The sequence below is a fragment of the Phragmites australis genome, chromosome 11 (genome assembly GCF_958298935.1).
Source record: "Phragmites australis chromosome 11, lpPhrAust1.1, whole genome shotgun sequence".
Lineage (NCBI taxonomy): Eukaryota > Viridiplantae > Streptophyta > Magnoliopsida > Poales > Poaceae > Phragmites > Phragmites australis.
The window spans coordinates 33121415-33179822 of NC_084931.1; the positions used below are offsets into that span (position 1 = coordinate 33121415).

At 50.8% G+C, this 58408-nt stretch overlaps 5 protein-coding genes across 7 annotated transcripts; 3 read left to right on the forward strand and 2 right to left on the reverse strand.

The window, feature by feature from the left end:
* Positions 1 to 8725: 8725 nt before the first annotated feature.
* LOC133883855 (3-ketoacyl-CoA synthase 11-like) lies at positions 8726 to 10766 on the reverse strand. The gene has a single exon (XM_062323240.1). The coding sequence runs from the start codon at positions 10537 to 10539 to the stop codon at positions 8953 to 8955; it is 1587 nt and encodes a 528-aa protein (XP_062179224.1). The 5' UTR covers positions 10540 to 10766; the 3' UTR covers positions 8726 to 8952.
* Positions 10767 to 12175: 1409 nt separating this feature from the next.
* Positions 12176 to 31348, reverse strand: LOC133885878 (uncharacterized). 2 transcript variants are annotated; one of them, XM_062325644.1, is made up of 7 exons: positions 31117 to 31348; positions 13479 to 13521; positions 13302 to 13394; positions 13144 to 13206; positions 12967 to 13062; positions 12736 to 12813; positions 12176 to 12664 (listed from the first exon to the last, which is right to left on the reverse strand). In XM_062325644.1, exons 1-7 carry the CDS (start codon positions 31290 to 31292, stop codon positions 12578 to 12580), a joined length of 636 nt encoding a protein of 211 aa, XP_062181628.1. In that variant the 5' UTR covers positions 31293 to 31348; the 3' UTR covers positions 12176 to 12577. The 2 variants fall into 2 exon arrangements, with proteins under 2 accessions (XP_062181628.1, XP_062181629.1); XM_062325645.1 differs by having other exon boundaries at positions 12176 to 12689.
* Positions 31349 to 31859: 511 nt separating this feature from the next.
* On the forward strand, positions 31860 to 35076 carry LOC133884907 (pentatricopeptide repeat-containing protein At1g15510, chloroplastic). Of its 2 annotated transcripts, none has more exons than XM_062324507.1 (2): positions 31860 to 34831; positions 34958 to 35076. In XM_062324507.1, the coding sequence occupies exon 1, from the start codon at positions 31990 to 31992 to the stop codon at positions 34594 to 34596; it is 2607 nt and encodes an 868-aa protein (XP_062180491.1). In that variant the 5' UTR covers positions 31860 to 31989; the 3' UTR covers positions 34597 to 34831; positions 34958 to 35076. The 2 variants fall into 2 exon arrangements, with proteins under 2 accessions (XP_062180491.1, XP_062180492.1); XM_062324508.1 differs by having other exon boundaries at positions 31860 to 34874; positions 34958 to 35071.
* A 7767-nt stretch (positions 35077 to 42843) lies between these two features.
* Positions 42844 to 44358, forward strand: LOC133884186 (protein SLENDER RICE1-LIKE 2-like). The gene has a single exon (XM_062323531.1). The coding sequence runs from the start codon at positions 42880 to 42882 to the stop codon at positions 44356 to 44358; it is 1479 nt and encodes a 492-aa protein (XP_062179515.1). The 5' UTR covers positions 42844 to 42879.
* A 3008-nt stretch (positions 44359 to 47366) lies between these two features.
* On the forward strand, positions 47367 to 48354 carry LOC133884218 (protein CHLOROPLAST VESICULATION-like). Its single transcript, XM_062323565.1, has 2 exons — positions 47367 to 47571; positions 47667 to 48354. The coding sequence occupies exons 1-2, from the start codon at positions 47480 to 47482 to the stop codon at positions 48007 to 48009; spliced, it is 435 nt and encodes a 144-aa protein (XP_062179549.1). The 5' UTR covers positions 47367 to 47479; the 3' UTR covers positions 48010 to 48354.
* Positions 48355 to 58408: the final 10054 nt, after the last annotated feature.

Consider the following 58408-nt stretch of genomic DNA (forward strand, 5'->3'; position numbering starts at 1 on the left):
CCTGTCCTGTGAGGAACCGTCCAAATAGTATTCTAATTAATCATCAGGAGGATCATTATTCATAATCACAACCTCGACGATTAACCAGAATACCATTCCGGTAGTCCCGGCACGTGTTTTGTGCCCAGGATCGGAACACATGCCTTCCAACTCAAATATCACAACACAGTTTAATAGAGAGCAAGTAATTAAACTGGATTACAATTATTAAACATGCAACTGCTTCCACAATTTACAACAAAAGAAGAACAGCAACAACTAAGCAGCGGAAGAAAAACCTATACAACAAAAGAGTATGGAGCCGTATGCCCTTAGGCTCCATACCAAAAGCGTCGGAGTTCGGAGTAGAAGGTGCTACTCCTGCCCGCCACCCGGATCGGCAGGCAAAAAGTAGCCGAAAACTGCCTCTTCCTCGCCGACCTGTGAACCTGAAAACAACTTAAGGGCAGCACCCCTTAGTACGAAGGTACTAGCAAGTCTTACACAGTATGAGTATATATATTCTCGACTCCAAGGATCATGCATTTAAAGCTGTAGCAAGGATTAAGACATGTTTAAGTTCATTAAGCGGTAAGCAACCTAGACTCTAGGTGTAAGCAACTGACTTAACCAACCACCGACTCAAACTCTGCCAACCAACTGACCACAACAGATATGTAAACAAGTGTATAAAAGTAAACCATTACCACCAAACCACCGACCACATACCGACCAAACCACCCCAATCCAACCATGCCACAACCCATATCGAAACTCTACGACCAAAATATGGTCGCTCGGTGGAGATAAGCGATAGCGATGCTCATGACCGAGAGCGCGGCAGTTCGAACTGATTATACACCCTGCAGGGGGATACTCCTGGACCCACACGACACAGGGACCATACGGCTTGTGCCACCCGCTAAGATGCACACAAGGGGGGTACCCGTGACAACCTTTCCCAACCAGGCCCAACCATGTGGATCAACCATAGCTCGGCACGACGGTATTAGAACTACTCCCCGAGCAAACTAATACCGCTAAAAGCCCGGACTCAAACCGGACTCACACCGTCTATGACGAGGCCCACATGACCACGTCTGCGAAGGTAATCGGCTCGCCTACCATTATATCAGCATGTGGTGAGTAAGATAAGTGCTAAAGCCGACTACACCGATGATCGGTGCTTAACCGGTACAAGCGGTCTACGGTGTCCGGGTTCCCTTCCCGAACTGCCTGAGGACTCCTCGTGAGCAGATGACACCCCTAACACCGCCCACACCTCGTCTCAACTCACCACTCAACAACCGACACATCATCAACATAACCACAAATGTGAACAGGTAAAAAGCCCTAGGCTCGCGACAACGGTGGACGCCGTCGTCGACTTCTACCGGAAAGCCTAAGTACCACTAAGCATAGCGAACTAAAATTAGACCGCGATGACACCACTAGGCTCCAATGGAATAACACATGACACGTGACCGAAATAGAAGAATGCATAGGCATAGGTTCTACCCAACTCGGAACCCGACACATGCAATGCATACATAAGCGTAGATAACATATTAAATTTTCAAGTAGATACGGTGCAATATGATAGATGCTTGCCTTGCTGCCCTAGCTGCTGCTCACAGTTACCCGAGTCAAGATCACCACTGCGGGAACCTCCGGGGACAGCCTCGTTCGTCTCGTTCGCCGGTTCGAAGTTCCCTAAAAGAATCACGCGTGCAATGTAATGAATATGAATGACATGCAATGAAAGATGCTTTACTGCAAGACAGCAGTGGAGATGCAATGCACTTATGCCATGAGTTAAAAGCCTTAGGGATTTCCTTATCTGAATTATTGTTTAACATTTGACAACTTCCTAGATTGATTAAGCTTACTCTAAGGTTAAATCCAAAAGAAAGTTAACTATACTTAACAAGAGGGCAACTCTTTTGAGTAAACAAGGAACCCACTAACAGGATTTACACAACTCAATTTATGGACTAACCAATTATGAAATGTTTAAAGATTGAAACCATTTTAACAACTTATTAATCCTCAGTAAGCATTTCATAAACCCTAGTATTATTAATAAACATGGCATAATTTAACAAGATTAACAGAATTTGGTTTGCCAATTTTGGACTCATCAAAAATTGTTTATGAATTATTGAAGATTAAACACACTCATTAATTGAATAAAAGTAATTATACCTTTCACAATACCTAGTATTTTTCATGTGCAGAGTATGACAATACAAGGCCAACAAAATTAGATTCATCAATTTTGGAAATACCAAACTTTAAGTATGAATTATCAAAGCCTAGACATAAACCATTAACTCAATAATTCACAGCACACATTTCATGGCCACTAGCATTTTTAATGGACAGATCATGATACAACAAAACCAACAAAATTGGTTTTAGGAATTTTGGAGCTCTACACAATTTCCTATGCATTTTTCAAGTTTTCAGCCGATTTAACATTGAACAAATATTCTAATTCGCATTTTCGATTTTCTCTAATATTCAAATGGGCCCACGCCTTTTTCTACCGACACCGGCCTAGCCCAAGCCACTGACCGGCGGGGCCGGCACATCTTGACCCGAGTCAAAACTGACTCGCGCCAGAACAGAGCGCAACACGGCTGGCCGGGGCTCGGCTTGAGCCCGCCGGCGGCGAGCGGCGCAGTCCAAGCGGCTGGCAACGGCAGCTGCGGCTCCAGCATGTGCGCGGGGATCCATTTGAGGCACACGTCGTCACTGTCGACGGCCGGAGAATGGCTAGCGGCGGCGGACGGCGGAAACTATACGACGGCGGCTCGGTCTTGACTCGCCGACGACGAACGGCGGCGTAACACGCCTGGCCGAATGCACCAACACGTTCCACGCGAGCATGTGGACCTAACGGCGTGCTCGCCGGCCGACGAGCTCGACGGCGGCACGGCTGGCGGCACGCGCGGGGAGGCGGCGGCGGCTCGGCCATCGTGGACACACGCGCCGGTGACGGGACGGAGGAAAAACGCCGTGCGCAAAAGGTGTACAGGAGCATGGGGAAGCTCACCGTGCAGCAGGTTGGGCCGGAGAAGCGAGGGCACGGCGGGTCGACGAAGGGCGGCGGAGTTCGGCTGCCGCCGTTGGGGAAGAAGGCGTGGATGGCTCCAATCCTTGCGGGAAACAGCCGGGGAAGGAGGGGACACGGCGGAGGAGTTCGGGGCGCTCTTCCCTGCGGCTCTACTGGGCTCGGGCTCGAGGGAGCTTGCCGGTGGCGCGTCGGCTTGGCCAGCGGCGCGGCGCAATGCAGCTCGGCGCTGTGGTGCTCTGGGCGACAGGAAGAGCAAGCGAGGGAGAGAGAGATATAAGGCAGAGGCGAAGGAGGAGATAAGGCCTGGGCCGATCTTTTGGCCGGCAACGTGGAGCTGGCCACCGAAGTCAAGATTTGCGGCGCCGCCTTGCTCTGTGAGAGCGGGAGAAGGGGAAGCAGAGGCTGCCTGAGCGAAGGGGATGACAGGTGGGGCCGATGAACAGTGACCGCCAGGCAAAAATATCTTCACTACTTTGGTTATCAAGGTGGAGGCCTTACTGTGGTCTAAAAATTGTGGGACAAATTTTGTTGGCTTCTATAAATCATGAACAATCCATTTTACCTTGTTTGACCCAAAAATCTTGCACCAAATTCAAATGAAAATTCTCCAAAGAGGCAAGCTTTTCTAACTTGTGTTAATTTTTATGCCTTTAAAATAATTCCCAAAAATTTGGGAAAATTCATTTATATTCTCCTCCAGGCACCTACTAATTTCTAAAATTGTTTCCAACCCTATGTTGTATAGAAATATGGTGAGTTGCTTAACAACGCATCAACTAATATTGATTTTTACAATTTATTTAATTAAAAATTGCATGCCTAAAATTGCTCAAAACCAAACAAATGATGCTAATGACGTCCATTAGCACTTAATTATATGTTTTGGAAATTCTGGGCCATGACATGTCCTAATCGGAGTTTTTGAAGAAAGACTCACATGACCATCCATCGTGATCTCAGGCCAAAGTGAAGGGGGTGCTCCACTTAGAAACGGAGTACCAGAGGCAACACCTTTGGAGGCAATGCCTCCTTCAGTGTCATTGACCTCGGGTGACCATCATGTGGTCGCCTTGCTCGATTCGGGTACGATCTGGATGGATCAGATCTCAAACTACCTTCAGAATCGAGCAACCCCTGACGATGATGCATCAACAGAAAAGCTCTAAGATACTCCCTGGTAGAAGGACACCTTTATTGCCGGGGGAGCAACAACATTTTACTAAAATGCATCACTCAAGAAGAAGGGAGCACAATGCTCTTTGATATCTATAGAGGCATATGTGGTAGCCACGCTTCGTACCGCACTCAAGTCAAAAAAACGTTATGGTAAGGATTTTATGGGTCCACTGCCCTCTAATATGCTTACGAGCTGGTGAAACAATGCGAGTCATGTCGATACCATGGCTGACAAACCAACCTACCAGCCTAAGCACTGCAAACTATACAACTCTCTTGGTTTTTTTGCTATCCGGATGCTAGATATATTGGGACCGTTCCCTAAAATTTAAGACGGTTTTGAATTCCTATTCGTGGCAATCGACAAATTCACCAAGTGAATAGAGGTCGAGCCCGTCAGGAAGATCACCACCGAGCAGTGATTAAGTTCATACAAAGGGTTCGTAGTGCGGTTTGGCAGTCCAAATTGCATAATTACGGATAATGGGACTCAGTTTGCCAGTGGTGCTTTACAAGACTACTACGAAGAGATCATGGCTAAAGTTTTCTATGCATCGGTGGCACACCCACAGATCAACAGATATGTCAAAAGGCAAATAGGGTGATACTACAAGGGATCAAAACCCGAGTCTTCAATCGGCTTATCAGCTATTCAAGATGTTGGGTGGATGAACTACCCACAATACTTTGGTCGCTATGAACAACTCCCAGCAGGGCTACGATCGAGACCCCTTCATTCCTTGTTTTTTGCGCAGAGGCAATGTTTCCCTCCGAGATCGCCCTTCAGTCGCATCGAGTGGCCAACTACTCGGACGATGACTAGGTGGCGCGATGCGAGGATGTAAACCTGATTGAGGAGTTCCACGAGCTTGCTCTAATCTGAGCTGGCCGATATCACCAAAGCCTCAGGCGCTATCACAACCGTAAGGTGAGGGAGCGGAGACTGGTCATAGGTGACCTCTTCCTTAGGCAAATCCAGAATAAGACCGGTCGAAATAAACTCTCCATGAGGTGGGAAGGGCCCTACAAATTAGTCAATGTCACTTGATCTGGTGCAGTCAAGCTAGTCATGGAGGATGGCCGTGAATTACACAACTCTTGGAATATCACCCTGTTGCGCAAGTTCTACGTATAGGGTTGCTCAGAGACAGGCCTGTTTCTCTATTTTGCAGAACCTTTTGGACAAGCGTGGATTAAAACTGTAAGTTTTTAAAAGCTTGAAAGACTAGATTCTCTATTTTGAAGGATGTCACGACCAACAACAGATCCCTGTAGGATTGACTCTCTACCACTATGGGACATGACGACCAAGAAGTTAAAATGATTGGTTGGCCATGGGCTCTGGCACAACATGGGATCGCTGCTTGCGCAAGAGCAAAGGTACTAATGGCCCGGGACAACGACCGCGAGGCCACAAGTCCCCGCTCAGGTCAGGCGCTGGTCACCGCCGAGAGACTTATCGTGCCAAGGATTACCCTGCGCTTCGCGAGCCTAACTGACGTGCAGGGTGAAACAATTAGAGCCTACGCGCAGTGACAACACAAGGAAAACTCTCTGAAAACTCTGAACAGAGGCCTAGACCAGACGATCCAAAAACCACAGGCCCCTTGTATAATCTTTCGACCATCGGTAAGACCATCAGAAGTGGTGAGAACATTTTCATTCATGGAAAGGATTGGTTACAGACAGGACGATTACATCTGGTCAGACTAATTATCCTGTTACATGCCTGTTCTTTCCCTCCTAACTCATTTGGTCGACGCATAGTTGGTAGAAAAGGTTTCACCTGACTCTTGGAAGTATGTGGACCTCCACTTACTCTTGAACAAGTCAAAAAACCTCTTATACTCTTCCCTAGGGTGGTAGTTGGTCACCCCGAGAATCGGATGATGACCTGCGTAGGGGATAGGTAGGATGGCCGGTGCGGAGACCCTGTTGGAGCTACTGATCAACGCCGACGAACCTGACAAACCCTTTTTCTACTCCCCCTCCACCTTCTCCTCTTTGTCAGTCTCCTTCTGCAGAAGGTCCCAGTCGATCTCCTCCTCGTCTTCGGAGATGTCTAGAACCTCCCCCGAGGTGACCGCTCGGACCGGTGATCGGACGAGAATGACAGGGGGATGCCCTCTCTGTAGCGAGGGAAGCACGAGGGTAGTCGGCTCCAACCGTGCGAGCAGGTCCCTGAGATTGTCTGCCCTAGGGAGCACCATTGCCAGCGGAGCTGGCGTCGGAGGCGTCTCAGACCTTACCAAATCCTCCAAACCCATCGACCTTCCCAACGAAGGATAAGAGGAGGAAGACATGATCTTCAGTGAGAGTTGTCTTCTTGCTTTGCAAAAGGCATCGATGGGTGGCCAGCTGGGTGAACCCCTGCTTTTATAGTCTAGCCAGCCATTGATTCATACTGGGGTGGGATGTGGAAACACCGTGGAAAACGTCCCCGCGATCCTACCGTTTACTACCCAGGGGACTCATGGCCACATGCCTAGTCAAACCCGTGCACGTGCGACGACGCCTAGGCACTAGCATCCTAGTTTTTTATACACATTCCATCATAGACACCTCGTCCTAGGAAGTACTGAGGAATCTCAACCGGTGAGCATTCGAACCGCTCGAAGTCCAAAGGGGCACACATGAGGAACCAAAAGCCCATCGGGCTCGACAACATTCAATGGCTCTCTCTCTTCCTCTCAGGACGCTTAACCTCCTCACGTGACATGAAGTTCATAGTCAAACTCTGAAAACTAAATAGTGTCGGTGACCACTTTCTAGGTGGACTATGTTCCCTCAGGATCCGAGTGGTGCGACCAGACCTGACCATGGCCACTGGAGAGCCTAGAGGCTAATATCAGAGTATTGAGTAAGGGAGCGTCCTAGCTAACGGCCCCCACGAGGGGTATGACGATCGACGGGGGATATTTTTTGAACCCTATCCCATCGTGCGACTAGATCAAAGCTCGCACGACCAGCCTTCTTGCGATATTATGAGATCCCACGATCAGTCCTTACTGGTCGTGGGGCCAATCCTTATCTAACTTATCTAATTACATTTATTGCTATCTACTCAAGTGTTTTTATTTCTCAGGCACCCCATTCAGTGAACAAAGTCATGGTCGGTGCGATTGGACACTACCTCGTCCCATAGCATTAAATGCTACGGATGGGCCTTGCGGGCCAGAGCAATGCCGCACGGCTGACGAGACAGGGTCTGCAGAATGACCAGACAAGTGGACAATTTTGTAGGTAGACTCACGAGGCGCAGGGACATGGTGACTTGACAGACGATCTTACGACGCACGATGATGGGATGGGTCGGGCGGCCAGAAAAGGCAGGTGTGGAGCCGTTCCACGGTTAGAACAGGCACTCAAAGCTCTCAAAGCAAGTTAGACTCACTCGATTCTTCAGGATATGATACAAGAGTTGAATATCTAGCCAGGCATGAGTCTGCTAATAAGAGCCCACTTGTAAGTTTTCCCTCTCTCTGGTGTATAAAGAGAGGATAACCCGATTTATAAAGGAGGACGAGTAACCGATTTATAAACACTTATAATAAAATACACAGGACATAGCACTATTATCTTTCAAGAGATCCGAACATGGATAATCCCGATGTTCTTGAGTTCAACACACACCGACGAACGCACATCTTCAGCATTGTTCACGCGTCCTTCGATCGATACATCCTGAAATCATTATTATAAATTAACCTTTGACACAACGTGATCCACGGTCCAAGGGAATTTCTATGAAACTGACCCATCCACTTGGTTAGAGATTTTTTTTTTGAGTGCAATGGTACAAGCTAGGCGCACGCACCCTCTAATTAGGTATCTAATCTAGCTTTAACTCTAGCTAACTGCACAATGTATGTGACTGCATTTTGACACATAGCCTACTGTTTTAGCATCTGCCCTTTGACGTATTGCAGACTTACAACAACAGGTAGCTAAATAGGGAAGCAAAATTTATAGGACCATGTCCTACGAAAGATTCTCTTTCCTATAATAATATGTGTCCATTCTCTCACTCTTCTCTTCAACCTAGCCATTGGATCACGGGATGTATGGCCTAGATGAGGTCTCACGAGGGTTTTTTTGACTGGGTTATGTAGAATTTGCTTTCGCTGAATAAAGTGCATTCAGTTCTGTCACAACAGTTCTGCATGAAAAAAAAATCAGAACTAAGCGTGGCAGAGGCAATGTGCGTGCACGAGCAATGGGAGAGATGAGTGGGAGCATGACAAATATGAACCGGAGAATCAGAGCTCACTGAAAACTGAATGATATAGTTTTAACATCAAACTGGGGCTGCAGAAAGTCGTATCCGGAACAGAGAGGGGAAGAGAAATCAAATTCAGATTGCTGATGTCAAACCAAATAATTGATCTTTCTAATAAGTCTCGAATGAACATGTTTCTGTAATGCTGAAACAATATTCCCGCTTCTCGTGTTCACAGAAATATGAAGCATATAAAGCACAAGGAAACCATGAAGGCCGTATAAGCTGCTTTGCAGTGTTACCGTACTTCGGTATTGTTGTACAGTCTTTCCAAACACTCGTATCGAGCACGCACGCTATATCCCAGGCTAAATACACTTATACACATCACGTAAGAACAGCAGACAGGATACACAAGTCCTCTACTAGGACATTTGCTATAAGTCTGAACAAAAGAAGGACATGGCGATGGCGATGGCCGTGACCGTGTGCGCTTAAATCAGATGGCGGACACCTTGGGGACGGGGACGGGGAACCTGTGGATGTCGTCCATCCACGGGTTCATGAAGCTCTTCTCGCTGTCTGGGTTCACCGACCGGAGCGCCTTCCACACGGCGCTGTTGCACTTGAACCCCGACCCGAAGGCGATCTGCCACGTGCGGTCGCCCTTCTTGATCCGCCCCTTGGCCTCGGTGTAGGCGAGCTCGTACCACAGCGAGCTGCTCGACGTGTTCCCGAACCGGTGCAGCGTCATCCTCGACGGCTCCATGTGCCAGTCCGACAGCTGCAGGTTCTTCTCCAGCTCGTCCAGCACCGCGCGCCCGCCCGCGTGGATGCAGAAGTGCTCGAACGCCAGCTTGAAGTCCGGGATGTACGGCTTCACCTTCCGCTTGAAGACCTTGCGTGCGATGAGCGTCGCGAAGAAGAGCAGCTGCTCCGACATGGGCAGCACCAGCGGCCCCAGCGTCGTGATGTTGGTCTTGAGCGCCTCCCCGGCCACTGCCATCAGGTCCTTGGACAGCGACACGCCCACCTTGCCGTCGGCGTCCTCCCGCTGCGTCACGCAGCCGAAGCTCCGGTCGTCGGCACCCTTGTGCGTGCGCACCGTGTGCACCAGCTGGTACTTGGACTGGCGCCTCGCCGAGCCGCGGTTCGACAGCAGGATCGCCGCGCCGCCCATGCGGAACAGGCAGTTGGACACGAGCATGGACCGGTCGTTGCCGAAGTACCAGTTGAGCGTGATGTTCTCCATGCTGATCACCACGGCATACGTGTTGGGGTACACCTGGAGCAGGTCCTTGGCGAGGTCGATGGAGATGAGCCCCGCGCTGCAGCCCATGCCCCCCAGGTTGTAGCTCACGATGTTGCCCCTGAGCTTGTAGTGGTTGACGACCATGGCGGACAACGACGGCGTCGGGTTGAACAGGCTGCAGTTCACCACCAGGATGCCGATGTCCTTGGGCTTGACGCCCGTCTTGGCGAACAGTTCGTCCAGCGCGCCGAACATGACCATCTCCGCCTCCTTCCTCGCGTTGGCCATGGACGGGTTGGGTGGGATGTTGAGCACGGCCTCCGGGAGGTACGTGTCCTCGCCGAGGCCCGACCGCTCGATGATCTTGCGCTGGAACTCGATGTTCTCCGGCGTGAACGTGCCCAGTGACTCGGTGCAGTTCATGAACCGCGCGCGGCTGCACTTGCGCTCGTCGTCCGGCTTGTAGCACGCGAAGTCCACCAGGTACACGGGCCGCAGCCGCGTGAGGATGTAGGCGGTGGAGACGATGACGAGAAGGGTGGAGCAGACGAGCACGGACACGAGGTTGTACTGCAGGCTCTGCCACAGGTCGGCGAGGTCCAGCAGCGTGAAAGTGGAGAGGTGCGCCGCCACAAGTCCGGGCAGCGGGACGAGCAGCAGGTACGCGCCGTGGGTGATCAGGTGGTGGTACCCCAGCTTCACGTACTTCAGCTTCACGGACTGCTTGAAGTCCGGCATGCCGCTTGACGACGTCGTTGTTGTTGTTGACGACGGCGGCGGCGGCGGCCTCTGCAGCTGCGGCGCCTTCTGCTGCTCAGTTCCTGCCTCGGCCATTGCGGCAACCTTACGGCACAACGATTGCTAGTCGCCGGCCTGTCGCGACAGCAGATATCGATCGATCGGTGACGAACACCGGAACAAGATTACTATCTCTCGACGAACTTATGCAAGTGACTGCCTCTGCCGTGCGCTTCGGGTGAACTTGTTTGCAATGTGGCCGATGGACCGTCTGGCCGCACGCCCGTTGGCTTATATAGACGCACGCAGCGATGACCGATCCGAATCGGTATACGAGTCCGATACCTGCACCAATGCAGGAGCACGTTCAACACTCGGAGAGAACCATGTTACGAAAGCCAACCGTGACGGAGTCGAGGAACAAGGCACCTGATCGCGATCGGTATCGGAGACCACGCCGGGGATCCAAACGGAAAGATAGCCCGGCACGGCCAAGCGACGCGCGGACGGCCGGAGGCGGCGTCGCCCTGCAAGCAACCGGGATTTGAACACGCTAGCTCATGCGTTCCGCCTGACGGGCCCAAAAAAACCGCAACCCGGACAGGATAGGGTCTCGACGGCGACGGTTACCGGACGGGAGCGGGGGAGGAGGCCACAGCGAGCGCTGGTTGCGTTCGCGCGCGCGCGCGGTTGGTGGATGCGCGAGAGAGCGAGCGGGGCGGTAGCCGGGAGAGCCGCGAGCGTGCGCCGGTGCGTGCTCCGGGCCAAACACGTGTGCCGGCTGTCGAACTTGGGACACGAAAATTCCACTAGATCATAGAGATGCATATCTTATCTTCATTTATCTTAAGATTCGTGCTTTCGTGCTAACGGGTATATGAAAAATTATAAAATATAAAAAATAATAGATGAATATATATGATATGAACAGTCAAAATAGATCACGCGTGCACATACCAAGTTGCATTTCCCGTTGAACTCGGAGGACGGCACGAATGTGCGGTAGGTGCGGGCGCTTTTTGGGGTGTACACGCAAGTGTACGGTGTACGTACGTGAGTTGCTACTTGGAGTCCGTTTTGTTTGTACCTCGCTTTCAGGCAACCGTATGTAACAAGAAGTCCTTTGTGGAACTTTTTCCAAATGGTGTTTTGGACTCACTATGGTCGATGATTAGTGCAAGCAACAAGTACGAAACGGAGCATAGAGTCAAAGAGATACTGCTTTCTTCACCAAATCACCTGGGTAGATCCTTAGCACATATATATAGGCTGTCGATCTCATGTTTCTTTCACCTCGCAAGCAAGTTATTGACATGCCCAATGATCATCAGTCAACTAAAAATCATTCAAACAAGTTTCCCTGCCTTTACGGTGAGTGTGCAAAAAGGATATTCAGGGCAGCCCGGCAGTCTCTGTTTTTATGTTTTTTTTACTAGTCGTAGGTTGCAAGAACACAAGCTGACCGAAAGGGACGGCACAACCTCGATCAAACATATAAAGGTGAAAAGGCAGAGGTCAAAAGGATAACATAACGAGAAGGATCGCGCCGTAATTTGCTACTACATACTAGTATAACAAGTTTTTACCTGCCTACTTGCATCATTGACCTACTAGCAGGGAGCACCAAAGATAAACTCGCAAGTAAGGTACTTGCGCAGATGACAAAAATACTTCGTTCCGATTGGACAATGTAGAATCATAGCGTAGACAAAGTGCACAACAAGGATAGGTGTTATGGGTAAAACCTGGGTTTCTTACGAAAACGGGGCAGCGCCATTCTTCCTTACCCAAACACGCACCTTTGTAAGTACTGCAAGTGTAGAGTACTTTAACAAAGTTGCAGGTTTGACCATTTGTGTGCACCATACAAGAGCTCTTTCTATACAGCAGTAGCGTGTTCTACATCGCCAAATCTTCCCAGAAAGGCAAATCTTATCCGCCACCTTATCCCAGCCAAATTCTATGTACTATCATGGAACCATGGTTCATGCCACATGCTAGTCTGCCACTTCTAACATGACATCTATAAGGGCAGGGAAAATCCTATTACTGAGACAACCTTTCACAATTACAGTGCTATATGTTATGGCATTAATATGTACGTCAATTCATACGAGTGCATGTCATGAATCCATCAGTAAGCTATACCACCGGAGAATGCGTCTCCATCATTGATTAAGCTCTCAGTTAACCAGTAACCGTCCCACGAGCCTCCAACTCTCTATAACAGCAGTCGATTAAGATCACTGGATAGCGGAAATGTAGGTAAGAGAAAGACAAGTTGACAGGTACCTGAACCATTGTAAATTGAAATATTTCTTCTTCCTCCGGACGGGATCCTTGAACCCAAACTCTTTGTTTGAATCGGTTCTGTTTGGCATAATGAGATGCAGGAATAAGATGAATTTAATAACTGGAGAATGGAGACTATTTAAGCACGAATTTATTTCAGCACGCTAACTCGGTCTTTTTCCTCGATGCTTTCTATAGTTGAAAATAGGAAACGTATGTTAAGGGGAAAACCTCTTCAACCCATAAACTGCTTAATATTTGTCTCTCTTTGTGGCCCAAAAGCACTCTGTACGTTGAATGGTGAAATAAACGCCGGAAGCGTTCAAACTGTAACAGTATAAATGGCAACTGGTGAGCAGCATACTATGACTGACAATACGTGTCAAAAGGAATATATTTCTTGCCTACCTGCCCTAGATCAAACTGACGTCCAAAATAAGTTGACCTTTCAAAAGGATCGAAGCCTGCAAACTAATATGACCACATAGAATCATCAGACTTATCACGCGTAGTTTTATTAACACCATATCGAAGGGAATAAAGTATTCTCATGCTTGTGCTATTACCCGGTACATGACCTCTATCCCATAATCATGGCGGGGTTGATCATTGTATTTTAAGGCCTCGAGTTGGTATTCCACTGCTTCTTCTGCATTAAACTGAAAGATATAATCATGTTATATGTGTAACATTCATATTTGAATACTGCAATAATTCACAATTATTTCCAGATAGAGCATTACATTCAACCTGGGGCCGAAAGGCTTTCTCTTCCGTGTTTCAAGCCTGAAGCAGAATTGAAAGAAAGAGTAACAACAGTAAGATACGGTCAGTATGGTAAACCCATCAATCACAGGACTAACTGATTTTCGTGTAAAAAAAAGTGTGCAAAGTCAGTCTTACTATTATATCATGCACGCATGCCGTAAGGACCTGCTATACCAAAGTCTATGCTCTACAGCATTTCACAAGTTTCTTACTTCTTAGTAGAGTCCCAAAAGTACTAAAATTCAACCATTACATACAGCTTGTGTCTCTAAGAGATGATATTTTGAGTATCTGGGGGGGGGGGGGGGGGGTGGAGACAGGAGCATGGCATCAACAATGATTTTAGGAGAGGATACGTCGGGATGATCCATTAGCTTTCTGCCTACAAGAATACCTGACAGGCGAAGCTAATTGTCTCACAACCCACTAATTATTCTGCTAAATGTAAATTTATAGAGATGTTATGCTATGTCATTAGTGTGACGCCCGTTTTATCCCTCCCTCTGCTCTCTCTCTATCATGTGGGCCCCGCCATCATCCCCAACCTCCCACCCTCATCCCCCACTTCGCCTGAAACCGGTGCCACGACCCCGTCTCCGCAACCGCTCCTCCCCACGGCTATAAAACCCAAATCAAACCCCTAACCGAGCTTTCTCTCACTCCACTACACCCAAGCCCCCAAATCCCGTCAGTTTTCCTCCACTCGAGAGCTCCTGCGCCACTGTCGAAGCTCCGTCGCATCCCCTCGTCGTCATCGGGCCATTCCAGCCTTTCGCAGCACCGTCTGAGTGCATGCCCGTGTTCACCGTCCGCACATTGACGTCCTCAACCAACCCTCATCAAGTTTTGCTCCCACGTTCGAGTTCTAGAGGCTGTTGGCCCTCCACCGTTGAGCCTCGCAGTTGCCGAGCCTCCTCAAGCCACCCCGACGTGGTCGTGTGCTTCAAATAGGTTTGTCGTCATCTCCTCTCCACGTTCTGCCGCTCGCTATCGAAGACCGACCACCGGAGCTCAACTCCGGCGACCTCCCGAGGCGCACCGCCGTCCCAACCTCGTCGCCGTCACCGTCACGCCGGAGACGAGGAAGCCCGTCCTCCATCGTCCGATCATAGATTAACGGCCAAGATTAAAAGGTGAGATACCCCTTCACGAGCCAACAGGAAGCTGCCACATATCACCATAATCCCAGTCAGCTTTGAGAGCCACATCAATGCACCACGCCAATGTTCTGTCCGATGTGGCAGTCCACGTCAGCTGCTCGAGCCCAGTCAGCGTGCTGACACAATAGATAGGGTTTTATAATTAAAAATTAATCTGTTAATTCTTTTAATTAGGTAATTTTGCATTTAGGTCCCTATGCTTTTCGGCTTTAGCAAAAAGGCACTTGTTAGCTATTGTTTTTATATTTAGCCCTATATAGTTTTATTTATTTACATATGTCGGTGTATCAGGAACCAGGGGTCCCTGAGTCCCGAGACCGGGCCGGTCATCCGCCACGCGTCACCATCCCGCGAGGTCCGCCCTGCGAGATAAGAAGAAGCTAAGTCCCGGGAGAAGGTGCTCGGGGCCGCCGCCTCTGTTTCCCGAGCACCCCAGTTCCCCGATGATCCACGGAGTCCAAGTACCGGGAAGGAAGTGCTCGGGAGAGAGTGCTCGGGGCTGCACGTGGCAGCCCCCGAGGACTCGGTTCCCCGAAGGTTCGCGCAAGATCGTCCGACGACCTGAAGGGTCCCGTCGTCAGGGTGTCAGCCAGTCAAGGGCCCAATGCCGCATTTAATAGGCACGCGCAGCCTGACATCCTGACATCATGACAATCTCAGCTGCCCACGCCCTAGTGTCAGACCCTGCCATGCTCTGACAGGGGGGCGTGGGTCCATTAAATGCACGGGTCCCGTCCGGTTTCACCCGGGTGCCTCGGGATAACATTGCCAGAATCGAAGCGCTGCGCCTGCCACCCTGCCCCGGCAGAAGGACAAGACAGGGTGGGCGCACCGAGCATCTCTGTGGCTGCCCGGTGGGCCCTCTTAATGGCGCCGGAGGACCTCCGCAGTGGCGGGTGGTCAGATGCACGCTGCAATTTCCCACCGCCCCTGTCACTTCGCCAAGACGGAATGATGACGCCTTTCTCCGTGGCACCTTGGTATTTGCGCCCCCTCTTTTCCATTCTGGATAAGTCGAGGTCGGCGCGCCTATAAAAGGAAAGAATGGAGAACTCAAGAAGCTCGGAGGAGACAAACGGGAAAACAAGGTGAACAAGGCAAGGAAGCCCAGATCAAAAGGCGAAGAACATCACAAACAAGCTCAAGCCAAGCTAGAACAGAGAGCATCAAGCTCTCTGTAAGCAGCTCACCTCTGTAACCAGATACATCCTTGAAGAATTCCCTTCAAGGAAAGGTATAGCACTCACACAGGAGTAGGGTGTTACGCCTCCGTGCGGTCCGAACCTGTCTAAACCCCGGTGCACCCATCTTTCTTGCACTAGGTCGATCATCTCCCACCACCAGCCACTGCATTTATTTTCGTTCCCATTTATTTCCCCGACAAGCTCGTTCAGGATCATCCCCCCGGCCGAATCTCTAAAAAGGGGTCTCTCGGGATCCCTGCGACAGGAGTTCATCCTCCGACAGCTGGCGCGCCAGGTAGGGGGGAATATCCCTGGATTTGTTTGATTCGCTTTTTTCCACAGGAAAAGATGGCTGGTGGGCACCGTCTCCAACGTTCCGGCTCCACTTCCAGTGACGGAGTGCTGCCCGACGCTCGGGAGAGCCCAGTCGCTGCTGCGTTCCATCAGCAGCCGCTATCCACGTGCGCGGTTTTTCCCGCTCAAGGGGATCAAGGCGCTGGGCCCAGCAGGGCCGCCGCCGCCGCTGCTGATGCACTTTCCGACCCCCAGCGAGAGGTCGGGACCCCGGCCGCCAGGTCCGCCTCTGGACCACGTCGGGTGCCATCCCGGTGCAGGCTCGCATTCAGCGAGACCGGCCCGGGGAGCGCGCTGCTTGCAGCACATGCTCTCCTCAGGCACCCGCCCGTTCAGGCCACGCCGAACACTCCGGAAGGCCGGTGGATCCAAGATGTCGTCGCTTTGGTTGGCACTGCCCGTGGCCAGGTGCAGGCCGGGAGTCCTCGCACCACCTCTCAGCGTGGTGCCGCCAGAGCCGGCTCCTCAACGGGCAACGCCCGCACGGGCCGAGGGGCCTCCAGGCGGAGTGCCGTCCCCCTGGCCGTGTCCGAAGCCCGAGACCTCCGCTTGCGCCTTGACGAGCGGAGGGGCCACGAGGACGCCCGAGTTACTCTCGAGCGCCAGCGGGAGACCCGGCAGGGGGTCGCGGCAGAGGACCAGGCTTCCTCTCTCCCGGCCCAAGGCCACCGGGAATCCCCGGCTCGCCGCCACTCGCCACCGAGGACCCCCGCTCGCGCTACGGGGTACGGCACCGGCTGCTGTGCTTTCACCACCGAGCTCCGCCGGGTCAGGTGGCCTTCCAAGTTCCGCCCCGAGCTGCCGGAGAAGTACGACGGGTCCATCGACCCCGTTGAGTTCCTCCAGATCTACACGACGACCGTCCAAACGGCCGGAGGCAGCGAAAAGGTGATGGCAAACTATTTTCACGTTGCCTTGAGGGGCTCCGCCCGCTCTTGGCTTATGAACTTACCCCCAGGGTCTATTAGCTCCTGGGATGACCTGTGCCACCAGTTTGAGGCCAACTTTCAGGGCACGTTTACGCGCCCCGGTTTGGAGTGCGACCTCCACGCCATCCAACAGCAGGAAGGGGAGACGCTACGGCACTTTATACAGCGCTTCAGCCAGGTCCGCAACACTATTCCGCGAGTGGCCCCCCATGCTGTTATTGTTGCTTTCCGGCAGGGCGTCCGCGACGAGCGGATGCTCGAAAAGCTGGGCACGCACGAGATCGAGACCACTGCGGAGCTCTTCGCATTGGCCGATAAGTGCGCTAAGGCTGCGGAGGTCAGGGCGTGGTATGCTCCTCGCCCCGCCTCCGACCAGCCAAGTTCTTCCCGCTCCGACTAGCGGGAAAAAAAGAGAAGGAAGCGCGAGGCCGCTCCCATCGAGCTGACCCAAGGCTCCACCCATATGGCGCCGCAAGCGCCCGACCGCCGGCAAGAGCGCCGGCCGGACTTCGACCGACGCCCCGCAAGGACCCCTGCTAGGGCTCCTCCTCGGGCCTCCGTGCCCACAAGGACCCCGGCACCAGCTAGGGCACCGGCTCCCGCAAGAGCCCCGGCCCCCGGCCGAGCTCCTGCTCCAGCAAGGGCCCCCACTCCTGCGGGGCCCGAGCCAGGTAAATGGTGTCCCATACACCAGACCAGATGACATGACCTCACGGAGTGTCGTACGGTCAAAGGACTCGTGGAGCAGCGCCAGAGGGAGCGCGACGAGTCCCGCGGAGGAGGCGATGCTGAGGTCACCCCCGACAACGCCGAGCTCGGCTTCCAGGAGCCCGAGCACGCCGTCGCCTTCATCGACGGAGGCGCCTACACACCTTGCTCGCGCCGCGGCATCAAGGTCATGCGACGCGAGGTGTGCTCGGCAACCCCGAGCGAGGAGGCCGCAAGGCCCCTGAGGTGGTCGGATGCTCCGATCACGTTCAGCATGGCTGATCACCCCACCAGTACTGCAGCCGTAGGGCGACTACCTCTAGTAGTGTCCCCCACTGTCTGCAATGTTAAGGTCGGCAGAGTGCTGATCGACGGTGGTGCCGGCCTCAACCTCCTCTCAAAGGAGGCTTTTGAGAAGCTGCAGGTGTCCTCCAGACGCCTAAAGCCGTCGCTCCCCTTCTGTGGAGTGACCCCCGGGCACTCCCTGCCCCTCGGGCAGGTCGAGTTGCCTGTAACATTCGGGAGCCAGGACAACTTCCGCACGGAGTGCGTCCTCTTCGACGTCGCGGAGCTCCCTCTCCCCTACAACGCCATCCTCGGGCGTCCGGCACTCGCCAAGTTTATGATGGCCGTGCATTATGCATACCTTACGGTTAAGATGCTTGGCCCCGCAGGCTCCATCTCCGTGATCGCTGACTCCGGCGGCGCCGTCTCCTGCGCTGAGCAGTCATACATGGCTCTGGTCTCAGCGCAGGCCGAGGTCGATGGCTCTACAGGGGGCTCGGGACCCTCTTCATCCAAACCCCGACTCGCCGCCGACGCCTCTGTTCCAACGAAGGAGGTCGGCGGTGACCTGGGCAGCAAATAGGAAAGCGCGCTCGTCGCCTTCCTCCCGGCTAATGCAGACGTGTTTGCCTGGCAACCGTCCGACATGCCCGGGATCCCTAGGGAGGTGATCGAGCATCACTTGGCGGTACGTCCGGACGCCCGCCCAGTGAAGCAGAAGGTCCGGCGGCAGGCGCCAGAGCGTTAGGAGTTTATCCGCGAGCAGGTCAGCAAGCTCCTCGACGCCGGATTTATCCGAGAAGTCCTCCACCCCGACTGGCTAGCAAACCCAGTCATCGTCCCGAAGGCCAACGGCAAGCTCCGCATGTGCGTGGACTACACCGACCTAAATAAGGCTTGCCCTAAAGATCCCTTCCCCTTACCTCGCATTGATCAAATTATAGATTCAACTGCGGGATGCGATCTTTTATGCTTTTTAGATGCAAACTCTGGGTATCACCAGATTCGCATGGCCGTAGGGGACGAGGAAAAAACTGCTTTTACCACTTCGGTGGGGACTTATTGCTACATGTCAATGCCTTTCGGCCTGCGCAACGCTGGATCCTCCTTCCAGCGCGCTATTCGTATTACTCTTGACTCGCAGATTGGCCGCAACGTCGAAGCTTACATCGACGATCTCGTGGTCAAAACCCGAGACCGCGCCACCCTGCTCGAGGATCTTGCCGAGACTTTCAACAGTCTCCGCTCTACCCGCCTCAAGCTCAACCCGGAGAAGTGTGTCTTCGGGGTACCGGCGAGCAAGCTCCTTGCGTTCTTGGTTTCTGGCCGAGAAATCGAGGTCAATCCAGAGAAGATTCGGGCCATTGAGCAGATGCGACCCCCGGCTCGACTCAAGGAGGTCCAGCGTCTCGCCGGCTGCATGGCAGCCCTCGGGCGCTTTATCTCCAAGCTCGGGGAGCGAGGGCTCCCCCTCTTCAAGCTTCTAAAGAAATCCGGTCGTTTCGACTGGACGCCGGAGGCCGAGCAGGCATTCCGCGATCTAAAGAAGTACCTCACTTCGCCACCCGTGCTGGTGGCTCCCTCTCAAGGTGAGCCCCTACTGCTCTACGTTTCGACCACACCTAAAGTCGTGAGCGTAGTGCTAGTGGTGGAGCGCGACGAGTGTTCAGGGCCGGATGCTGGGTCCCAGCTCCCAGAGGCCCCCGACCACTCACCTATCCTCGCGACTCCTCCCAACCAGGGAGTCGAGCCCGAGTGCCCGGCCAGCCCCGACCGTGCCGCCAAGCCTGGGGGCTGCGGCAGCCCCCCGGGTGGAGCCGCCGTCCGGGCTCGCCGGGTGCAGCGACCGGTGTACTTCGTCAGCGAAGTCCTCCGGGAAGCCAAGACAAGATATCCCCAGGCGCAGAAGCTACTCTATGCCGTGCTCGTCGCCTCCCGGAAGCTGCGCCACTACTTCCAGGTTACCACTTATCCGCTGGGGCCCATTCTCCGGAACCGGGAAGGCACCGGGCGCGTTGTCAAATGGGCGGTAGAGCTGGCGGAGTTCGACCTACACTTCGTCAGTCGCCAGGCAATCAAAAGCCAGGCGCTCTCCGACTTCTTGGCAGAATGGACGCCCGTCCCCTACATCGTCCCGGAAGAGATCTCTGCCTATCCCGGGCACGACGCGCCCGGGCATTGGGTCATGCACTTCGACGGCTCCCTCTCGCTGAAAGGCGCAGGGGCCGGAGTGGTTCTCACCTCCCCAACAGGTGAAGAGCTCCGGTACGTCGTGCAGTTGCAGTTCCGCGCATCCAACTGGTCGTCAAAGGGGACATCGCCGGCCTCCGGGCTGCGGTGGGGCTCGGGATTCGTCGCCTCCTGGTCAAAGGGGACTCCCAACTGGTCGTCAACCAGGTGTCTAAGGAGTACCAGTGCACGGATCCTCAAATGGCGGCGTACGTGGCTGCGGTCAGGAAGCTCGAGAGACGCTTCGATGGCCTCGAGTTGCGGCATATCCCTCCCCGCGACAACGCTTTGGCCGACGAGCTCTCTCGCCTGGCCTCCTCACGTGCGCGCGTCCCTGCCGGAGTCTTTGAAGAAAGACTCGCACGGCCTTCCGTCCTGCCTGCCGAACAGGATGAAGGGGAAATCTCGAACTCAATTCAGGGGACCCCGGCGGTGCCCTCAGTGGGAAGCCCCGTCAGGGCACCGCCGTCCGGCGAGTGTGCTGCGGTCGCCGAATGTTCTCAAGATGCCTCGTGGATGTCTGACATCCGAGGGTACTTGAAAGAAAAGTTCCTACCCGGGGATGAGGCGTCTGCCGAAAGAGTTGCTCGGCAGTCCAGACGCTATGCCATAGTAGATGGGGATCTCTACCGGCGTAGCGCAGGAGGTGTCCTCCTGAAATGCATCTCCCGGGCAGAAGGCGGCGATCTTCTCGCTGAGGTCCACGAGGGCGAATGCGGTGGCCATTCATCGTTCCGCACGCTGGTCGGGAAGGCCTTCCGGTAAGGTTTCTACTGGCCTACAGCTCTCCAGGATGCTTCCGAGCTGGTTCGGTGCTGCAGGGCGTGCCAGTTCCATGCAAAGCAGATTCACCAGCCAGCTCAGGTTCTTCATACCATTCCCCTGTCATAGCCTTTCGCGGTCTGGGGTTTGGACATTCTGGGTTCGTTCCCCCGAGCAATCGGGGGCTATGCATACCTATATGTCGCCATCGACAAGTTTACCAAGTGGCCGGAGGCGGTCCCAGTCATCAAGGTGACCAAAAACACAGCGCTCCAGTTTATCCGCGGCATCACCAGCCGCTTTGGCGTCCCGAACCGGATCATCACCGACAACGGCACCCAGTTCACAAGTGCCCTGTTCGGGGACTATTGCGAAGACCTCGGCATCAAGCTTTGCTTCGCTTCCGTCGCTCATCCTCGGAGTAACGGGCAGGTCGAGCGCGCCAACGCGGAGATACTGAAGGGCCTCAAAATCCGGACCTATAACGTGCTCGCTAAGCACGGGAAGGGATGGGTGGACGAGCTGCCAGCCGTGCTGTGGGCTAACCGGACTACGCCAAGCCGCGCCACCGGGGAGACTCCGTTCTTCCTCGTCTATGGCGCCGAGGCAGTCCTCCCCTCCGAGCTCACTCTGGGCTCCCCTCGAGTGCATGCATACTCTGAGGGTGAGCAGGAGCAGCAAAGACACGACGACGTGGACTACCTGGAAGAGCGCCGGCGGCGTGCCGCTGTCCGGGCGGCTCGGTACCAGCAGAGTCTGCGGCGTTATCATCTGCGCCATGTCCGGGCCCGGTCTCTCGAGGTGGGCGACCTAGTTCTCCGACGTGTCCAGTCACGCGAAGAAATGAATAAGCTGTCCCCTGTGTGGGAAGGTCCCTTCACCGTGATCGCGGTCCCGCGGGCAGGTTCTTTCAGGTTGGCGACGGAGGAAGGACAGCCACTCCCGAATCCGTGGAACATCGAGCATCTCCGACGCTTCTACCCATAGATGGTCGTGCTCGCAGCTCAGGTCAGCAAGGCCGGGGCTTCTCCCCGTCCAAGCAGTCCAAGGGCTCCGCCCCTTGGGTAAGTCGCTATCGCCCAACCTTGTAAATATTGTACATTCGGTATTTCAATAAGCAATCGCTGTGTCGAGATATTTTTTCTGGATTCCATATGTTTAATCTGTCTGGTGAGGTGCTCGGTTATGCGAGAAAAAGTTCGCTCTCTCTCTTTCCCCGCTGATAAAAGAATCCCAATCGGTATGCATGCGAGCAGTCGCCGCTGACTTACGTCCGGCATGGTAAGCTCTGGTGTTCGGTGTCGTGACAGGCTCCCAGGCACTACCGAGTTTCGGGGTGCTCTGGGTAATCCCATCGCTCGAGCTGCTCGAGTAGTCCGGAGCTCAGGCCCTCGGAGCGGGCTGTCAGTGCTCGGTCTGGTCTGTCATACCCGGGCGCCACCAGACCATAGGACCTCTGGGTTATGCCTCTGTCCGCTCTTGTCTGCCGGTTTGGGTATTCAAGAGGTCTCGGGTCGAAAACGAGAGTAGTCTATAACAAGTACCGCACTAACAGAGCGCATCAGACAAAGAAATTATATATTCTCTCTTAAGTCACAGGCTGGCAATCACGAGCAGTTCAGCCGTAGGGGCTTAAATGCCCCGGTCTCTGGCCGGCCCCAAGGGTCTTAGGGTGGTCCTACCACTTAGGCGTAGGTGGTCGAGATCACCCGACCCCGGGAACCTCGTATGCTTCTGGGCACTCGGGCGCTCCGTTGAAAGAACTAAGTCCCCGGGCACCCGAGCTCGGAAGCACACCCCTCCTGGATCGGTTGGCCAGAAGGCCGACAGCTGTCCGGTGAGTAGTTATATTCATACAAGTCTGCTTTCAGTAAATTTATGCTCCCGAGTCATTCTCGGGGGCTCTCACGCTTTAATCTGTTCGGCGAGGTGGTCTCCTCGCACGCAAAAACCCTGCCGCGTGTCTACTTTTTCCCAGAACGACAGAGCGGTTTGTAGAAAGGAGTACCGCGCGTACGGTAATGTCTGACCGAAGCCCTTCGTGGTGGTCGTGGTGTTCGGTCCGCTTTTAAGGACCCCGAGCACTACCGAGTCCTCGGGTGCCCTGGGTAATCCTATCGCTCGAGCTGCTCGAGTAGTCCGGAGCTCAGGCCTCGGGGGCGGGCTGTCAGTGCTCGGTCCGGCCCGTTTTAAGCCCGGGCACCACCGGACCACGAGGACTCTTGGTCACATTCTCGCCCGCACGCGTCTCCCTTCTACTAACTGAGTGGTCGCGAAGTGAAAAAGTGTTCACTAGGCACGGCGTGTTCCTAGCGGGATCGATCTATCTCCCGATGAAGGAAGTCTGCGTCTTTGTTTCTTAACTTAGGCAATGCGGACTCGCGAGAGCTCGAAGGCCGACTACGCCGGCAACAGCGATCAGGACAACTTCGTTCTCGGGGACGGGAAGGTCGGGAACGGCCCGACTGAGTACTCCCCGGGACTTCCAGGCAAAACATCAGAAGAAACATCAAGCACTCAGAGAAATTGGAGTTGCGAGCCCAAGGAAAAGCTGCCATTATGTTCACAAGACATATACAAGTCATTTCCTAAGGGTTCACTCCTATATTTACATTCATCAAGACGACAAAAGAAAGAAAAAAGCTACAAAAGACCTAGTCGGCGGTGGAGGCGTCGGCTGAATCCTCTGAGTCGTCCCCGGGGGCTGGCGGCGGCGGCACCTCTCGCCTGAAGCCGGCCGCCGCCACGGCGGCGGTATTCCGGACCGCTACCCGGGCGGCCTCTCCCTCAGCCTCGACCACTCCCTCCCGCGCCGGCTCCAGCGGGAAGTTCGGGTCCCTGCTTCGGTAGCAGGCCAGGACGTGCTCGGCCACTGCATGTGCCAAGCCACGTCCCTCCCGGGCGGCAAGTTCCTGGACTGCCCAAGGCAGGGCCTCGAGGCGCTCGCAGACCTGCTGCAGCCCCAACACTTGTCGTGCGGGGCCGTCGCCCTTCTTGTCTTCAACGAGCCGTCCGAGACCACCCTTCTCTACGGCCCGCCACATCCGCCGGAGTATGTCTTCCAGCATATGCTCTAGGTTGACCCGCGAGACAAAAGCGATCTCGAGCTTCTCCTTGGCGGCCCGCAGCTGCGCCTCAAGTCCCTGGTCCCCGACCGGACCGCAAGAACCGCCGACTGCTGCGGAGCCGGCAGCCTGCTTCATCTTGACCACCATCTCGGATAAGGCGCGTTCACGGGCGGTTAGTTCCGCCTCGTGCTTCGCGTTCTCCTCCGCCCTAGTAGCAGTGGCCGCTGCCGCCGCGGCAGTCTCGCCCTCTCGGCGACTCAGTTCGTCTTCTCGGCGATTCAGCTCGCCCTCCCGCCGGGCCAGCACATCCTCCTGCTGGGCACCGAATCCTCCCGAACACCGAGCTCCGACGCCGATAATTCATTGTCCACCTCCCGAAGGGAGACGTCCTCCTCCCAGCGGTGGATCTCTTCCCTGATCTTCCTGAGGTCGTCTTCCTAACGCTGGAGGTCGGCGCGCGTCTTCTCGGCCGCGCCTTCCCGGCGGGTCAGCTCGGCTTGCCGCTCCTCCGCCGCCTGCTCCCTAGCTGCGACTGCTACCTCCCTCTCCTGCGCCTGCCCCATCCTGGCAAGGGCCTCGGCAGCTTGCTGCTTCGACGCCTCAGCCAGGCGGGCGGCGTCTTCTCGTTCCCGCGCGGCTTCTGCCCGCGCGGTCTTCAAAATTTCTTGTTCCCGCGCGGCTTCCGCGCGGATGTCTTCTAGGAGCTTCTGCTCCCGCGCGGCCGCCGCACGGGCCTCCTCCTGGGCGCCCGCCAGCTGCGCCTTCTCCAATACCAGGCGGGCGCGCTCGGCCTCGAGCTCCCCCTCCTTGGCGTTCACCGCTGCGCCCAGCCGCCCGACCGCTACCTGGACGCCTTCAATGGCGGCCAGGAAGGGGTTGGCGGGCTGGCCGGGCGCCGGTGGGGCCCAGGCCTCTCCGCAGAGTGCCTCCAGGGGGTCCGAGCTCTCTGCAGGGCCCTGCACCGCCATCCGCCCCGGGCCCTGCCTGCCCGGGTAGGCTCCGCCGGCGTCGAAGACTCGGGCGGCGGCCGCATTCCTGCATCGGCCGCCCTGTCCGCCGGCCCCGGTAAAGCATCCACCTCCACCGTCATCCGCCCCGGGCTCTCCGCGCCCGGGGTTGGTTCCACCGGCGCCAAGGATCCAGACGGTTGCTCCGTCCTCCTCTCGGCCGCCGCCTCCGCCTCTCTCCCGGTGGCCACCACGACGATTGGCGTCTCCGCCGTTCCTGTGCCCGCCTCCGTCGGAGCAGCCGGCGGGCTCGGCTCTGGTCTCGGCGCCCGCGCCTTCTCCGTCGCAGTGGCGCCTGCGGCCGGCCTACGGGAGACCGATGAAAAATACCAAAGCTTAGTTCGGGCCAGAAATGCCCAGGGAAAAGCAAGAAAGGAGACTCACCGATACTGTCATTTGGCCGCTGGGAGCCTGATGTCCGGGTCCGACGCCGTCGGTCCGGACTCCTCCCGCCGCCTCTTCCGCTGGGGGCTCTGCTGAACCGCTGCGCGGGCCTCGGGTGCCGCTGCGCGGGTCTCGGGTTCCGCCATGCGGGTCGCGGGCGCCGGCGCAGGCCCCATCCGCACCAGCCGCGGCTCCAGCACCGGGAATGCCACCACTGCCGTTGGCGACGGCGGAGAGTCCGGCACTAGGATCAGGGCCCGGGGACGCTTTCCCCGGTCTCCCGGCGCCACCTCCTCGACGATTTCAACGGCGACCTCCTCCCTGGCACGGCGGTTGCTGCCTGCGGCGACCCCTTCGCCAGCCCGCGCCGAGCTGCCAGCGACCTCCTCGCCAAGTAGCTCCTCCAGCCCGGGGAGTTCGGAGGCTTCGGGACTCCGGCTTCTTGGCTGGTCCACAGGCCCCTGGGCGTCGAACTCCGGCAGCCCCGCCATAATGGCCACCCGGTTGGGGTTGGCGCAGAGCGCCATCTCCGGTCACGGGAGCTCCGTCCGGCCCATGTCCTCCGTTCCGGTGATCACACTTGTCATCCCCCGCAGTTCCGACGGCCCCAGATCCCAGCTCGCGCCAATCTGGGTCCTGGTGATGTCCTCCGGCCCAGTATAGAACCAGCTCGGCCGGGCCCGCTCTCGCAGAGGCGCCAGCCGACGACGCAGGAAGTCCACGACCACCATGACGGAGGTCAGCCCGGACTCGCGCAACTCCAGGATGCGCTCCAACACCGGCTTCAGCCTCGCGTCTTCTGGCGGCGGCGCCTCCCACGTTGATCGCCGAGGTTCCGCCGCCGCCTCTGGCAGCTCGAGGCGCTCGTGGGGGTCGACGTCGACGAAGAACCAGTCCCGTCGCCACTCCTCCCACTTGCTGCGCAGCACCTGGGGAATGTAATGATCCCCCAGGCCGTCCCGGAGCCGAATGTTGCAGCACCCCGCGACGTCCGCCGTGGAGTGCCCCATCTTCTTCCCCACCGGCCGAAGGACGAAGAAATGGCGAAGCAGCGACGCCGACGGCGCCACCCCCACGAACATTTCGCAGAGATGCGCGAAGACCGCCAACACCACCACGGAGTTGGGGCTTAGGTGCACCAGTTGAATGCCGTATGTCTCCAGCACTTGCAGGAAGAAGGTAGAGAACGGCGGCACCAACCCCGCCGCCACAAAGGAGGTGAAGAGGACGATCCGCCCTGGGACGGTCGTCACCGACGTCAGGCTCGCCGGCGTCACCATCACAGCACCTTCTTGCCCCTCCGGCACCAGCAGTTTCCTGATCTTGTCCGCCGCCTCCTCATTACTCAGACGAGACTCCGGCAAGATGCTGTCCGAAGCCTTGTCCCGGCGTCCTCCTCCAACCCTCGTCATCTCGACAAGAATGAAAGGTGTTTTGGCGGTGGAAAGAGAGGGAAGGAAGAGTGCTCCGGTCGACTGAGAATTTCCTAAGGGTTTCGGAGCACACAGAAGGCAAGAGCGCAAGAGCAAGAAAGCGTAAAGAGGGGGACGGACCGATCGTATCCCCCTTTTATATCTCGAAAGTTCAAAAACTGCCGCCCAAACTGTTCGCTCGGCGAAGTGTCGCCTCGTTCGGCGCAACCGCCAGGCGAATCTCCCGCCGATCGCGCGATGTCAGCGGCTGCCAGGCGTATTTTCCTCGATCCGCACGGCGACCGCGCGTGCTGTCCATACGGTCATCATACCCTTCGGAAGTTGTGTGGACACGCATCCATTCATTTTCCCGTTGGGAGATACTTGAGGTCTGGGTCCGTAAAACCACCTTTCGAAAGCCTGCCACATGGCGTCTGCACTAGCCTCGGCCTCGGCCGCGACGAAGGACCCATCCGCCGTCTCCGTCCCGTCGCCTACTAATGGGCCCGGGGGCTACTGTCGGTGTATCAGGAACTAGGGGTCCCTGAGTCCCGAGACCGGGCCGGCCATCCGCCACGCGTCACCATCCCGCGAGGTCCGCCCTGCGAGATAAGAAGAAGCTAAGTCCCGGGAGAAGGTGCTCGGGGCCGCTGCCTCTGGTTCCCGAGCACCCCAGTTCCCCGATGATCCGCGGAGTCCAAGTACCGGGAAGGAAGTGCTCAGGAGAGAGTGCTCGGGGCTGCACGTGGCAACCCCCGAGGACTCGGTTCCCCGAAGGTTTCCCCCAGTGCTCGGGAGAGAGTGCTCGGGGCTGCACGTGGCAGCCCCCGAGGACTCGGTTCCCCGAAGGTTTCCCCCAGTGCTCGGGAGAGAGTGCTCGGGGCTGCATGTGGCAGCCCCCGAGGACTCGATTCCCCGAAGGTTTCCCCCAGTGCTCGGGAGAGAATGCTCGGGACTGCACGTGGCAGCCCCCGAGGACTCGGTTCCCCGAAGGTTCGCGCAAGATCGTCCGACGACCCAAAGGGTCCCGTCGTCGGGGTGTCAGCCAGTCAAGGGCCCAATGCTGCATTTAATAGGCACGCGCGGCCTGACATCCTGACATCCTGACAATCTCAGCTGCCCACGCCCTAGTGTCAGACCCTGCCATGCTCTGGCAGGGGGGCGTGGGTCCATTAAATGCACGGGTCCCGTCCGGTTTCACCCGGGTGCCTCGGGATAACATTGCCAGAATCGAAGCGCTCCACCTGCCACCCTGCCCCGGCAGAAGGACAAGACAGGGTGGGCGCACCGGGCATCTCTGCGGCTGCCCGGTGGGCCCTCTTAATGGCACCGGAGGAACTCAGCAGTGGCGGGTGGTCGGATGCACGCCGCAATTTCCCACCGCCCCTGTCACTTCGCCAAGACGGAATGATGACGCTTTTCTCCGTGGCGCCTTGGTATTTGCGCCCCCTCTTTCCCATTCTGGATAAGTCGAGGTCGGCGCGCCTATAAAAGGAAAGGATGGAGAACTCAAGAAGCTCGGAGGAGACAGACGGGAAAACAAGGTGAACAAGGCAAGGAAGCCCAGATCAAAAGGCGAAGAACATCACAAACAAGCTCAAGCCAAGCTAGAACAGAGAGCCTCAAGCTCTCTGTAAGCAGCTCACCCCTGTAACCAGATACATCCTTGAAGAATTCCCTTCAAGGAAAGGTATAGCACTCACACAGGAGTAGGGTGTTACGCCTCCGTGCGGCCCGAACCTGTCTAAACCCCGGTGCATCCATCTTTCTTGCACTAGGTCGATCATCTCCCACCACCAGCCACTGCATTTATTTCCGTTCCCATTTATTTCCCCGACAAGCTCGTTCAGGATCATCCCCCTGGCCGAATCTCTAAAAAGGGGTCTCTCGGGATCCCTGCGACAGGAGTTCATCCTCCGACACGTGCTGTCAAGTCGGGTGGTTTAAATGTTAATCTGTTTAATGGTCTATACAACATGAACCAATTTGGGTAATCTTTTGTAGCAACATGGATCATAGGGATCTAGGCGGGTTGGTTTGGTTGGTATGGCTGTTGTGTGCGCATTGGGTGATGTGCGAGTACTTGCTGTAGATCCTAAAGACCGGTTTGTGAAGCCTGTAACCTGGCACAATAGCGCAATCACAAGGCTTATATGGGTACAACCTGACTAATTAATTAGATGTCCTCCTTATTATGTACGCACCAGTTGGCTGTTGAGTGGCACAAGAGGGGACCTCTGCAATCGATGTAATGCCTGCTAGCGGTGAAACCTTAGTGGGTGTATACAAATTTGAAAGCGATTTGTAAAAGCCTTGTAGTGAGACCCCGACTCTATACCCTGAAAGTGTGAAGCAATACAGGAATCATGACTCGTGGGTAAAGTGAGCAATCTCTGCAGAGTGTAAAACTGATATATCAGTTGTGCTCAGCTATATCTTGTAAAATCTTGGTGTCGTATATAGTAAATATGATTGCTAAGTCTTTTTGAGTCCTAGAATAGGATGACATAGATGCAGTAAATCTGAGTCAAACCTTTCTTGTCTTAAGCCCTCATGTCATATTTTGCCACACTTACGAAGTATGATATGTACTCACACTTGTTATTTCTAGTAATAAATGCTGTTTAGTTAGAGAAGACTATACGAAGATTAAGTAAGCTGAAGACTATAATAAAGACAGAGTGTCCTAGGTCATGTTACCCCTAGTTGATTGCCTGTGGTGCGCCCTGAAGCTTTCGTTGGATGTTTAAAACTCTAGTATTGGTTTAAATAAAGTTGTTTTTTATATGATATAATATTGTTTATCACTAACGACGTCACTACATGTATGATGAAGCTGATCCTGACATACATGTGAAATGCATCTGGTTTGTTTTTTTGAAAACCGGGTGTAACAATTAGTTTCTCAATTATCAGTATAGTTCTTGGGCGGGACTGGAGTCCGCAAATGAAATGCACATGGATAATAAATGAAAACCAAATCACTTGATCACATATCACTGGAAAAACTGCATTCCTTTTCATGGTCCTTTTCTTCTACATAGGTGGCAAGTGAATCATCAAGTGGTACAATTATACATGATTTCACTTCGGCTGCATAAGCACCCACAGTTATAACTTATATAACACCAAAGAAAGTTTATGGAAGCTCACATTTAATAGAAGTGATTTAATCTGTCAGGCCCGGGTGACAGATTCCCTAAACGAGTCATGCAAATGTCATCCTAGATAAGGCAGGGATGGATGTTCAGGCAATAAAATCAGCAGAAGAGTCAAGTTTCTTCTACACGAACAGGCATCCCCTCATGGCGTGAGTTGGGATGCTCACACACAAAGCCACAACATCTGTGCCTGCTGTTAGTTGAAGAGGGAGAGAGATGCTCCCTACACAGTATTTATCAATTCCTGTTTGCTTATAAGTTATAACTTAAGCCTACTGGTGCTTTGCAGCAAAGATCTAACTGTCGTGTAAGGTACATCTATGCCTACTCAAACAAATCCTGAAGACCTGAAGTGAGTGAATAACCACCATAATGATTTACAGTATGCACTGTTCAATTTACCCTGTCTGTATTAGTGTATTATATATAGCTTTGCCTGTGACTATTTTCCTAGGCGAAAGGTGAAATTCCACCCTGGCAAAATGAATAGGTGGTATGGTTTCATCCCAGACAAAACTAGAGGCTTTAGTTTCAGTTTACTTCACATGATAACTCTGCTGTCTCAAACGGAAAGAGAATCACTTGATTGGTTCAGCATTTGGCTTTACGAAATCACTAAAGAGTTCATTTAGCTTGATAGCCATAGCCTTAGCCAAGCCTGGAGATTGCAACTGCAGGAAGATGATTCCAGCACTCATTTATATCATCGATGGTTATAATGGTTAATTGACACACATATTTGAGTTGATATATCTACCTCAAAACATCATTTCGGCAGAAAACTGCAGGTTTTTCTATTTTAGTTTTGTTCCAATCCTGAGCATATCCCCATCAGGACAGCTGTGCCTGTCCTAATTTTGCTACCCCGTTTCCCCACAAAATGGTAACGTGTACTCAACCTAGTTGACGACTCACACGCGCAGGGCAAGATGCAGGAAGGGACAAGCGGAGTTGAAACGGCGGTACCGACCAGTTGGCGGAGAGAAAGTCGGGCACGTCCGACGAGGCGGCGGAGGCGGAGACCCTGAACCGGGCCGCCGCAGCCGGGACCGTCGGCCTTGGCGCCCAGCAATAGCAGCCGCCGCCGCGGATTGGGGCCGGCAGGAGAGCGATGGGCTTCGCGGGAGCGGGAGCGGACGACGCCATTGTCGCACCTGATGCGTCGTTTCTGCCTCCGGTTGGTTTGGTTAATTCAGGACCGGAAAATTAATTGAGGCCAGTGAATTTTCCTCGCCCGTCCGCGCCCGAGATGGTTGGGCCGGGCCGGGCCGTGATGGGCTACATGTTTCTCTCTGTTGGTCCTAATTTGGCCCAATAACAGAAAACGGCCTATTACCATTCAAAGATAATTTCATACGTGCCACTGAATATTAATGTAATTTTTGATTTGACATTAAAAAATTATGATCTTTTTACACCATCAATTCATTTTTTCATTTTTAAGTGTTATTACCGTTATATCGGAGGTGACGGTAGTGATATATAAGCTATGTGTCACAACTACCACCTCCGTCACGAGGGCAATGTGATACTGAAAAAAGAAAAAAAATTAAGTGATAATATAAAAAAGTTTATAATTTTTTTAAGTGGCAAATTGAGAACTGGTTAACATTCAGATTTCAGTGAGCGTAGAGGATTATCTCTGAGATCAACGAGGCCCATAAGCTTGTGAACGGTAGGTAATTTCGTTAACCTTCACGACCACACCCGCTTTGCTTATCCACTCGCGCTCGCAGCAGAGCAAGCGGCCACGCGCTCCTCAGCTCGTCCTCCCCCAAACCTCTCCAAAGCCCCGCGGCTGCGGCACGCACCATGAGCGCCTCCTCTTGCACCGCCTCACGAGATGCCGCCTCCGCTAACTAAGCCCACGCCGAACCCTCCCCTCCCGCTCCTCGCCTCCCTCCCCTCGCCGCGCCCCCTCCCGCCCACCCGCCGCCGCCGCCGCCCCCCGGAGAAGTGGCCCCGCCGTCTCAGCTCGGCCGCCCCGCGCGCCGCCGTATCGGCCGCAGCTTCCACCTCCTCCGCCGACTCGAGCGCGTCGCTGCTGGCGCTCTGCTCCCATGGCCAGCTCGCGCAGGCGCTCTGGCTCCTCGAGTCCTCCGCGGAGCCGCCCGACGAGGACGCGTACGTCGCGCTGTTCCGCCTCTGCGAGTGGCGCCGCGCGGTGGAGCCCGGGATGCGCTCGTGCGCGCACGCGGACGAGCACCACGCGTGGTTCGGCCTCCGCCTCGGGAACGCCATGCTCAGCATGCTTGTCAGGTTCGGGGAGATGTGGCACGCGTGGAAGGTGTTCGCCAAAATGCCCGAGCGGGACGTCTTCTCCTGGAACGTCATGGTGGGCGGGTACGGGAAGGGAGGCTTCCTACAGGAGGCGCTGGATTTGTACTATAGGATGATGTGGGCCGGTGTGAGGCCTGATGTCTACACGTTCCCCTGCGTGCTGCGGAGTTGCGGAGGCGTACCTGACTGGAGAATGGGGAGGGAGGTGCACGCGCATGTTCTTCGGTTTGGGTTTGGAGACGAGGTCGACGTCTTAAATGCGCTCATGACCATGTATGCCAAATGTGGGGATGTTGTGGCTGCTCGGAAGGTGTTTGACAGTATGACCGTGATGGACTGTATCTCATGGAATGCGATGATTGCTGGACATTTTGAGAATGATGAGTGCAGCGCGGGGTTGGAGTTGTTTCTTACCATGCTGGAGGATGAGGTGCAGCCTAACCTCATGACGATAACCAGTGTGACTGTTGCATCAGGGTTGTTGTCTGACATAGGTTTTGCAAAGGAAATGCATGGGCTTGCAGTAAAGAGGGGTTTTTCCATTGATGTTGCATCCTGCAACTCTTTGATTCAAATGTATGCGAGTCTTGGAATGATGGGGCAGGCTAGAACAGTATTCTCAAGAATGGATACTAAAGATGCCATGTCATGGACAGCCATGATATCTGGGTATGAGAAAAATGGCTTCCCGGATAAAGCTCTTGAAGTGTATGCACTGATGGAAGTGAACAATGTAAGTCCTGATGATATTACTATCGCTAGTGCCCTTGCTGCCTGTGCATGCTTGGGGCGCTTGGATGTTGGCATCAAGTTGCATGAGCTTGCTGAGAGCAAGGGATTCATAAGTTACATCGTAGTTGCTAACGCACTCCTTGAAATGTATGCAAAGTCCAAGCACATTGATAAGGCTATTGAAGTTTTTAGGTGCATGCCTGAGAAGGATGTAGTATCATGGAGTTCAATGATCGCGGGATTTTGCTTCAACCATAAAAACTTTGAGGCTCTTTACTATTTCCGGCATATGATGGCATATATAAAACCCAATTCTGTCACTTTTATTGCCGCTCTTGCTGCTTGTGCTGCTACTGGGGCTTTGAGGAGTGGTAAGGAGATCCATGCACATGTTTTAAGGTGTGGTATTGGATCTGAAGGTTATTTACCCAATGCCCTTATAGACTTGTATGTAAAATGTGGCCAGACAGGCTATGCTTGGGCACAGTTTTGTGTCAATGGTGGAAAGGACGTTGTGTCTTGGAATATCATGCTTGCTGGTTTTGTTGCTCATGGGAGCATGGATACTGCTTTTTCGTTCTTCAATCAAATGGTGAAAGTTGGAGAGCGTCCAGATGAAGTTACATTTATTGCTCTATTATGTGCTTGTAGTAGGAGTGGAATGGTTAGTGAAGGCTGGGAGCTTTTTCATAGCATGACTGAGAAATACTCTATTGTTCCAAATCTCAAGCATTATGCATGCATGGTGGATCTACTAAGTCGTGTTGGTAGACTGACTGAAGCTTACAGCTTCATAAATGAAATGCCTATCACACCAGATGCTGCTGTTTGGGGAGCCTTGTTAAATGGATGTCGGATACACCGACATGTTGAACTTGGGGAGCTTGCTGCAAAAATTATTCTTGAGTTGGAGCCTAATGATGCCGGATATCATGTTCTTTTGTGTGATCTATATGCTGATGCTGGTAGATGGGATCAATTGGCAAGAGTGAGGAAAACCATGCGGGAGAAAGGATTGGATCAAGACTCTGGATGTAGTTGGGTTGAGGTTAAAGGAGTAGTCCATGCATTTCTTTCAGATGATGAATCACATCCACAGATCAGAGAAATAAATGCTGTTCTACACGGCATATATGAGCGGATGAAAGCATCTGGTTTTGCTCCTGTTGAATCTCATTCTTCAGAAGATAAAGAAGTATCCAAGGACGACATCTTTTGTGGTCACAGTGAAAGACAAGCTGTTGCTTTCGGTTTGATCAATACCACACCTGGCACCTCAATTTCCGTCACAAAGAACCAGTACACTTGCCAGAGCTGTCACAGAATATTGAAGATGATTTCTAACATTGTTCGAAGAGAGATAACTGTTAGGGACAGTAAGCAATTCCACCATTTTAAGGATGGAACTTGTTCATGTGGAGATGAAGGCTACGGATGAGCTTGCAGAGGCTGGATATCTAGCTATATAGCAGTACCCTTGTGTTATTATTCATCTCTAGTGCCGCAAGCACTGGTGTCACTCAGTAGCAAGTAGCAGGACAACTTGGATACAGCTACATGCGCAGCAGCAACACTACTTGGATCAACAAAGCTTATATTTTGAGTTATATATAACAGTTTCCTGTGGATACTGTACTTGTTACATGTCAAAAAATGGTGCAAATTATACTCAGGTATTGGGACTTTAGTTTCTGACATATCTTGACCCAATAGAAAGTAATTTCTTGCTTCTTCTGTTTTCCTCAGTTAGGTTATAAAGAGGCCCTTGTTTTTCTTACAGTTATGTTCGTTTCTTGCAGTCTCCTGAAGCAGTGATTGTTCGAGCTGACCAACAACTTGCCGAAAGAAATATCAAACTTGAGCTGTAGAGGATAGTATAGTTGGTTGAATAATGATTTATTGAATAGCCATATCTTATATTTACTAATTGGAGGCTCCTTTTAGTGCCTCCACATTAATCCTAAGAAAATCCTACAAATTCTCATAAAAAAGCAAAACATCTAACCGTCGAATTAATTGACTGAATAACTGTAACCACATATCAACAAACAAACGAAACAACATAGAAAATTAAAAAACAAATCATAGAGTGCAGCATCAAGACTACTTCTTACCTTAACTTTCCTTCCTTTTTTATTGTAGATATCATTCGTCCAAGAAGGTTACGTTAGCAAACTCTAACTTAATTACGTTAGCAATCAACACACTTTTACAAATCAATTATAATCAAACATTACAAAATTAAAACAACCGAACGCAAACATATTACGGATTATCACACAAACATAATATCAAAGAATTTATTATGTATTTAAAAAAAAATATGAGATACGGTGACGACATTAAAAATAATAATAATTTCAAAAAATCAAGAAATAAATAAAAATCAATTTGCATAACACATAAAATAAAAATTATAAATTAGATAATTCACAAATAATAAACATGATTCCAATATTATGAAAAAAATATATATTTATATTTTATATTCTAATATTTAAATATAAATAGTTGATGTATCTTAGTATACAATCATTATTAACATAAATATCTACAATTCAGCCGTAAGCTAAATTTCTAGCCTGTGCAGTCGCACGGGTTGATGCGCTAGTTAGTCTTAATTGTAATTGTAATGCACATCAGTTATAGTCTAGGGAAATATAGAGGTGCGATTTTGCCAGAGTCTTGTTAGTCATTTTAAATTCGTGAAACTTGGAAGTTCCAACTATAAATTTTGGCATGTTGATTCAGAACTTAGATTTATGTTTGAACCATGCATTAAATAGTTCAAGATTTAAAGTTCCTGTGACATACAGAAATCTTGGAAATGGCCTCTTCTTGCCGACTTATTTGGGAAATATCAGTGAGTTGCCAATCACTTGGGCTACTGATATCTGCTGCATTTTGCAGTCTAGTCTCCAACCAGTTTCGTGACTGAGCTGAAAATATACAGTACAACGTTATGTGTGAAACTAAAGTGATTTGACTTCCTCCATTCATACATGTGTCTTAAACACATACGTGAATAATTTACTCTGGTCGATTTTCATATTTCCAGTGCAGTATACTAATAAATTAATATAGAGGCCTTGTTTTAGTTTTCGGGGCCTCAGGATTAGTGAAGTTTCATATGGTTGTTCTGAAACAGTATCTAGTTCAATCAAAACCTATCTTGCTAAGTCAGTTTATGAAAGATCCTTCGAGAGCACTCTTGTCATCTGACAAAAAATTTCCCAAATTTTTAAGACAGCGTTGCCATGCCCCAGAACATAGATGTCCGTATAGTTCCATAATCTTATTTTGTACAAGAGCTTAGGTAGAAAAGGCCCCAGAACATAGATGTCTGCGCGTTGCAGTATCTGATTACCCAGTTCCACGATCATATTGTCTTCCCTGTGCAATGCATCCCACAGGGTGGTACTCATGTTTATCACACTGCACAAAATGGTGAAGCTTTTCTGCCTTTAATGCCACATGAAACTTGATGTCTAGCAGGTGGTTTGCGCTAACATCACATAGCGACTCCGCCCACTCCTACTCGAAGACTTGGATCAAAATGCTGGGATCAAAGAGAACTCCAAAACGAAGCAGTGTTAGAACGGGTGGTGAGCATGGCATGGACCATTCTGGCTGCATTGGGCACTGGTCTTGTGTATCTTCTGTTGGTTTTGCTGATACAATACTGGGAGAGCCTATCAAGTGGGATGCAGTCCGAGTGTCTGATAGGGGTGGATCCAGGCCGACTGTCTGAGACTCTTGACGCCATCAGGTTTGAAATGAAACGTGTTGTTGCAAGCCATGTCGAATGGCCGGGTGATTCTGGACAGGGCTGGAATTGGTGTCACTACTCATGTCGTTCCCAGGTGGTTGCTAGGTGCGGTGATGCTTTCTGGTCTAGAGGGCTGAACTGACGCAGCTAGGCTGGAGGACCACCCGTGCCTGTGACCCGCCCGCGGTTCCGCTTTTAGCCTTGCACCCATGGCTGTGTGCCTGTGTTCTGCATGGTACCATCGCTCCATGCTGGTCGGTCAGCGTTTTGAGCAGAACGATCCTGTCGGATACAGGTGCTATTCGAGCTCACATTAGCTGCTCAAATATAAGTGCATACAGCTTTCTCTTAAATGTAAATATAAGTTTATCATAACTTCGATGCGACTTTATCCTTCATTCTTCTGCCTATCCCTACTTAAATGCACCTTAATTAATGTAGTAAACTTTGCACCCATTTTAAATCTAGCAATAATTGTTGAGCAATACTCCATCCGTTTAAAAATAGTAGACATATTTTTTTCTCGTTCTTCGAAGTTAGATTTTAACTAAGATTTTCTCACAAAATATATCATTTATAGCTATAAAATCTATATAGTGTAAAATTATTTTGAATGTGAACCTTAATTGCATACTTTTTTATATATAAGATATTCTTATAATTTGATTAAATGTTAGTCAAAGTACATAAAATTTATTTTTTAAAAAAATACACTTATTATTTTTAAATGGAAGTAGTAGAACCATTGTATCCCTTATCTTATGGGAGGGAGTATTCTTCTACAACGGTATACTAACCTTGAAGATTTATAATTCCTCATGTGTCATTGTCTAAAACTTAAATCTCTGATACGTTATTAGGCCCCACAGATCAGTTACTAAGGTGGTTCTACGTGTCATAGACACATGATGTTATATTAGAAATTTAAGAGTTTTACCAATAGCATATAAGAAATTGCCCCTATGAGTTATGACCACCCGTCGATTTCTGTGCACTGCTAGCTTCTTCTACCCCTTTGGGAAAAGACTGTGTTGCTCTTTTTTCATATCCATGGGTATCATTCTTGTGGCACAGACGCACAATTAACTCTTTTAGCAAGGGCATGAATTGTTTAACTAGAGTAAGAGTTAATCTTTCCTGTGAATTACTAGTGTAAGGATCGGTGATGCCGTAAGAGGGGTTAAATTAGGATCATTTAAAACTAAAGCTCAATTTAATCAGATAAACTTATCTTAATTTCTATTTAAATATGCTCTATGTTTATTTAGTGTTTCTACTGTAGCGTAACAAAGTTTTACACCATAAAAATTAATCTTATAAATTATACATGGCAATTCTAGAAAAGATAAATATAGAATAGTAAGTACATGCAATCAATGCAGAATATAAATGGCATAGAGAATACAAACACTAGGCACAACGATTTTTCCCGTGGTATCAGTGGATTGTCGTCCACTCCTAGTTCACGTTGAAGCCTATTACAAGGGCTAGACTCCTCGGTCGGACAACTCCGTGGATAGCCGTTAGAGCTCTCCACTCGCAAATGGTTCTCCTACTAGGTCTCTCCCGGATGCTTACCACTGTCTTCACTGTGATAGTGCTTCGCCACTCTGACAATGCTTCGCCACTCTGGCATGGATCACTCCTCCTGATCACAAAGCTTGCAGTCGCTCCACTAACCTTCTCGGAGTGTATTGCAAGACAATAATGCCGCCTAGGTGCCAACAAGAACAAAGAATAACAAGTGTGTCAATCACTTGATCTAACCCGAAGCTAACCACCGAGCTAGATGCACACTTTGCATAAACATGCACGAATCAAGTCCTTAATATTATGCTAATTGCCTTGGTCTTTAATGTGCTCAACTTTGATGGCAAGAACACATCTAGAGTGTATGTGTATGCTCCCAAGCTCTAGCTCTATTTATATCCATAGCTCTCAAAACTAGTCATTGTCTCTCAGGTCTATAAAATAATGAACATCGGACAATCTGATGAGCATATTTTTCTTAGCACCCTAACATCCGGTGAATGCAATAGAAACTAGCCGTTGGAGTCCACTGCCATGTCATTGGATCATCCGATGGCCTTCAATCTTCATCATTAGAATATCTGGTGAGTGTATCTCGTCAACTCTAAGCCGAGCAATCTCTCTACATAAACATTCCGATGAATCCTCCTGTGTGCTCATCGGAACATACGATGAGTGTATTATTCATCTTTCGATGAGAATAATGGATCATCTGATGAGTGTTGTCATCAAGACTTCTTCACTTCATCCCTATTTGGAAACTTGTTTTGGTGTAATCTTTCGGTGCACATCAGAACTTCTGATGAACCTTTCGGTGTCCAAGCAATGCTCTCAACACTATAATTTCTTATCTAAATAATAGGTCCTTAGATCTTCATGTATCTCTTCTTTGACCTTGAATTGCAACTCCTTTGAGATGTTTGATACCCCAAGTGCATCACATAGCATCCATAAGACTAAATCTTGTATATTAGCAAATTAAGTTAGTCCCATTAACTACGTTCACATTAATTACCATAACACACTAACCCTATGAAAGGGCCATTGATATTTCAATCTCCCCCTTTTGGTGATCGATGACAACACAACCGAAGAAAGATATAATAATAGAAATAATTATAACTACTTATTTGGATGCATGATAAGAGCAAGAATAAAAGATACAAATTGGGAAAATGCATTAAAAGTTTAAAATATACACACTTTACTCTTACCTTAACTTCATCCCTATTTCAAAGTCATAATGAATGTAAACACCCCTTAATACAGTGACCATTTCTTCTCTCCTTCTTGACTCAAAGATTTCTCCCTCTTTAGCTATGCACTAGGCTTGCTTTGGTCCCAAAATTTCTCACCATTTGGAATCGAACACCGAAAAGGAAAAACATTAAAAACACATGAGAGATCTTCATAAATCATGATCCTTTGGATGTGGAAGGTGTGTGGATCAAAAATTCATGAAGCCACGTAATATAGACTAGACTACCCCTAAATTTGTGCATACATATGGTGGAAGGGAAATTATATGCATAATGTAACATTTAAATAAAGAGAGGGAATTTAAGCTATATTATGCAAGGTAGCTAGATAAATGATATAAAATGGAAGAATATCAATTGTAAAGATACAAGCATAGCATACCTTCAGGGATATCATCATCTCAATATGAGACTAAAAAGATAGGCTGCAAACATGTTATTCTCAAAATTCACAAAAACATATGATAGACTACTTCTAAATTTATACATACAAGTATTTGAATTACTTGCAGGAGACATGCACATTATCATTAAAGATATATTGACCCTATATTTTGGGTTCATGGCACAAAAAAATTGAAATAAGCATGTGTGCCACAAACTAAACTGCAACTAATAAAGCAAGTAGATTGCTCAAGAATAAGAATTAACATATAGCAACCTTTCATATGAGTGAGGCAACTAGACATTGCATGAAGGAAAAGATGCTAAATTGTAAAAACATCAATTGAAGGCATATAGCAAAAAGAATAGATATGCTCATACAATCCTAGACATATATAGGAACTAGATGAAACAAATGTATGGAATTGAATATAGTTACCATATTTTATCTTTATATAAAGGATTTGAGTATATGATGATTGAGAATCATCAACGCGCTTCTTGTGTTTGGCTTTTTTAGCTTGACCCTCCACTTTATCTTGTGAGCCAAATTTTCAAATCCTCATGAGTCCTGTGGACTCAAGTCGCCTTTGGAACCCACACCTTTTGGGACCCTTTCATGTTGATGATGATGTCATTGGGTACTCAAATAGGTGGATTCCACCCCTAGTCTTGCTTGCTAACCTTATATTCTACCATCTTGCCATTAATCTTCTTCTTGGGAATGTAAGGGGTGCCTCTATTCTTGTTCTTGTGATTAGTCTTGTTACATCTACATATGCATGTCTTAATTGTCTTATACAAAATTTAGAAAAAAAATAACGAAAGTATTCTTATTTATGAAACATTCTTACCATGTTGGTTCCTTGGCAACCACTAACAACACTATCTTCTTTTGCTCATAGTGAGGAATCAAATCGAACCTCTAGCGTGTTTTCCGCAATGGAAGAATATATTGTTTGTGTTACGATTTTCTAGTGTATAAATAAATCATAAATGATGGTTTAACTACGAATTTCATGGCATTCACGCACATGGGCAATACAGTGCATGCAAACTAAATTTTAGAAACAGAACTGGATTGCCAGCTAGTCCACTCTGGCGTAAGTAAATCAACAGGTAAACATTGGCTAAAAATTAGCATATTAAAAAAACACTCCATGAATAAGTCATAAATGATTGCTAGCCTCGGATGCCATGTCTACTCACATAAAAAAACAATTAAAGTTTTCTTAAAAATGGTGACTACGCCACAACCATTTTACAACTTAGGTAGATATCATAACAATCCAAATCGCTGAACCATGAACCAAAGATTGAGCGAGTCATCATGGACTGGTTTTTTTTTATTTATATATAACTATAATTTGGTTTCATGGCATTCACACACATGGGCAACGCAGTGCCTAAACCAAATTTTAGAAATGTCACTAGATTGCCAGCTAGTCCAGTCTGGCATAAGTAAATCGACAGGTAAATATTGGCTAAAAATTAGCAGATTAAAAAATACTCCATAAATAAGGCATAAAGGATAGCTAGCCTCGGATGCCATAGCTATTCACATGAAAAACAATTAAAGTTTTTTTGAAAAATGGTGTCTGCGCCACCTACCAACCGCTGTGCAACTTACATAGATATCAGAACCATCCAAATCGTGAACTGAAGATTGAGCAAGTCATCATGGTTCGGTCTGATTTTTATAACTATAATTTGGTTAACTACGAATTTCATGGCATTCACATACATGAGCAACGCAGTGCCTGCAAACCAAATTTGAGAAACAACACTAGATTGCTAGCTAGTCTAGTATGCCATAAGTAAATCGATATGGAAACATTGGCTAAAAATTAACATATTAAAAAAATACTCCATGAACAAGTCGTAAAGGATAGCTAGCCTCGGATGCCATGGCTATTCACATGAAAAACAAATAATTTTTTCTTGAAAATTGGTGAGTAAGCCACCTAACCAGCCGTTTTGCAACTGTAGATATCCTAACCATCCAAACCATAAACTGAAGGTTAAGCGAGTCATCATGGACTGGTCCGGGTTTTATAGCTATAATTTTGGTTCATGGTACTCACACACAATGCAGTGCGTACAAACCAAATTTCAGAAACATCACTTGATTGCCAGCTAGTCCAATCTGACGTGAGTAAATTGACACATAAATATAGACTAAAAATCAACAGATTACAAAAATACTCTATAAATAAGTCATAAATGACAGCTAGCCTTGGATGCCATGGCTATTTACATGAGAACCAATTAGAGTTTTCTTAAAAAAATGGTGACTACGCCACCAAACTAGCCATTGTGCAACTTCCGCATCCACACCGCTGAACCGTCAACCAAAAATTGAGCGAGTAATCATGAACCGGTTTGGTTTTTTATAGCTATGCATGCAACATGCAAGCAGTAGTAACAAATTCTTGTGTCCTTTTTCATCCAAGAACTCAACTAGCCATGCCAGCCATCTGAATCCAAAACAAAAAAACAGAGGAGGTGACATGAGAGTCAGTAAGACCAGACGTGCCACAGCCAGTCGCTCATTCATCCATGGCGTATCCTCGCCGAGGCATCGTACGTGTCGCGATGTCTATCCCGCGCTCCACCTCAGCACCTCCACTGCCTCCCCCTCCAAGTGTGCAGCCGACGTCACTCCCCTCACACGACCACTCCCTACAAGAGCACCAGCGAGAGCCAGGCCGCCAAGCGTGGACGCTCACACTCCTCGCGCCGTCGGACGCACGCTCCGCTCCCCGCTCGCCTGCGACGCATGGGCCACTTCCCCATCGGCTGGCCGCCCATGGACCCCGCTGCCGCTGCCGCGCTCACCGGCACCCTGCCGCTCCCGTCCCAGGCCCTGGCGGCCAACGGCGCCGCGTACTGCGTCGACCCGGCCCTGTACGCGTTCGTCCCGCCCCACATGATGCATCCCGCCCCAGCCATCGAGGCAGAGGCGGCGAGGCGGCGCCAGGAGGAGGAGAACGCGGCCATCCGCCTGGTGCACCTCCTCGTCACCTGCGCCGGCGCCATCCAGGCGGGCGACTACTCCGCCGCGCATGGCAACTTGACCGAGGCGCACGGGATCCTCGCGGCGATCACGACGGCGATGGGCATCGGCCGCGTCGCGGAACACTTCGCCGCCGCACTCTCGCAGCGCCTCTTCCCGGCGACCCCGCACGCAGCGCCTCCAACAAAGCCTCCCGCCGCGCCGGCCGAGCTCTACCATCACTTCTACGAGGCGACGCCATACATCAAGTTCGCCCACTCCACAGCCAACCAGGCCATCCTCGAGGCGTTCGAGGGCTGCGGCCGCGTGCACGTCGTCGATTTCGCCCTAATGCAGGGCCTGCAGTGGCCGGCGCTCATCCACGCTCTGGCCAAGCGCGAAGGCGGCCCGCCGTTTCTGCGCATCACTGGCATTGGCCCGCAACCCACTGGCCCCCGCGACGAGCTCCACGAGGTGGGTCTTCGCCTCGCCGAGCTCGCGCGCTCCTTGGACGTCCCCTTCGCCTTCCGGGGAGTCGCCGCCGACCAACTCGACGGGGTTCGCCCGTGGATGCTCAACCTCGTCCCCGGCGAGGCGATCGCCGTCAACTCCATCCTGCAGCTCCACCGCATCCTCGTCGACCCGGACGCCGACCCGACGGTGACCGCGCCCATTGACATCCTCCTCAACTGGGTCACCGCCTTACAGCCCAGGGTCTTCACGGTTGTCGAGCAGGAGGCGGATCACAACAAGCCCTCGCTGCTGGAGCGGTTCACCAACGCGCTGTTCCACTACGCGGCCATGTTCGACTCCATGGAGGCCGTGGGTTCCAGCAACGCGCTCGCGGAGGCGTACCTCCGGGCAGAGATCTTCGACATCGTCTGCGGCGAGGGCAGCGCCCGCGCCGAGCGGCACGAGCTGCTGGTTCCCTGGCGGGAGAGGCTCGCACGCGCGGGGCTGACTCAGCTGCCGTTCGGCCCGAACGCGCTCCGGCAGGTGACGACGCAGCTGATCCGCATGACGTCGTTCTCCGGCGCGGGGTTCGGCGTCTTGGAGTGCGCCGGCAGCCTCGCACTCGCGTGGCACGACCGACCGCTGTACGCGGCGACGGCGTGGCGGGCGACAGGAGGGGATGCTGCCGGCGCCGTCACTAACATCGAGGGGTGCGCCAACGGTAACAGTAGGAACGGTAGCAGTGAGAGCAACAGCAGTGGCAACCTGGCAACTGCCCAGGGTGCAGCTAAGGGAATTATCATGCAGTAACAGTGAGAGGTCGATTAGATGAATAATCGCTCGTAATAATAGGGTGCTGATCGGATTTTGTGCGAGCTGAAATTGAAAATGAAGTTTGAGTAACATGAGACTCTTAAGAAAATGTCGCTGCCAATTCCCAGTACTCTGATATCGAAGTCCTTTCTCTCTCTTTTTCCTTCAAAATATGTCCTTTCTCTTCCCAACGAGATGAAACAGTACTCCCTCTCTGCCGCAAGGGCGCACCAGTGCCAGGAATATTCACGCAAACTGGACACAAACCTGCATGTGAAAGCTCACCAAGGCCCGCCCTGCACAATGCCTTCCTCAGCTCGGTCAGGAGCCGGCCCTGCTCCCCTTTCAGAGAAGTTGCCATCGCCCGTGCAGAAACGGGTGGCGTCCCCTGCCCGAGCACTTGACGCAAAACCGAACCCCTGCCGCAGCCCCACAGGATGAGTACACCGCCATGCAAGTATGCAACGACATTCACGGCAGGCCACTGGCTCTGCCCTGACAGGCTGACCTTGCCGGGCCATTTGCAGCTTCTGTTCTCCGCAGCGAGCAGCCGAAGCCGAGCAATGAATCGGACGGCTCAACCACCGGCCGCGCCGGGGTGGGGCACGCTCTCGTTACCTGATGGGTTAAGACGAGCGCGACGCTTTGCTCGTTGCGGAAGGGGTGCAGCCTGCGGCGAGCGCCGCAGTGAGTGCAGGGTTCGCCGCGGATGGGAAACTCTCTTGGTGGCTGGTTGGTTGGTTGGTTGGGGCCTTGGGTCGTCCCCTCTTTGGCTGTGGGCCTGGATCGATGGCTGGTTTCGTTTCGTTTGGGATCCATGGCGGATGATCAGTCACTCGATCGTGTGCATGGAGCTAGCAGGATTGTGAGAAGACATTGCCAGCCTAAGCTCGGCGGCCGAACGAAGCTGGCTTTTCTGAAAAGTAATCTATGAGAAGATGGTTACTTTCCGAGTCTGCCGTGATACGCTATTTTCGCTGGCTCGGAGAACGATTATTGCAGATTTGGAGGAACACGATGGCTGTGGAAGCACATTTAGGTGGAACAAAGTTGTGCGACGGAATGACGCGCCGACTACCTTTCGGTGTGCCTCCCGTTGTGCGACGGAATGACGTACCGCCGACACCATTTCCTGCCCTGACGCGGCGTGCCGAGTGGCACGAGGGAGGTTGACAGGGCGTGCTAATTTGCGCGTGCGCGCGAATTCTGACAGCCGAACGATAAGCCTCCGTCTCTGACTTGGGCTCCCTCGATATGCTCTCCATCACCCATCCCTCATTCTTCCTCGTCTCTGACTCTAGCGACTTTTGGTGTGCTCGTTCCTGTCCCACCCTCCTCTAGGGTCTCCAGCGATGGAGGCATCGGATCCGCCGTTGTAGTATACCGTCACGCTAACCCAATGTTGCTGGGCTATTGCTTTTCACGTCAATATCGCCCATTGATGATCCTTCACCGCTCAGCCTCAGCCCCCCCCCCCACCTTCGCCTCGCCTAGATGACAGCTATGGAAGTACATTTGGATGGAACAAAAATGGATCCTTATAATAAGACGGGGATGATATGTAGCAGTGTGACAACTCTATTTATCGAAGGAATTGAACAGAACGTAACATGAACTGTGTTTTTGCCAGAGGTATCAAATCACCTTTGCTTTCCATATAAATTTTCCTTGTACTATTTGTATAATCTAGTAGATAACTTGTATTGATATCCGCCAGTTAAGTTTTATTGGTATGAATCTCATGATTATGATCCTACATTGTTGACATAGAATGCCAAACAATTGCATTCATGCTATATGGTTTTCTTTCTTTAGGCATACGGATACTGATACGAAATAACGAGTTACTTGGACACATGGCAATTCCTTTTTAATGAATCAGCGTGAGATCCGACTATTATATTAAACGACGAGTTAAATCTAGACGACTCTAACAGGAGATACAACTGTTAGATAATTAAGACAGTCTTAAAAACAAAAACTTATCTAAACTTATGCAAATGTTGATTAATACGAAATTAAGGATTTAGAAACTGAATTTGGAGACATCATCCTTCGATTTGATGGAAATCCCCTACAATCAGCACCTCAAAATCCTCTGTAGTCGTTCGATCTTTTGGCCCGCCTTTCAATCAGTTAAAGGCATTCTCCGGATGGGATTTAGAGAGAGAGAGGTTATTAAGGTTTTGGTTTATTACTTAATGATGTGATTAGCATTCAACAGGCTAGCCCTCTCTTTCTCTTATATAGCGCTAATCCGTGAAGCGAGGGTAGCTCGGCTAGCTTGGTCTCCCGTCGTGGAGCCAACCCGCTCTGGATCGATCCTGTGACGTCGCACCTTATTATAAGACCTAAAAGGAAGACCTCAGGGGAGTACCGGTGTTAAAAAAAATATAGCGCTAATCCAATTTGAGATCCAACTGTTTTACGTTTAGCTCTCAATCAAAATCGTAATAACTAATTAGCTCTTATTTACGTACACAAGTCGAAATAAAAAATACTAATAGTCCGAACTATTATAACTACTGCTGTGAATTAAATTAAAGGACTAACTTGAGAGAATGAACTCCTGGTTATACGTTCTGAACTGAGCTCTACTGTGGACAAATATCTAACAAACTGGGCCCCACGCTCCCGCCACGTGCCTGCTGCACCATACACGCCACCGGTGGTTCCACACGGCAAGTAATGCAGAAGTGTGTGTGCGCGCTGCCTCAGCTAAAATCCAGCGTCCAAGTCCGAATCAACCGCCGTGATCTGACCAACCACCTCTGTAGTCTGTACTCTGCGACACACAACACCGGAATTGTGTGAAAACAATCCCGTAGAATTTTCTTTCTCAGTGTCGAAAGCAAATTTTATAGTATTTAATTTTATAAAAAAAAAATCTTATGTGATACGTATCTACTTTATTTCTCCTCTTCAGTTTAATTATTGAATCACTATATAAATAATATAGATAAAATTTTACGAGAGTCTTTCCAAACAGTGTTATAAAATTTACTTACACCAACACCCCTTACGTCCACGAAGATCCTATATAGCTTGCAAGCTCAAACCAACCATCGATCACAAGTCGTCCTCGTGCCGCCAGACTCGAAGCTTTTGGGACTCGAGCATGGCGACTTCCTCCTCCATCAGCTGCTGCGTCGTGCCTCCAGCTCCGCCCAAAGAACCTAGCTTTCGTCTCCAGCCCACGCATGCACCGAGGTAAGTCACTGCCTAGATATGTTGCAGCGTGCCGCGATGGTCAGGACAGCTACAGCTGTCTGACGCGTGCGATCTTTGCCGAAAACTGCTTGCAGGTCGGGCGGGTTGCGCCGGGCGTGCGTGGCGGCCGCGGCGTGCGCCGTCATGGGGATGGCTGATGGCGGCGGCATGGACCTTGCACAGGGCAGCACGGCCGCCTCAAGGGCCGACGACGTGGTGGCCGTGCAGGTGCCGGCGCGGTGGAGCGACCGCAGGCAGTGCCCGCCGTGGCGTGCCAACTCGCTGGAGAACATCGTGCCGGAGAACCTCCCTCGGCCGTCGGCGCGCCGGAGGTTCAACAGCATCACGGCGGCGGAGAGGGCATCCCCTGCCCTCGCGCCTGACGCGGTGGCGCCGTTCCTGGCGCTGCGCTCCGGCATGGGTTGCTTCTCCCTCTAGCACTCCGCAACAATTACAGTTGCATCTGTAGGGTATTTGTAAAGGGGTGATTAGATTAGCAAAATGGGCACCCGGATTAAGGAAGGTAGTATTGGTTTTTATAGATTTTAGAAGAAATAATTTGCTCCACTCGTCAATATTGTTCGCTAGAGTGGGAGTTTTTTTTCCCGAAAGAGGGTAAGAGAGTTGACCAGATCCAAATAAACAGTATAGCTAGATTTATGTTTATCTCAGTGAAGAGAAACCTGAGCTAGAGTGAGAGATGGAACATTTAGACATTGTTTGAGCTTTCGACTCTATATCAGTTCTTATGTTTCTAAATTAAGATTAAGTGATTTAAATCTATATTTTTAGATTAAAATACAAATAAAATGTCTAACTTAAATATCATCGTTGTACTTACAGCTTTAGTTACACAAATTTTTGGAGTTTAGAATACTCAGCACTAAAAATTATTGAAGCTAGATCTCAGTAAAACAAACCCTTTTATACTCCATTCGGTCAAAAATACATAACGTTTTTTATTTTTATGATGTTCGATGTATAACTTTAATCTAATAAAAATATAATATTATAAAAGTACTTTTGAAGACAAATCTATACATATATTTTTTATATTTTTAAACTAAATATTTAAAAATTATTGGCGGTCAAAGTTTTAAAATTTTAATTACAACTTGATCAAAACATAAATATTTATGATCGGAGAGAGTACGGTATAAGGGCATGATTCTTGTGTTACACATTCTTTATTTTTTTTTGCTCGCGAATGAGCAAATTCTGCCATTGATAAGTGAGTTTAACGAACAGATTTAGAAGCTTCTTTAGTTGAAAAAGCGTATCTTACTTTGATCCCGTTGCTTTCATGGGAAAGTAGGACCAGGGACGGGAAACGAAATCGATCGAACATTCATCAAGCGTGTTTCGGTAAAGAAAAATTCAGATTCGTACAAGCTCCGAGCTCGTTTTACATGAAGCTCGTTTTTTACAAGCTCCGAGCTCCGATTCGTACAACTGTTCGTTCAGAACTTCGGATTGGAAGTACATGCTGGTGATGTTGCATGGACTGATTGGTAGTACAAGTGTACAACGGCTTCGAGTGAAGTACAGGCCCAAAACTGTCTGCCAAGTTCTTGTAGTACGAAAGTGACCGTATTCAACGTTTTCGTTCAAGTGTCGTAGTACATGCGCTGTGTGCAAAAACAGCTGAAAAGAGGAGGCAGACGCTCAGAAATTGAGAAGTCGGAACCATCATTCGTCCCATCGTTGCAAAAGTAGAAACTATAAATACTACCTCCGTTTTTATTTACTTGTCACCAATTTTTACTGTAGTAATTTTGATTGTACGTTTTTTTCTTAAATTTTTTTATAAATAACTAAAACTTTCATATCTAGATTCACTGTGAAATGTACTTTATTAGTATTAGATATTTTTAAGTATTCGTAAAATTTTCGTAGGAAAAACGGAAGGTCAAAGTTGCTACAGTAAAAAAACTAGCGACAAGTAAACGAAAATAGAGGTAGCACCAGATAGAATCATTCTGACAGCTCAAGTTCAGTTTTCGGTATTGCTGCTACAACAATCTATCCTGAACAGATTTAGCAGTCCAACCAAATGGATGGATTATGAAATTAAGCGTGTCTGCCATGGAGGACTGGAGTGGACGATGCATCAGAAAGCACGCGATAGCAGCAATCCGGCAGGTTCAGACTGGCATGATGGTGGTCATGATTCATGAAATAGCTGACACTGTAAACCCAGCATGTGAAATTAAGCAGGCCAGCTGCTGGTACACGGTGAATTCAGCTGCAATTGCAAATCTGATCGGCTTAGCGCCCAACTAACGGTAACCTTGTTGTACAACACATCAAGATAATCAAAGACAAATAAGTCTCCTTTTCCAACACATGGAGAGATTCCGTTGAGTAAGAGAGTTGCAATTAGTGAAACTCCGATCCACCGCAAGCCATCTACACAAAATTAGCACAACACGAACTAGGATCTGGAAAAGGATTGGCAGAGCATGAAAATCGAGAGGATATGAACCGAGATTCAGTTTCAGTCCAGAACTGAACAAAATAGAATTGAGGACATCTTTTTTTCAGACACAGACGCTAACTCATAAGGCAAATTTGGGATTTTAGACAACAGACACCGTTGTATTTGAGAAAATAGACAACATATTGACGTATTTACAAATTTAGCATCCGTATTCGGAACCTCAAACACCGAAAACTGACTTTCGGTAACTCAGAATCCGAAAATAGCCTGGCCCCACAATTTTCGGCAACTCAGTTACCGAATACGGCACTGTTCACCGTATTCGGCAACTCAGTTACCGAAAACACTGTAAACAGTGCCGTATTCGGCAACTCAGTTGCCGAATACGGTGAACAGTGCCGTATTCGGCAACTGAGTTGCCGAATACGTCCTCTGCATGCGCCGGCGGCCGGAAGCTACAGGAAAGAAGCTAGCAAGCAAAAATAGTCCATAAAAATGCATGTTTTTTATTTAATTCACGTTTTTTTTTTAAAATACAAAAATAGTCCAAAAATTCTAAATGTTTTCATGATCAAACTAGAGATCACCAACAACTCATTTTAATTAGTTTGGTCCAAAAAGTATGAGCCAATATTTAATTAGAATTCTCCAAATAAATCAATTTTTATAAATTCTAGCAATATTTAATGCCTCAAATAATTTCTAAAAAATCTAGAAAAATTCACTAATATTGTTATAATGTGATATACTAATTTATAAAAATATTTCCATCCCTATGTTATTTGGTGTAAAAGTGAGTTCCTTTGTAATGCTTCGTTTATATGCATTTTTATCATTTCATGTGATATTCTCTTTTTAATTCAATTTGAATAAAAATAATGCAACATGCACAAAATTTTGGTTCTCATATTAATATTAAGCCTTTGTAATGCTCCATTTATATTTTTTTTATCATTTCATGCCATATTAAAGCATTTATAGAATTTTTTATTCAAATTGAATTAAAAAGATAATATGGCATGAAATGATAAAAAAAAAAAAATGGAGCATTACAAAGGCTTAATATTAATATGAGAACCAAAATTTTGTGCATGTTGCATTATTTTTATTCAAATTGAATTAAAAAGAGAATATCACATGAAATGATAAAAATGCATATAAACGAAGCATTACAAAGGAACTCACTTTTACACCAAATAACATAGGGATGGAAATATTTTTATAAATTAGTATATCACATTATAACAATATAAGTGAATTTTTCTAGATTTTTTAGAAATTATTTGAGGCATTAAATATTGCTAGAATTTATAAAAGTTGATTTATTTGGAGAATTCTAATTAAATATTGGCTCATACTTTTTGGACCAAACTAATTAAAATGGGTTGTTGGTGATCTCTAGTTTGATCATGAAAACATTTAGAATTTTTGGACTATTTTTGTATTTTCAAAAAAAATCGTGAATTAAATAAAAAACATGCATTTTTATGGACTATTTTTGCTTGCTAGCTTCTTTCCTGTAGCTTCCGGCCGCCGGCTCATGCAGAGGCCGTATTCGGCAACTGAGTTGCCGAATATAGCACTGTTCACCGTATTCGGTAACTGAGTTGCCGAATACGGCACTGTTTATAGTGTTTTCGGTAACTGAGTTGCCGAATACGGTGAACAGTGCCGTATTCGGCAACTGAGTTGTCGAAAATTGTGGGGCCGGGCTATTTTCGGATTCTGAGTTACCGAAAGTCAGTTTTCGGTGTTTGAGGTTCCGAATACGGATGCTAAATTTGTAAATACGCCAACATGTTGTCTATTTTCTCAAATACGACGGTGTCTGTTGTCTAAAATCCCAAATTTGCCAACTCATAATGAAGACCAAGTGGCATTAGTTCGCAACAGAATTGGCGGTCACATGGCTAAAGCCATAGAGATCACATCACGTGAACATATGGACCAGGCACTTCCATTTCCAGCCACTGATCAGCTAAGCTGCTGCTTGGCTCGTACTGATACTATATATAAACACCCATCAGCCAGTACACACCTCGCCGTCCGATCCTATCGTCAGTTCGTCGCAGCGCAGGAGACCATCTCCGATCCAAAGTCGTCCATCATGGCCAGCCTCGTGTCCCAGCCGCGCCACAGCATCCAGACGCACTGGGCGCGGAGGAACTCCCAGCGGCGCCGGGCTCTGTCCGTTCGTCGTGGAAGGCCAGGGTGGCGCGCGGGCTCCCGGTGCGCGCCGCGGCGGTGCTGGCGGCGCCGGCGCTCCTGCTCGCGAGGCTCCGGGACGCCTACGTCGACGCGATGGTGGCGCTGGGCGGAGGGGCCGTGCGCCCGCAAGGTCGCGGAGCGGCGCGGAGGCCGGGCTGTGGGCCAAGCGGGTGCCGCGGGCGCGCCAGCTGGGGCAGGGGAGCGCGCGGGGCGGTGACTTCGAGCGCCGGATGATGGCGCACATATACAGTATGGTTGTCACGCACTCACGCCGGAGCTTCCCTGCGCTGCCAAGGCCCGAATCATCAGCTTGGATATGTGACCTGTGTTGTGTATGTGATGCATCTGAAATTCTGGAATCGAAGCCAGAACTGAATTTCTGAAGGCATTGTGGCTGTTTGGAGCCATACATGGTGAGATGAGGTTGATCTTGACTAGAAAATTCTTGTATCCTGGCGTGTTTTGTTCTGAGTGGATATTCGAAGTTCAAACCGACTCCGATGAAACACAGGGTCACAAGAAGCGGCCAACAAACTGGCACACTGGGCTTTTTTTTCTTCTCGCTTCCTAGAGATTTCAAGCGCTCGTGTGAGCACATCGCCGCCCGATTGGAGAAAGGGGTTTCGAGGTGGGTGGTTCGAGATGCGGCGACTGGACCGGCGGTGGGTGGCGGCTTGGCGGTGCGGCGAGGCGACTGTGGTGGGGTTGGTGGCGGGGGAGCGTGACGAGCGAGGGCGGGAGAGAGTGCCTTGCTATGGTGGAGAAAAAGAGATTGTGTGCCTTGGCTGAAGGAAGAAGAAAGCGCGAGATCCATTGGATCGAGATCGAACATGCTAGAATCATCGCTGAAACAAATGCTATTTTCAGACGTCTCATAAATAGCATCCGCCTCTTTTCTTTTTGACGGAAGCCTGCGTTGGGTCTCTGAAGAGTTTTTTTTTTAGAGTTCAAGGCCAAGCCCCGGTCACCAAATGTATTAAGAGAGACCAAAACGTTAACAGCCTTGTGTTCAACATTCACAGTTCAAAAAACCTGCTCAAAGGTGACTACGTAGCCAACCAATTACAACTCTTTTTCAGCTAAGACAGAAGCTAAACACTTTCTTCATTCATCTGTTCACGGCCACCCTTTGCCACTGTTAGCTGTATAGATGCCCACGTTCCTGAGGACTCGCTCCTCCTGAAGTCTAGCTCGTTGGTTAGTTAGTTAGCTGACATATTCAAAGGCTGTACATGTATAAGTATACAACACCAGAGGCAATACAATTTAGTTGTTGCGCTCCATCTGCTACCACATCGCTTACATAGTATCAGGCGATCTTCGATCCTAAACTTCGGGCTGCCCTTCCCCACTCCGTCGCCGCCGCCATGAGCTCGTCCTCCTCTGTGAGCTCTGACTCCGACGGCGACTCCCCAATCCCCACTACTCTCCGAGTCCAAACTAAGCCTGCTGCCCCCTCCGTCGTCCATGGCATCAACATCCAGTCTCGCGTTCCCATTATCTTGGATCTCGACGAGGCGAATTACACTGCATGGACGCGCTCCTTCTGTGCTGTCTTCGGGCAGTACGGGCTGAGTGACCACATCGACGGCTCCACGGTGAACGGCGACTCCGACTGGGTCCAGAACGATTGTGCAATCGTTTCGTGGCTCTACAGTCGGATCTCCTCCGACCTCCTCAGCGCCATCTCCACCGACGAGGACACCGCCCTCTCTCTGTGGCGCGGCGTTCGCACGCTGTTCCGCGACAACAAGGCAACCCGCTCGGTGTATCTCGGCGCCGAGTTCAAGAGTTTCTATCAAGGTGATCTGTCCGTCCTCGCCTACTGCACCAAGATGAAGTCCATAGCGGATCGGCTCGCGGACCTCGGCACTCCCGTCACCGACAAGGACCTCGTCTACAACATTCTTCGCGGTCTGAACCCTCGTCTGCACCAAGCCATCCCGCACCTCACGTATCGCAAGCGGCTCCCATCCTTCCTCAAGGCACGATCCATGCTCCAACTTGAGGAACACCGACTCGCCGAGTCGGAAAAGGTGCAGGCAGCTGCGGCACTCTTCGCACAAGCCAACTCTGGTGGCTCTGCCGCCAGCACAGCGTCGACGACCCAGCCTCCTACTCCTGGTGCATCGGGTGGATCCTCCTCCAGCAACACCTCCCGCCCGCTAGCGCCACCGCAGTCCACCTCTTCCAAGAAGAAGAAAAAGAAGCAGCCCGCCGCCGGCTCTTCCTCGTCTACTTCCTCGACGCCCCCCGCGTTCTGGCCCAACATCAACCCGTGGACAGGAATGGTGCAGGCCTGGCCCTTCTACATGCCTCAACGCCCTGCCGGGCACGCAGGCGCTGGCGTCCTCGGTCCTCGGCCACCCAGCGCCGCGCCGCAGGCCCACGTCGCCAGCAGCGCGCCAGCCACCGGCAACTCGTCATCGGCTAATCCTCAACTTCTCGCTGCCTTGACGAACCTCTCGATGCAGGGCTTCCCCACCGGCGACGGTGACTGGTTCCTCGACACCGGCGCGTCGTCCCACATGGCCTCTGGCTCCGGTAATCTATCCCATCTCACTCCCAATTCCTCTTGTTCGCGCATCATCGTGGGCAATGGTTCCTCTCTGCCCATCACCCACGTTGGCGCCACTACCCTTCCTACTTCCACATCTCCTCTATCTTTGAACAATATTCTTGTTTCACCTTCCTTGATCAAGAATTTGGTTTCTGTACGTACTCTCACTCGTGACAACCTTGTTACCATTGAGTTTGACAAATTTGGTTTCTCTGTCAAGGATATCCACACCAACGCAGTGATTCTCCGCAATGACAGTACAGGTGACCTCTACCCGCTCCGGGCGTCGTCGTCGTCATCTCACTGTCTCGCCATCGTCACTGCTGATCTGTGGCATCAACGGCTCGCTCACCCTGGCAGGGAGTCCTTCCTTCGTCTTTTACAATCTTCATCTTTCACTTGTAATAAAGACCTGTCTCATACTTGCCATGCTTGTCGCATAGGCAAGCATGTCCGGCTTCCTTTCTCCTCCACCACCCCTAAAACAGTAGCTCCATTTGAAATAATACACTATGATGTATGGACCTCCCCAGTGACAAGCATATCTGGATTTCAATATTATCTTGCTTTACTTGATGATTTTACTCATTATGTGTGGGTGTTCCCATTGCGGTATAAATCTGAGGTAGCCAATACAATTGTATCCTTTCATGCTTATGTTCGCACGCAGTTCAATTGCTCCATTCGCGCGCTCCAATCCGACAATGGAAAGCAGTTCGACAATGCAGCACTACGCTCGTTCTATTCCACCAATGGAATCCTTCTCAGGCTCTCATGTCCCTACACTTCGCCCCAAAATGGGAAGGCAGAGCGCATCCTACGTACCCTCAACGACGGAGTTCGCGCTCTGCTCCTTCACGCTTCTATGCCCCCTCAATTCTGGGTCGAAGCCCTTCACACCTCTGCCTTTCTTCTAAACAGACGTCCTTGCAAGCCGAAATCGTTGATCACTCCTTTTCAACTTCTGTTCCAGAGGGCACCCGACTACAGCATCCTTCGCGTATTTGGATGTTTATGTTATCCTAACACCGCATCCACCAGCGCACACAAGCTTGCGCCGCACTCCGTGGCGTGCGTTTTTCTTGGTTACTCTCAGGACCATCGCGGATACAGATGCTATGACATGTCCACGCGTCGTGTAATTGTCTCCAGGCACGTGTACTTCGACGAGCACAGCTTCCCTTTCAGCACTGCTCCGGCGCGCCCCGTGGCTTCACCGAGCTCATCGGCCGCGCCCTCACCTGATCTGGTCACGCCTGCCCCGCCACCACGTGACCAGGCACCGTCTCGACGTGGGTGCGGTCACCACACGCCTCCACGTGCCCACGGTCGCACCGCTGCCTCGCCTCCACCAGCACCCGACGTGGCCCCGCGTACCAGCACGGGCCACGCACCAGCGTCGCCCGAGATCGTCGTTAACTTCCCCGAGTCGCTTGCACCCGATGCCACAACGTCGTCCACGCGTTTGAGCCCACCCTCCGCTTCGCCCGGCGAGTCGCACGACCCCGCTCTCCTTCCTGTGGTCGATCGCGCGTCCAACGCGCATCCAATGATGACACGGTCACGCACGGGCATCTTCAAACCGAACCCGAGATATGCGGGCATCGCCTCCACGGAAGCAATCTCCCCCATCCCGGCTTCTGTTCACGCTGCTCTTCGCGATGCCAACTGGCGCGCCGCCATGCAAGCCGAGTTCGATGCGCTCATTGCAAATCGAACTTGGGAGCTTGTCCCGCGTCCCGCCGGTGCTCATGTCATCACCGGCAAGTGGATTTTCCATCAGAAGCTCAAGGACAATGGGACCCTAGACCGCTACAAGGCAAGATGGGTCGTCCGGGGGTTCACGCAGCGCGAAGGCATTGATTATGGGGAAACATACTGCCCTGTCGTCAAGTCTTCCACCGTACACACCATCCTCACCGTCGCCGCTGCCCACAATTGGCCTGTCCATCAACTCGATGTCAACAATGCCTTCCTCCATGGCATCCTCGACGAAGAGATCTACGCCAAGCAACCTGCCGGCTTCGTCGACCCCGATCACCCGGATCCCGTGTGCCACCTCTCCAAGAGCTTGTATGGCCTCAAAAAAGCCCCGAGGGCATGGTACACGCGGTTCGCCTCGTTCCTCGGCGTCCTCGGCTTCAAGCCAACAAAGTCCGACAGCTACCTGTTCGTCCTTCGAACTGGGACCGCCTCAGCGTTCCTTCTCCTGTACGTGGATGACATCGTCCTGACGGCCTCTTCAACTGAACTGCTTCGGCAAGTCATCGACTCCATCAACGGCGAGTTCAAGCTGAAGGACATGGGGCAACTCCACTACTTCCTCGGCATTCAAGTTCGACACAGCAGTGCCGGCTTCTTTCTCAACCAAGGTCAGTACGCTTGCGATCTCCTTGACCGCGCTGGCATGCTGGACTGCCGCCCCTGCGCCACGCCCGTCGACAACGCCGGGAAGCTCTCCGCCACCGACGGCACACCACTAAGCTCCGACGATGCCTCTGCATATTGCAGCATTGTGGGGGCCTTGCAGTACCTGACAATGACTCGTCCAGACTTGCAATATGCTGTTCAACAAGCTTGCTTGCACATGCATGCGCCGACGTCTGCACATCAGCAACTCGTCAAGAGAATTCTTCGGTATGTCCGTGGCAGCTGGGAGCTCGGGCTTCATCTCTGCGCCACAAGCAAACTCGACCTGGTCGCGTTCTCGGACGCCGACTGGGCAGGCTGCCCCGACACTCGTCGATCCACATCCGGCTACTGCGTGTTCATCGGTGATGCCCTGGTCTCATGGTCATCCAAGAGGCAAACCACTGTGTCACGATCCAGCGCGGAAGCGGAGTACCGCGGTGTCACCAATGCAGTGGCCGAGTGCACATGGCTCCGTCAACTCCTTGGTGAACTTGGACGTCCAGTCGAAAAAGCTACGATCGTGTATTGCGACAACATGTCGGCGTGCTACATGAGCTCCAATCCGGTGTATCATTGACGCACAAAGCACATCGAGCTGGACGTGCACTTTGTCCGGAAGAAGGTGGCCATCGGCCAATGTCGCGTGCTACATGTGCCAACTGCTCAGCAATATGCAGACATCATGACGAAGGGACTGCCGACAGCAAACTTCGAAGAATTCAGAACCAGTTTGTGCGTCTCCGGGAACGACGACGTACCAACTACCGGGGGGTGTTAGCTGTATAGATGCCCACGTTCCTGAGAACTCGCTCCTCCTGAAGTCTAGCTCGTTGGTTAGTTAGTTAGCTGACATATTCAAAGGCTGTACATGTATAAGTATACAACACCAGAGGCAATACAATTTAGTTGTTGCGCTCCATCTGCTACCACATCGCTTACATCCACCTCCTTTTCCTTAGGCCCGGGAGTCCCCAGCTCCACTGCACGTAGTTGGAAAATTCTCTGTCCTACTCGATGCCTCTCGCACTTCGAGCTGGTGCTTTGCAAGATGTTGGAAGTCCTTTCAAGACCAGAGATGGTGCTTGAAAGGACTTCCAACATCTTCAGACTAGGTTTCTGAAAAGTTGGGAACGAGAGGAAGGTTTATAAAATCTATTTTTTTATTTTTTTAAATTTACATTCGGTTACCGTGATTTTTGACAGTAACCGTCCGTAAG

What these genes read in the sequence shown, in the direction of transcription:
- LOC133883855 (XM_062323240.1), bottom strand. Translation starts at nt 10,539, where the DNA reads ATGGCCGAGGCAGGAACTGAGCAGCAGAAGGCGCCGCAGCTGCAGAGG.
- LOC133885878 (XM_062325644.1), bottom strand. Translation starts at nt 31,292, where the DNA reads ATGGCGTCGTCCGCTCCCGCTCCCGCGAAGCCCATCGCTCTCCTGCCG. An exon ending in GGATAGAGGTCATGTACCGG is followed by an intron (nt 13,207 to 13,301) that starts GTAATAGCACAA and finishes TGGTCATATTAG; the next exon opens with TTTGCAGGCTTCGATCCTTT. An exon ending in GTCAGTTTGATCTAGGGCAG is followed by an intron (nt 13,063 to 13,143) that starts GTAGGCAAGAAA and finishes ATACTGTTACAG; the next exon opens with TTTGAACGCTTCCGGCGTTT.
- LOC133884907 (XM_062324507.1), top strand. Translation starts at nt 31,990, where the DNA reads ATGCCGCCTCCGCTAACTAAGCCCACGCCGAACCCTCCCCTCCCGCTC.
- LOC133884186 (XM_062323531.1), top strand. Translation starts at nt 42,880, where the DNA reads ATGGGCCACTTCCCCATCGGCTGGCCGCCCATGGACCCCGCTGCCGCT.
- LOC133884218 (XM_062323565.1), top strand. Translation starts at nt 47,480, where the DNA reads ATGGCGACTTCCTCCTCCATCAGCTGCTGCGTCGTGCCTCCAGCTCCG. An exon ending in CAGCCCACGCATGCACCGAG is followed by an intron (nt 47,572 to 47,666) that starts GTAAGTCACTGC and finishes AACTGCTTGCAG; the next exon opens with GTCGGGCGGGTTGCGCCGGG.